This window comes from Taudactylus pleione, unplaced genomic scaffold, assembly GCF_031769625.1.
Source record: "Taudactylus pleione unplaced genomic scaffold, aTauple2 ptg000199l, whole genome shotgun sequence".
Classification (NCBI taxonomy): Eukaryota; Metazoa; Chordata; class Amphibia; order Anura; family Myobatrachidae; genus Taudactylus; species Taudactylus pleione.
The window spans coordinates 6,524,994-6,597,082 of NW_028284601.1; the positions used below are offsets into that span (position 1 = coordinate 6,524,994).

Here is a 72,089-nt window from a genome sequence, read left to right on the forward strand (position 1 = left end):
CAACCAGCTCCTAACTGTCATTTTTCAAACACAGCCTGTGACATGGCAGTTAGGAGCTGATTGGCTGATACCAGAATATTTTATTTTTCAGGGGATTGAGCGCATTTCTCACCACATCCAATCGATGCATTCCGGGGCTTGGATGCGGTGGGTAATACCATTTTCAGATGGCGCTGTCCTATAGAAGCCTATGAGCTTCTAATCGCAAAGAGGTGCGAGAGGGATCCAATCAGATCCCTCCCTGCACCCCCCGCGGCGCGCGCAGCCTTCTGCGTGGCGCAAAAGGATGCCAGAGGGACTTCTGCGTCACAGACCCGGATGTTCCCCATTCTCTTACCGAGAGAGCTGTCCTTTGTGATTTTGTTCATGCATACCGGTGTAATTAACGCAGACATGAATGCACAGCGCGGCGGGATGCACCACATGCAAATTGCGATGCGTCTTGCATCCCGCCCCAGTTCTGCTTCAGGAATTTGTTACATTTGTATATACTGTTTGCATTATAAATCTCTTTAATCCATGCTTGCCGACATTCTGCATGCCCCCTCCGGGAGGGAGCAGCCAGGATGGCATAGCAGGGGGGCGTGGCCGGCATATAGGGGCGTGGGCGTACATATTGCCCTGCATTTGTGAGCGTAGCGGGGGGCTGGGCCACGTGATTGCATCATTTTGGGCCTGCCACCGCTACACAATGCCGAGATTACCGGCATTGTGAAGCAAGGGGCGGGGTCATGATGACGCGACTCGGTGTGAATCGTGTCATCGGCCACCCCAGTTGCGGAGGTTTCTATTGTAACTGCGGGGGATCCAAAGGTGTCGGCCGGCGGGAGGCTTGCCTGCCTTTCCGGGGGGCCGGAAGCGGCACCTGATTTTCGGGAGGCTCCCGGCCGAATTGGGAGGGTAGGCAAGTATTGCGAATTCAGGCAATATCACAGGGATTTACTATAAATCCCTTGCAAGGACAGAGCTTGCGATAAAGCTCTGTCCCTGCGGATCCCATCCACACTCTAGTCGCGGTATTTTCGGAAAAAATACCGCGACTAAGAGCCCGTGCATGCGCCGACTGGCCGTCGCTGCTACCCCCCCCGCGCTAAGCCCGGCCCCCCGCAATCGCGGACCCCCGCGACCCCCCTCCTCCCTTCATTACACTTACCTGCATCCTCCTGGCCTCCGGTGATCTTCTCCGGGCTTCCCGATCAGGTGATCTCCCATACTGCACTGGGACCCGATCACCTGATGACCGGGCAGCAGGGCACTATGGGAGACCAGCTGACCGGAGAGGAGCCATCACCGGTCCCTGGAGTCATGTAAGTAAAAAAAAAAAATTTCAATTTTTTTTTTTTTACAGCAATCAGCTTGCGGTCTGTTTAGACCACATAGCTGATTACTGGTACCGGCTCCCGCCTCTGCTCTCCCCGTTAGAGCAGAGTGGGAGCCCGGTAACCGGGGGAGACCCTGGATAACGTCATTAACGGCGTTATTATCACAGGGCTTCCCCCGGTATTTTTTTACAATTTATTTTTAGTAACTCTGGTCAGATCACATTTCCCATTACAATTATGGGAAATGCGATCTGCTTTACTAAAAATAAGTGATACCTAGGGGTTGGAGTAGAATTTTACTAATTCTACTCCAATTGCCCTGTAATAACTATAGCTGAAACTAAAATAATGTGAAAAAGGTGTGAAAACACCCTTTTTCACTTTATTTTAGTAAAAATAATGTTAATAAATAGAGCCCTTTGTGATGTCCAATCAGAGGTTGCACATGGAATCCAGCAGTATCAAATACATACAGTATATGATAGATGCAGACAGTCTTTGCCTGTGGAGAAACAGATATTTCTGGGGAACAAAAGGTTAAAGTGTCAGTTTGGCATTTACTTTCCACACAGGAGAGTTTGGTACAGATGGTGGCTGTGGACGGGGCTTAGAGTGATGTACAGCTGTTCTGCCAGGTCAGCCGCACATATTTCACATTCTGAGTCACCTTGGTGACAGGAGATACCTCTTCCCAGGATAATACATCATACTTGCCGACTGTATTTGTCCTCCCCGGGAGAAGCCCGGAGAGGACACGCAGCTGGATCAGCTTCCACCTGACAGAAAATGTGCAATAAAATGATTCTCATATTTATTTATTACCAGTTATTTATATAGCGCACACATATTCCACAGCATTTTACAGGGAATATTTGGTCATTCACATCAGTCCTTGTCCCAGTGGAGCTTACAATCTATCTTCCCTACCACATGTACACATACAGGAGACAAGTAAAATCCCAGTATATTTTTGGATTGTGGAGGGAACTGAAGCATCCGGGGGAAACCCACGCAATCACGGGGAGAACATACAAACTCCACACTGTGAGGGCTGTGGTAAGAATCCTCAGGTAATGCTAACCATTAAGCTGGCCACACACTAGAGCAACTTACTTCCAACCATCCAACTAGTTGATTGGTTGGAATGAAAATCTGGTAAGGTATGAAAGCAAATGACAATCAGCAATTTGCTCCCAAACGCCGGAAAATGGACAAAAACTGTTGTTTGAACAAATTGTTTAGATCAAACATTTAACAAACTTGTATGACGACCATTTTCATATGTTTTCTGGCATTTAGGAGCAAATTGCTGATCATCATTTTCTCCCATACGTTACCAGATTTTCATTCCAACCAATCAACTAGTTGGATGGTTGGATAAAAGTTGGCCTGGTGCAGTGATTCCCAACCACGGTCCTCAAGGCACACTAACAGTCCTGGTATTAGTGATATCCATGCTTAAGCACAGATGGTTAAATCAAAATAACTGATGTACTAATTAAGTCACCTGTGCCCAGCTTATGGCTAGCCTTAAAATCTGGACTGTTAGTGTGCTTTGAGGACCGTGGTTGGGAACCCCTGGTCTAGTGTGTGGCCAACTTAAGACCATACGTGCTCTAAGTGACTTTCAGTTTGACAATTATCTTTATTATCAACTGAATATGAATAAATAGGCCTCTTTGCACCTCACAGAGAACAGGTAAGCTGCATTATCATAAATATTGGTTCAGCCTACAAAATGGTGGCAGCTGTTGTCCAGACATTTTGTTACATTTATTACTTCAGCATTTTTAGGAATTCTGTTTTACTAGCTTCTGTCCATGTTGGTTGCATGATATTGCAGATCATGCCCTCTCCATTATATTCTATTTCCCTGCACTATCCCAGCAGCTCAGAGCGGCCCTTTAGTTCTAGACTGCAATTATGCTTCTGTACTGCAGTATTTCAGGATATCCATGAGGAACACATTCCATTTCCATCTCTTTGATGGCAGAAGACCATGACAGGCTACCCCAGAGGTTCCCAAACGTGGTCCTCAAGGCTCCCCAACAGCTCCCACCCTCCTACATGACCCCATCCACCCGGTACAAAATGCTCTGCTCCTGGGCTTCCCACCTAATTAATGATTGCAGCCACCTGTGATGATGAGCTAGGTGACTGCAATCCTAAATTAAGAAGGAAGGAAGCAGAGCATTTGTACCAGGTGGAAGGGGTCATGTTGGAGGGTCTGCAGTTCAGATTTTAGAGATAGCCATGGTTGAACACAGGTGGTTAAATCAAATTGACCATACCTCGCAACCTTTGATTGTTGTCACCCGGGACATCCGTGCGCCAAAGGCGTGCGCGCTCCCGAAAAGGGTGTGTGGATTGCACGGAAAGGGGCGTGGCCTTTCTTCATGCCCCGTTTTCATCACTAAGAGGCGTACCCAGCATCTCCGAGATGCTGGGCTGCCCCCGGCGCTTCCCTCCGTACTGCGAATAGATGCTGTGTGCATGCGCACAGCATCTATTCTCACTCTGCATACACGCAGCGGTGTATGCTTCCCACAACTCCCCCCCCCCCCCCCACCGCGGGACACTGCAGCCCGCGGGTGTGACAGCGGGACAGCCCTATAAAAACGTGACTGTCCCGCTGAATGCAGGACAGTTGGGAGATATGAATTGACTGAGGTACTAATTAAGTCACCTGTGCTCAACCATGGATATCTCTAAATCCTGAACTGTTAAGGTGCATACACAAACAACGATTTTTTTTGAACGATTATCGTTCAACGATATCGTTTAACGATAATCGTTTGTAAAAATGGTTCACTTTCTGAGTCAAACGATGAACGATTTTCGTTCATGCGCGTTCACGTTTGTAGTTTGTAGTTCAGTCAGACTTATCAACTCAACGATTTTCAGTAAGGGAATATGCAAAAATCGTTTGTAGTTCTAAAAAATCGTTCATTACATTTAAATGAACATAGTAAATGAACAACTTTAGTAAACGATTTTAGTTAATTTTTTCAAGGGAGAAAATCGTTTATTAACTAAATCGTTGTGTGTGTATGCAGCTTAATACCCCGTTTGCACCAAAATTCCGGGTCTGACCCGGAGTTGGAACCGAGTTCCTATCCGGATCAGACCCGGAATTTAGCCAGAGCCGACTCGGGATATTCCCGAGTCGGAGCCGCTTACACCGGAGTCGGGTCTGCATAGAGTGGACGCTTGGAGATGACGTCATCTCCAAGCGCCACTGAAGCCGGACCAATTGGCCGGCTTGCAGCGCACTCCAGGTCATCGTGACCCGGAGTGCACTGTTCTCACAGCAGGGTTTCACGGGCTACGCTCGTGTTAAACCCTGCTATTTACCTGGGTTGGATTGCCGAGTCACTCAACCCGGCGATCCAACCCTCTCCCCTTTTACACCAGGGAGCTGCCCAGGTTAACCCTGCAATAACCCGGGTTTTAGCTCCGGTGTAAAAGGGGTAGTGGAGAGCCTTGAGGACCGCATTTGGGAACCTCTGGTCTACCCTTTTCAAGGTAGAGGTAGTTTGAGCTGTGTCTCTTACTCCATTTGGAGACATTGAGTACACAGGGCCTGATTCAGACCCAGTCGCAAGCGCTGAGCGCTCGCAACCGGGTCGATGGTGGCCCAGAGCGCATGCGCACGATGGAGCCGGCTCCGTAGTGCGCATGCGCGAGACCCAGATAGCGACGGGCAATCCGTCGCTCCAGGTCTCGTACCAAAGGGGACGTGTTGTTGATGTTGAGTGACAGCACGCCCCCTTTGGTTGGCGGGCCGGAGGGGTGGGTGCCCAAACGGAGGCGTTCCCATGTGGGAGAGATTTCGGCTAGAGCCGAAATCTCTCGGGGGCTTGCAGCAACGATACCCTACCACAAGGGTCTCGTCGCAAGCCTGATGGTCTTGACCATCGCGACCATCTTCCTGGCCACTCGCTATAGCTGTAGGTGGTCACCCACAGCTATGCGGGCGGTCAGGAGGCCGTTCTAAAAAAAAAATAGCCCGGCCCTGATTCAGAGCGAGCGCTTTGTCAGAGCGTCCGGCTCTGAATCAGGGCCATAGAACATAAAAGTGTTGGAGTTCTGTGGCCATTGATTCTCCATGTAACCTTTTCTGCATGGTTCATTTTCTGGAAGGGGGGGATCATAAATTGGTCAAAAATGGACAATAATTCTTTTTACATGTTCATCATCTGTAATCTCACAGCTCATGTCGTGGAACAGCCTGTTGCTGATTAGGCAGAATAAGCCTGTACAACTGAGCTACAATTACTAACAAGAACAATGTTCTCTGTTATATTGCTGTATTCTTATGTGTATAACTAGGCTTACCATACTATCTCTTTGTGGCTGATTAAAACCAGGTGAAATGTAGGCTTGAAGTCAGCCAGTCACAGATCCTGTGTAATTCATGACTGTCGCGGTTTAAAGGGATAGTATGGTAAGCATATGTACTGTATAACCCTTTGTTGTGTAGCTTTCTATCGTGGCCAATTGCTATATTTTAGTAGTCAATAACAGTCAGTCAGACAGACTGTTCATCAAATCTGTGATTGATTGTTATGCCTCTCCATTATATATCAATCCAATGCCCAGGATGATAAATCAATTGTGGATTTATCTGGCATGTGCCGCATAGGCTGTGTGAATTTAAAAGGTAAAAAAGCACAGTCTAGAGTACAGTATTAAGAAGTGGCTTATATGTAATATACTGCACGACAAACTTGTCCTGATGTATCTGCAAGTGTCCTGATGTATCTGCAAGTGCTAACACTGGTCACCAGTGCATTCACGGGCGCTATCACAGGCACTTTCCTTTTACCATCATGTAACCAGAATTCAAGTTTAAACAACCATTGTTGAGACCAGGGGCATAACTAGGGATGTGCGATCGATGTCGCCACACAGACACAGCGCCATACTTGCCTTCTCTCCCGGAAGTCGCGAGAGGCTCCAGATTTTTCGGATAACCCCCCCACACCCCAGGGAAAGTAGACACTTCTCCCGCATTCTACCCACTTACCAGTGAAGCGGGCAGAATGGGGAACATTTTTTCGTGGTTCGACGGGTCCACAAGTAGGGGGCACAGCCTATTGACGAGATTCTTTGATAATTGCGTCATTTAGCCCCAATCCCTATTCAAATATGTGGGAATCTTGTAATTTTACCACGAGTGGGCAGGTCTTAATTACGCTGATTGTCTGGCCCCGCCCCCCCAAACAGCCCACCTGTTTTTCCTACCCGGCTTTCCTCAGGGAGGAAGTGACAGAAGTCGGCAACTATGCACAGCTACCAGTGGGTGGCACCATCACTACCCTATAGCACATGCATCTGGCTTGCAGGGTGCCCGGAATGGCCTTGAGCATCCATTGCACGTGCCAGGCATGCACACTGCAGCCTTTAGAGCCCCCCGGAGCATCCTGAGGATGATCAGGCAAGTACTGTTCTTCCCAGCACTTGTGGCTCCGCCCCCTCAGCAGGCAGCCTGTGGAACTCTACTTGCAGGAGCCGTGGCCCCGCCCCTTAGACATGCAGTCATGGGTTCAGGGGGCTGGCTGGCACAAGGCGGTGCAAAGCCCTATTACAGCACTGAATGAGACCGTTCTAATTTTACTATGTAAGACACCACCGTACTAGCAATCTTGTAGTCACCTGCAATTAACCACCATTACATCATAGTGTATGAACTAGTGAATTAAGGTATAAATCCAAGATTGTCAGAATTTATTTACTCATACATATCCTCTTAAAACACCAATACGTGTTTTCATTGATCAGGTATAGCACAAAGCAAAGGAAAAAAAGTTACTTTAGTCAATATTGTGCCCGCTGCTATACTGTACCTCTGGTCACCACTCAGTATAATAGATTTTTAAGATATGTTTTAAAGAACAACTTAAACAAAACACTGTTCAGTCATACACTGCTGCAGCTGTTTAAAAAAATATAATAGGGGCATTTCCTAATCCTCCAGGAGATGCTGGAAAAGACACATCCAACAGCCTTAGACAGTGGGTTAGACCACTGACAGAGGGTCAAACATCTTAAACAGCAAAGCATAATACTGTATGTTAGTTACTGTCCTTCATTCTGGCTGTGACATCATTGCCCATGACTTCTGTGTGTATAAAAGTGTTACCAAGGAGACTGCAAGCCTCACTCTGGCTTCTGCACTCCGCTATAGTGATGTCAATAAAATGAATAGACAAATTGCATACTGGACAGATTTCATTAAGTATATACACTTCATTTATTTAAAATATGTTGTTTAGCTCAGTAATACATAGGATCTATATACTGTATATTAAGATCAAATATTTGGTTTATTTGCTTCCTAAGCACCAGTATTACATAGTAGTCAAGGGTGCATTTTAGATTCTGATTTACAGACAAGATTTGAAAGTCATTAGAATAGACCTGTAAGCACTTCCAGAGTTCACATCAGCATTTTACAGAGGCTATAGCTAAACTTCACAGCAACACTTGGGGAAATTAGATTCAAAGATTCTAAAGTCCAAAGACATGATATACATCAGTACTAAGGGCCTGATTCAGAGAAGGACGTTAATGCGATCGCAGCTACAATTTCGCACAGACCGCAGCTGTAAAAATATGCTAATACTGTAGTTCCATAGCTTACCCGAGCATAGAGACCCCCGCTGCTGCCTTGTCATCTGCGTCCCAAGTTGCGCATCAGTGTAAATATCAGTAACATATATGCACATCGACCAGCCATGCAGACCTTGTGTGAGGTCCGACCTGTCTCAAATACAGCCGCTCTCCTGACACGCAGAGCGCTCTCATGCTGCATATGAGATTGCAATGGCTAATTTATGCACACAAGTAACGGCGTTTACATGGAAAGACACACCTGCTTTTCTCTAACCACGACCCCCCCCCAGTTACCATTCCCAAATGCTAACTACGGTCACTTACTTTGCGAACGGGTTCTCTGTGAGCGCAGAATCGCAAGACAATTGCTTCTCGTGCGCTGTGCAACTTTGACGCATACACAACAGCAACAAAATTGCTCATTCTATGTACAAATAGGCATTGCGTACATCTCTAATAAATCAGGCCCTTAGTGAGGACTACATGGATTTAATTCCCAGATCTGCTCAATCTTACCTTTGTATTATACAAGCATTCTTTTATTAATTATATTCTTTCCATGGCAACAGAATCTAAGTGGCATTATTTGTGCAATCATGTATACAAACATGAAACATACATATATATATATTAAAGCAATAATGCATAAAAGTGGCCTGATGCTCAACTGTCATTCAGTGAGAAAAGCAGAATATATAAACATAAACTTTCTAGCGTGGATTATGGAACAATTTAGATATCACAGCTCAGAACCAGAATATGGGTAGTGTATTGTAAGTACAGTTACATTGTACAGTACAGGATTTAAACGCCAGTCACTGGATGGAAGGTGGTGGGCAAGGATTTATATGATCCTGGGTTCTTCATATATTCTTCATGTATGTTGTAGTTACAGTACAGTACGTGGTGCTTAGTTGGACTTTGACGGAATGGGTCTTTTGTTAACATGACCTTTCTTCAACCATTTTCAGTACTTGCCACCCAGTTGTAGTGCTCTGAACTGGTGAAATTGAACGGAGAAAAGATCCTTTGAATATTCAAGAAGACACGTGTGTTTGAAACGATTTGGTTATCTTAGTAACATTTGAAGAACAATGTTCCTGTCAACTTGTCTTGTTGAAGGACATTCAGTTTGTGAATGAGCAAGTGGTTGGGGTTAACACTGTCAACAAAGGAAAGGTTGATGGGCAAATGTTGAGCATGAGAGTGTGAATTGGTGTATTTATTCAGCAGATCCTTTCTGTCGCCTCTTGGATGGTGGAACAAGTTGCATGGGCAACTCAGGAGGCAGTCCATGCCCTTCCAGTTTGACCTCAATCAAATGACTTGCCAAGGCAAACTCTTCATCATCCAGCATACCGTCGCGATCGACATCAGAAAGCTTCCATATCTTCCCTAGTACAGAGTTTGGCAACTTAGTGGTTATCATCCAGTTCTTTGCCTTAGTGCCAGTTAGTTTGCCATCAGTGGGGGCTAAATTGAAGAAGATCTCATCATATTTGGGTTTGTCTTTTGTGACCACCCAGTCGTCTTCATCAAGACCGTCATACATTCCATCAATGGACCCTTCAACAAAGGGCCCATTGTGAGTCCCATCAAACGCTCCTCCTTGTACCACATTGTCAATGGTGTCCAGGTCTTCCTGCCGTAGCAGAGGCATCAGTTTAGCAATGTCAACTGTCAGCATCTCATCTAAAACATCTATCATATTTAGCTTCAAGGAATGGAATTTGGTGAAGTCATGAATCATCAGCTGTTCCTGTAGGGTGTTAAAAAGAAGTGTGAATCAAGAGATATTGACAAAGGTGACTAGCAACATCTACAAAGATAAGATGACGCTATATTTACTTGCACACATTGCCTGTGGCTGTTTTGCCACATAGGCCAGCATAGTGAAGTTCTTTTAAGAACTCGTCTGCAAAACAAATGATCTAAACCAAAGAGACTGTTAGGATGCCTACCCAAAGACAATAAAAAAAACAACAACATGCTTTTACTAATCGTATATAGAACCAGTAAAATAATTTAAATAATATGAGGGTAAAATATTGGTTCTCATGGTCCCCAATCCACTCTTGCCCACAGTCAGGAGCTGCATCGGCACAGCAATGACTTTTGGACACTGTCTGTTCCATTGACTCCATGGAAACCCTTGTCTCAGATCTAAGCAATGGTTACACAGCTTGACGTACTGTCTATGGTGTTTTATTAATGACTGTACCCGGCCTCAGTCAGGCACTGGCTTCTTTCATAGAGATACAAGATGGAGAAGGTCTTCCCTCCTAAGCAGATTTCTAATGATAGCAATTGTCTGTAGAAGGGTTGGACACATTTTAGTCTTCAATTCGGGTATATTGTTTGGCTTAGTAATATATATTAATATCCAATCTCCAGCATAACATAGGGTACATGTTAGATTCTGATGGGGTGGGGTATGTGTCCTGGCGGTCGGAATGCCCGCGGTCAGAATTCAGACAAGATTAGGTAAGTATCTTAACCCTAACCCCCCCTAACCCACCTCTCCTGCAACCTAACCCTATCCCCCCTCACAGCCTAACCCTAACCACCACCCCCGCCACAGCCTAACCCTAACCGTTCCACCTGCAGCCTAACCCTAACCCTCCCCCGCAGCCTTTTAATATGTGTAAAATGGGAATTATCCATTAATAGGAACTACAGCTCTAGCAAAGTTACTACACTGTGCATCAAACGTAGGAGTGGTGCATGAGTGCGACCAATATTGTATTATGTTTCCTCACTTAAGAAAGATCTACTAATATGGACAGTATTATTAGGCATTTGCATGGATCTCCTTATAAATAAACATCAGTAGTAAGCAGTTGTTATATCTCTCTCTAGTCTGATTGTAATGATTGGTAATACACTCTTAGAGATCCTGAGTTAGGGGGAAAAAAGTAATGCCCCTCTTATTCACCATCTCTATAAAACAGGTTATAATTAATCCCATTGGAGTGTTACAGAGTTAGTTTATGCTCTAGTTCTGTGTAAAGCTGGGCACACACATTGTAATCCACTCGTTCGGCCCATTTGTACAGATGCTATATTTTCAAAGTTTTCTCAATGTCCGGATCACCTTATAGAGTTTCCCTCTACCTTTTCCTCAATGGTCATTGAGGAAAAAACTTATTTTCAAACCAATTTGATCTGGACTGTTGAGCGTGACTGATTGTGAGGGCCATACGTGGTGCAAGCATCAGAAAATTGTGACCAACCAGATCTGCTTGTGTGTAGCCAGCATAAGACAGGGCATTAGAGTAACCCGAGCGGCAGTTACCTGCATTTTGGCACAATCAGGGAAGTCTCCAGGTGAGATGTGATGTTCTAGCTGTATCTTGGCATAAATAACAGGTAACTCATTAATCAACTGCTTCTTCTTGTTTCCCTTGCGGAAGACAGCCGGCATCTCCTTCTTCAAGTAGCTTATGATGTGAGCGTGGACCTGCCGTGGACACAAGAATCAGAAGCATTAATGAGACGAGAAATACAAGTAAGGAAATAGCCCGTATTTACACCATACTGTAAATTTATACAATAAGTGGAATTTAACAGATGACTGATGGAGAGACACCATAATGGTCCGTCTCATGCTTGGCTTCACTGGCTTGTGTCTGCTGAGAGCAAAGATTGTAACAAGGTCTGATTATTGTAAATACATACAGTATATACAGTAGATACTGTATAAACAGGGACAAAGATTATAAGAAAAATTAATAAAGCTGAATTTATTATAGCTAACAAGGCAGTAACTTGAAATGTGGGTTTGATATTGTCAGAAATACGGCAGTACTCAATGAGTAATGAGTTCTTACATTCAAGAAAAAATATTGTCCTTTGCTATATTATATCAAAATGTCATTTAAGTTTAGTTCCTCTGCAGGCCAAGAAGGGTTAGTTAGCGTATATCTACATGAAAACGCTCTCTCTTCCCATGTCAACCCAAAGGCCCAACAACTCTTCCTCTCAGTGTCTTCCTCTAGCATTGCGTTATGGGGTATATTTAATAGAATTGTGGTATGCATTCGAAAAACTAACAATCCTCATCAACACATATTGCGGCAATAAGGAATATTCTTTCAGGGGTGTGAACTTCAGTCACTGGGCCTCCGGGCTCCAATTCTGCCTTTACAAGGGAAGATGCAGTATCTAGCGTTGCAGAAACTGCATCAGAGTTGCCTACCTTTGAAGATCTCTTCCCGGGAGAAGCCCGGGTAAGAGAAGCAGGAGGGAGGCAATGGGGGGCGGGGCCTGACGATTCGTGTAATTAAGCCCCGCCCCTCATGGGGAAATTGCTGCGATTGGCTAGAATTTGCATAGGGGGCGGGGCCAAATGACGTGAGTCGTGTAGAATCACGTTTTAAGCCCCGCCCCCTACACGGAGACCCGCGATCGCCGCGGGTATTCTCGTTCTGCCCACTTCACTAGGAAGTGGGCAGAATGCGGGAGAAATGCCTACCCTTCCAGGGGTGCGGGGGGTTACCCAAAAATTCGGGAGGGTAGGCATGTATGAACTGCATTAAGAAGGGAGGCACCCAGCTTTCATTGTCTGCTCACTAATGCTGGCCATACACGGAACGATAATCGCTCACAGACTGAAACTGTTTGAAAATGGACTGTTTGGTTATCAAACCTGTCCGATCCGATCGTCGTTCAGTCCACTTCAGGCAGTAAATGGAAAGCACTTCCATATATCTTGCAGTGTGTATGTAGACACTCCGATTTGGCCGTATTCTTCCTCTCTTCCATATCGAAAATCGTGGTAAGCTTTACTCCTGAAGTACTCTATCATCCACTGACACGCTCTCAATCTTTATGGTAACCCACTAAGTTCTCATGTACTATACCTATCACTGCAGCACCCGCTCTTATATTCAACCTACTCATTTTTTAAATTAATAACAGGTACCATAGCAAGTATGTCCCTACCTATTTTCCAGCTCACAGCAGTTAATTATAATAAATACAAGATATTAAGGGACACCTAGCCAGAGGATCTTACAATGTAATTTTCTTCATGTAAGACTCCTTATAGTTTCAGTTGCAGGTCTGCATCCCACCTCCACCCCAAACTTATGGCCCATGTTAGAATCCATGGGAGGAGCTGCATTATTCAGGACACTGCGGCCCAGAGATAGTCTTCATGTTTACATGCTGTGCAGCCTTCTGTGCATTGTATGTAACTTTTTGCAGCTGATTGTGTGAGTCATGGAAGTGAGCCAGGTGAGTCAATCAAGCCCCTTTATAGCCTGGTCTCACTGACTGCTCAGTGCTGGTGATAGCACAGGACTTTTGCTGTGTCCCAGTCTGCTCTTGTATCTAGGATTACCTTGGCCTCAGTTATTCACAGACCACTGAATGTTTACAGGATCTCATGTCAGCTACCATTCATCTCTGCAAGTGAAAACTGTTACTCTCATCTACCACCACAGACCATTGCATGTTTACCGGAACTCCTGTCTGCTATCAATCATCTCTGCAAGTGAAAACCGGTTCCTTTATCTTCAATCACAGAGAAATTTACTGGATATCATTGTCAATTACCACTCACCACAGCAAGTGCTACAATTTGCTAGGTTCCCTAATACAAATCTCTGAATATTAACTGGGGTTCCTTGGACTGTCTCATCTCCCTGCCATCTACTCCTGCTGTTTAATTGATCCTGTTACAGCTTTGCTGGATATCTCCTTACACTGCAAACCATACTTGCCTACCCCGCTAGAATGGCTGAGGGTCTCCCAAAAATCTTATGGCTCTCCCAGCCGCCCGGAAAGTTGGACAAGTCTCCCGGAGGGTGGGGAAGTGGGCGGCACAGGCAGCCGATGATGCAATTTGTGTTGAAGTGCGTCATCGTGGCCCTGCCCCCTGCTTCAAAATCGCAGCATTGCATGCCAGCGGACAGTGCTACGATAATGCCATCGTGTCATCACGCCCCCTTAGACCCGCCTGCTTCCACCATGCGCCACTCCATCTGCAGTGCCAGCCTGGCTGCCCCCCCCCCAGTGAAGGCAGCCAAAAGGTTGGCAAGTATGCCGCAAACTGTTGAGTTACGGTTTCCCTACATAATTTCTATGCTGGCTGTGTCCTGTTCATACAAAAATAAATAGAATCGTTTCTAACAGGATTGCAGTTCTGAAATGCTCACTTAAGACTGTTTGAATATTGTGGGTTTATGTTTCATGTATTCTGTGATCTGATTTAGATCTGGTTCATAACACCTCTATGTATTGTCTGAACTGTTTTCCATGGCAAGGCGTGCTATTGGCACAGAAAAGTAAAGAAATAAACGGCATGGCTGACACTTGTAGTGTCTCTGCTTTCTCCACGTCATTGTCTGTCTGTCAGCATCCTGCTTTCTTCCTGCTAAGGAAGCCAGGAGAATTCTCCAGAGTTGACAGTGAATAGCAGCCACGACCATAACATCAATAGAGAGAATGGTAGGAAAGCCGAGCGGGCGGGAGCATGAGACATCTAACACTTCAAGGGGAACAGGATGACTGAAAAGCTCTCGGCTTCCTCTGGGACTGACACCATTAATGACACCGACTCGCTTATCTTTTTCAGATGTGTCAGGAACCATTGGATGTGAGATAAGATACCACATGCCCCAGTCACTGTAATGCTTCTATCTGCTCATATTCAGCTTCATTTGGCCTGGAAAATATTAGTCTATTCTATGTTACTTTTATATTGTCTTTGTTAACATATGCCATGTTCTCTCAGTGTTTTTTGCACAAGTCCTAACAGCTGTAGCAAACACCCACCAGCGGGCCTGATTCAGCAGCGATCGCAACAATTGGCCGATTGTTGCGTTATGCGTATGCATCGCAGTGCGCGAACACTCCACTGCGATCGCAGTGACTTTGTAGCCCCATCACAGAGTGACTGACAGGAAGTACCATTTGGGGGTGGTGACGGGGGGGTGTGGTCGACAAACAGCAGAAGCACCAGTGCGTTTGCACGCCATTGCAGGGGCGTGCATAAATTAGCCACTGCGATAAAATACGCAGCTCGTGTACTCACAGCGTGCGACGAGGTTAGCAATTCCTGAGTAAGGTCGGACCTTGTGCATATGTGTATGAGGCTGCGATGGTGCTCGATGTTACCAATGGTTTCGCAGTCTTGCTAAGTATTACGGATGTGTGTAAGGTAAAGTGGGCGTCCTTATGTTGTGCTGTGACGGCATAGCGATCGCAGACATTAGCATATCTTCGCAGTGGGACTGTGTGCGTAATCGCTACTGCGATCACACTTGAGATCCGTACTGAATCAGGCCCAGTAAAAGGTCTTTTAACCCATTGATAAATTAGCCCCTGTGCTATATGCCTAAAACCACCTTTGATGCTTTGGTTATAATGTGACCGTTAGCCCCTGAGATACAAAAAAAATTAAAAATGTTCATTACCAGCATCCTTATGGCCCTCATTTTTTCATATGGATTATTGCTGCAGACCTTATCGCTGTTGCCTAACATTTTGGGTGGTCATTATTACCTGTACCAGGGGCGTATGTATAATGGGTGCAGGGTGTGCGGAGAACACGGGCCCTTGGGTCCAGGGGGGGCCCGCACCGCACACCCTGCACCCATAACAATACTTACCTCTCTGGAGTCCCACGTCGGCATGGGCGTCCGGCGCTGTAAAACGACTGGAAAATGGCCTCGGCGGTCATTTTCCCATCGTTTGCGCATGCGCAGTACAGGGAAAATGGCCGCCGTGGCCATTTTCCCGGTGACCTGTGCAGACACTATAGACTCTGGGCACACTCTAGTGTCGGAGGGATCTGGGAGATCCCTCCGCTAGCTGATATGCGGTAAGTGCCTATAGACTACATCGGTCCCTCCTTCATACATCCGGGGGATACTTAGTATTTGAGGTAAACCCCCGAAAACGTGTGTTTTCATGGATTTTACCTCAAATATTGAATGATAAATGGGCCCCTTAGTGAGATAGTGTTGTGGGGTGGGGTTAGGTTTGGTTAGCCTATAGGATTGAGCAGGGGGTGGGGTTAGGTTTGGTTAGCCTATAGGATTGGGCAGGGGGAGGGTCAGTGCTGTTTCAGAGTTGCTGCTTGGCAGCCATTTCATTTAAATTTCTCTGGTCAGCTGTTTCCCGCCCTCCCTCCCTCCCTTATTCATTGAGTTGTTTGGTGTCGGCTTTTCTTGTGGCGGGAAAGAACGGTAGCAGTCGCCATCTGTCTTTGGAGCTTGAGTTGCTCTCCCTTACAATACATGGCTTAGGCTGATTTTACCCTACTGGGGTCAGCGGCAACCATCTAACCAGGTGGGCCTCACGTCGTGTCATTGGGGTGGGAGGTGGATACCTTGGGCGTGGTAATGGGCTGGCTGCTCGCCTCCCATGTAGAAGATCGGTGTGAGTATGCAGTTAGTGAGGCATTGTGGGGCCGCTCTTTCTGCGCCACCATACTCTGTCTGTCTTTCTTCTTCTATTAGTTAGTTCAGTTATAAATTAAATAGTTTAATTAGTTTAAAAATAAATAAAGCTGACCTTCCTTTCCCCTTATACAAGTCTCTGTGTCGTTATTTCATTATGATTATGATTGATGGTTTACCCTGCACTGCTAGGAGGGAACACTCAGCAGGCGATGGGGAGTTTATAGACCCCGGCTTTCCTGATTTACTGTTTGTGTACTGTAGGTCTGTCACACTAGTTCCTGGACAACAGGAACTAGTTATGGATGTCCATGCTCCATGTCCATAAATTCTACTTTTCTGCCACACTTTAACTATTACAAACTCCTGACCTGTGTAAAACCCTAAACACAAACTTCAGATAAATTTGCAATCCGTAAACAACAAGATAAGTGTGTGATACCATAAATAGAATAAATATCCTGAAATCACAAACATGCACAATGCATCCAAAAATCTTATGCACGCACACAAAGGAACCAAGAAGACCTGTTGGCTTTCCAGAGCCTCACAGGGTTGCAAATTCATACCAGGCGTGTGTCACCACAGTATTCACTTCCAATACCCCAACAGCGCCCAATTCTGGGTGTAACGGTAATACTTTCTACCCCACCCTTAAAAAAATTAAAAAGAAACCAGGAAACTTAAGGTGCCCATCCACTTGACGATTTTGACAGGCGATTGCACGATAACGATGTTGTTATCGTGCAATCATTGACAAATCGCCCGCAAATCGGGCACTTTAGAGTCGTTTCCGTCATCTATCATCGGTCAAACATGCTGGACAACCTGACGATAACGTCAGGTTCAGCATGTTGCCAGATGATTGATGAGCCTGCACTGAACATCTGCTTGTTCAGTGTAGGCTCATCACAGACAGAGAAACGAAAGCATGATTACAATGTCGTAATCGCGCTCTCGTTTCTCCGTCGGCTAGTGGATGGGCAGCATTAGAAACTAGCCGTAAATGAATAATCTATTTTTTGTAGGTAAAGGGGTGGCAAAAGGTCCCGAAGCGCATTGCGGGGGTTTCAGCACTGCGCATGTACAGCTGGAAAACCGCTTATGTGCAGTAGCCGCAAGGGTGTCAATAGGTAGAAACTTAATCCTGACTGTCCGGGATGGGCTCTTATTGAAGCTCTTGTCCTGGCGATTAAAATTAGTACATCCCCGCAAAACGAAGAATTCTTATTGCCTCAATATGCGGCAATAAGGATTTTTAATATTTGGGGGCAGTCTGCATATTTTAATATGCCCACTATTAAAGTGCTCTTGGCTGCCATGAAAAGGATGCACTCATTTTGTTGGCTGAGCCAGTGTCCAGCCTATTAATTAACTAGGAACATGCATATGACTCAGTGACATAACTCGTTCTTAGTGAAATAAGAGTAAATATTGGTTCAACACACAAATTAGCACTATTATGTACCCCAGAGCTTCCCAAATTCCATCATTACAGTCCAGGTTTTTATGGATATCCATGCTTTAGTTAGGTGTCCGGAGCGAGAGGTGTGCATGCTGTGCCGATGCACATGGCACAAATATGATGGGGCAGCACCATTAGTGCCCAGCTGGCACCTGCATTTGGCTTGCTGGGTGCCTAGAAAACAACCCAGCAGCCTGGAGATCCTCCTGAAAGATGCCCAGTGCGTCCTTGGGAAGCTCCCAACTCTCAGATTCCCAACTCCCCTCTTTGTGATGCAACATGTGCGGGGGACAGGGACGGCCAAGGGCGCAATAATGCCCTACTAGGGGCACATCGCACCATGCCTATGTTTTGGCATCAGATAGAAAAGTTATAAAGCTGCCATCATGCAATTAACCCGCTGTTTGTGTTCTAACAGTCAGAAATTAGTCACAGAATGGAAAAGCACTTATTGAGCTGCACCAAATTATGGTCAAGTCTGGATCACTCTATAGCCAGTCATATTCCCAGCCGCCTTACATGTCCTCCACATGTCCCAGCCTTGACCATGCTTTGTTTTATCTGCAGGTTTCTGTCATTCAGTTTCCATTGTAGAACATTGTGGAAAAGGTCTAGAAAATGCTCTGTATGTTAGAACCAAGCATCCAGTCCATTCTCAGATTTTAGCAGATGGCTCCAAGAATAACGTATCAGTGATGGGATGTAGTTATGCCAACCCTTAGTGTTGTATAGCTTCTCACTGAGATGGAAGGCACTGGCTTGCTCCCTCCAGGCCGGCATTATCCCCATGAAGTGCTTTCACAGATGTCCATTCACTAGCATTATAATCACCCTTGGTAAGGAAATCCCATGCTCTGCTCTCATTAACAGGACAAAGCAGTGGGACCCGGTGAGAAGGTGACAGGAAGAGATAAGGAGGTTCTAATGTTTCCAGGCTCTATCTGGAGCCATAGCTAGTTTCCCAATGTAATCACGCAGACACGAACCTACTACCCCACCAGCAATCTAATACCCAAATTATTATTGTTGTCTTTTTTTTTTTTTAAGTGATCCAATGCAACAATTTCCTTACAATATTCCAAATAAATCATACACGATGCAAACAGTAAGCCCAGGTTACAATATGCTTAATGGTACTTACACTAGTGTGTGATCGGCAGGAGGGAGACTGGGGGAGAAGAGATCATGAGAGAGATACTTGATTGAGAGAGCAGAAGAGGACAGGAGAGGCAGAATGGATGGGAGAGAACAGGAGAGGCAGAATGGATGGGAAAGAACAGGAGAGGGAGAATGGAGAGGAGAGAACAAGAGAGGCAGAATGGAGAGGAGAGAACAAGAGAGGGAGAATGGAGAGGAGAGAACAAGAGAGGGAGAATGGAGAGGAGAGAACAGGCGAGGGAGAATGGAGAGGAGAGAACAGGCGAGGGAGAATGGAGGGGAGAGAACAGGAGAGGGAGAATGGAGGGGAGAGAACAGGAGAGGGAGAATGGAGAGGAGAGAACAGGAGAGGGAGAATGGAGGGTAGAGAACAGGAGAGGGAGAATGGAGGGTAGAGAACAGGAGAGGGAGAATGGAGGGTAGATAACAGGAGAGGGAGAATGGAGGGGAGAGAACAGGAGAGGGAGAATGGAGGGGAGAGAACAGGAGAGGGAGAATGGAGGGGAGAGAACAGGAGAGGGAGAATGGAGAGGAGAGAACAGGAGAGGGAGAATGGAGGGGAGAGAACAGGAGAGGGAGAATGGAGGGTAGATAACAGGAGAGGGAGAATGGAGAGGAGAGAACAGGAGAGGGAGAATGGAGAGGAGAGAACAGGAGAGGGAGAATGGAGGGGAGAGAACAGGAGAGGGAGAATGGAGGGTAGATAACAGGAGAGTGAGAATGGAGAGGAGAGAACAGGAGAGTGAGAATGGAGGGGAGAGAACAGGAGAGTGAGAATGGATGGGAGAGAACAGGAGAAGGAGAATGGAGAGGAGAGAACAGGAGAGGGAGAATGGAGGGGAGAGAACAGGAGAGGGAGAATGGAGGGGAGAGAACAGGAGAGGGAGAATGGAGGGGAGAGAACAGGAGGGAGAATGGAGGGGAGAGAACAGGAGAGGGAGAATGGAGGGGAGAGAACAGGAGAGGGAGAATGGAGGGGAGAGAACAGGAGAGGGAGAATGGAGGGTAGAGAACAGGAGAGGGAGAATGGAGGGTAGATAACAGGAGAGGGAGAATGGAGAGGAGAGAACAGGAGAGGGAGAATGGAGAGGAGAGAACAGGAGAGGTAGTATGGAGAGGAGAGAACAGGAGAGGGTGAATGGAGAGGAGAGAACAGGAGAGGGAGAATGGAGGGGAGAGAACAGGAGGGGGAGAATGGAGAGGAGAGAACAGGAGAGGGAGAATGGAGAGGGAGAATGGAGAGGAGAGAACAGGAGAGGGAGAATGGAGGGGAGAGAACAGGAGAGGGAGAATGGAGGGGAGAGAACAGGAGAGGGAGAATGGAGAGGAGAGAACAGGAGAGGGAGAATGGAGAGGAGAGAACAGGAGAGGGAGAATGGAGGGGAGAGAACAGGAGAGGGATAATGGATGGTAGAGAACAGGAGAGGGATAATGGAGAGGAGAGAACAGGAGAGGGATAATGGCAGGTAGAGAACAGGAGAGGGATAATGGAGGGGAGAGAACAGGAGAGTGAGAATGGAGGGGAGAGAACAGGAGAGGGAGAATGGAGGGGAGAGAACAGGAGAGGGAGAATGGAGGGGAGAGAACAGGAGAGGGAGAATGGAGGGGAGAGAACAGGAGAGGGAGAATGGAGGGGAGAGAACAGGAGAAGGAGAATGGAGAGGAGAGAACAGGAGAGGGAGAATGACTGATATAGTTGGATAGAGTGTGCCAGTGAAAGACATGTGGAAAAATATGTGAATGCAGAGAGTACGAAACAGGGTGTGCATGGGGGGGGAGGGGGGATGAATAGTTAGAGGGAGTCAGAGGCAGAAAAATAGAGAACATTGGATATGTTGACACTAAGATGAATGGAGTGTAAGACAGTAGATATTAAATGGTGATTATTTAGTCAGTCTCACTAAGCTCAGCTTATTCCCACTCTCCTTTTATTCAACCACAGCACAGCCTTTCCTCCTCTATCACACAAGTTCCCTTACCCTTCTCCATTTCTTCCCCTCATTCTCTATTTCTTAGCTTTCCTCTCACACAGTTTCCCCTCCCTCCCTCACTCCTACTCTGTGAGTACACTGCCTGGAATGTGCTGGCTTTGGGTCATGCACCACTTTCCCAGCTTGGATGCCAGCGACCAGACTATGAAGCAAATAAACTGTCCTAGTGTCAGATCAGGCTGTCATGATTAATGTCCTTACTCGGTGTCCCAACCCTAATGCACCTTGGTATCTGGTTAATCGGGGTAGGTGATCTACTGTAAATGGATTGTATACCAGAGTTTTTCTGGATTTTATGAAGCATAATCAATGTGAATAGAATCTAGGCTTAAACTGAAATCTAGAGCAGGTGTTCACAGTCAGGAAGAGAACACTACTGATTGTACAGATTTTAAGCTCTACACACCTCCTACATAATAATACATACAGTATAACACAAAAGTACCAATAAAAAGGTTAAGCTAAGGGTTGTCTCTATGGCCTTACTGTGCTTTCCCTGATTTGATTCATGAAATGTAAGATAGGGTTGCACAACTGAAGGGTCACCATCAATGGTCCTCATAGATGGCATCATTGTCACTTGCCTATAGATAGCAGCCAATCATCATTGGAAAACTATACATTTTTGATCCATAAACAGACCATCCAACATGATCCGTTCCACCCGGTACAAATTGCTATGCTCCTGGACTTCCCACCTACTTGATGATTGCAGCCACCTGTGTTGAAAGTGAAACACCCTTCTCATCAATGACCTAGTTTGACACAGCTGGCTGCAATCACAAATTAGGTGGGAAGTCTAGGAGCAGAGCATTTTGTACCTGGTGGAACAAGTCATGTTGGAGGGAAGGCATCAATGGTTTACCGAACATACATGGGCACAGTTGTGCTGCGCTCTGTAGAGTGAGCAGATAGTGTCTATGCCCTCTCCCAGCAGTTGCAGCGCTACCTCTCTGTCCCTGATGGTCACTGTCGCTGCCAGGTTTAGCCATATATATGTGATCAGCAACAGAGGCAAAGATGATGGCCGTATACCCTTAAAGAGGCTAAATGGGGTAAATGGTCTTTTTTGGAACTTCTGTGTGTAGGAGCTGGGTCAGCAGGCTTGGGCTGTGATGCAGTTTGGAGAAGCCGACACGTGGCTCAGTAACACAGCGTCCTGCGCACAACATCGGTAACCATTGACCTCCAGACCATGCGTATTGGACGATGGGCAACCCTAGTGTAAGGTGATAAAATCGTTGTATACATGCGGCTGAAAATACTGCCGCAAGTTGTGCAATACCACAAATTGCGACTGTGAATTAAAACCTGGTGTAATAAGAATAAAAACATGCATCATGTCTCAGAGGCTTTAATGCTGCAACACTTTGTTGTTTTCATTTTGCTTTTGTGCTTTGTAAATGACCCCTAGACATCTGTATTATGAGACCTACATACAGTATGGTTCCCTGCTGAGTGATTGTGCGAGTGTAATAACTGAACGCATGCTGTGTGTTTATGTACATAAATGTACTCACAATGGGAGGTCTGCATATCCACTTCCCTGTTCAAACACTGAGCCCTTCTACTGTCTGTATCATACATGTGATGACAAGTTATATGCACTCTCCATGTTTTGTACAGCAACGCTTCGGCAGTATACTGTATGTGAGTGTGTGGTTCAGAGTCGTAACTAGACTTTTTAGTGCCCTGTGCCAGAAAGAGCATTGGCGTCCCCCTCATTTTTCAAAGGGACATAATGCACCCAAAAAGGGCCATGGCTTCATGGGGAAGGGCCAGGGAAGAGATAGTAGAGGCCAGGAGTTGCTGGGGATGAAATAAGAGGAAGCTACAAGCAAGAATTATAATAAACAGAAATTTAACAGGCCCAAACAGCGCCCCCTGACCTGTGGTGCCCTGTGCGATGGCACCGGCCGCACTACCCTAGCTACGGCCCTGGTGTGGTTCATACTAACATGACTGACTACAATGGCGTGCTCCATTTGCAAAGAGACAGTTAAAACGGATACAGAATGGAAAGGAAGTATATTATACTGTTATATGGTAATTAAATCAATTTCCCTTTACCGGCAACATGGGGATACTGATGCAAAGTTCTGCGCAAATCTGTTCTGCAGGTTGATCTTGCAATCTCTCACTGCAAGTATATCTACAGGCGATTCTGAGCTGTAAGCATCTCAGTGGCAACTCCAATTGCAGCTGAATGGGCGTAATTGGGTGTTACGTTTGTCCAAGGGTTACGTTGAGTGAGGGCTTGTCATTGGCGTTTAGAAGGATCTGTGGGCTATGCGTGCACAGTGACCTGTCTCATTTCAGATGGATCTCTTGCGCTTGGATATAGGGCTGGTGTAAGTGTGCGCTGTGTTTTTCACAAGTGGATGAATCAGAATGGTACAGCCGCATAGATGAGTACAACTCTGAATACAGATGAATGTCCAAATTTTGTTTGGAGCACGTGGTGCAGCTACAATTGCGGAAGACTTGTCTGATACTCTACATTATTCCCCAGGTCATAAAGTAAAACCCTCACTACTAGGAAGAAATGAAAACCTCGGATACATGGATCCATGAACATGCCATAAACTAATAATCTATCATGAAAACTGTGCAAACGCCATTCGTATGTTTACATGCTCATGAGTCCCAGAAAAATGCAGATCCATCAAACAATTTGTATCATTGTGCAAGGGGGTCTCTTTGTAAGGACCTGCTGGGGTGCAAGCCCAGTGCTTTCATCTTCGGTCCATGGGTAAGGGCCTGCTGGGGTGCAAGCCCAATGATTTCACCTTCTGTCCATGGGTAAGGGCCTGCTGGAGTGCAAGCCCAGTAATTTCACCTTCTGTCTCTTTGTAAGGGCCTGCTGGAGTGCAAGCCCAGTAATTTCACCTTCTGTCTCTTTGTAAGGGCCTGCTGGAGTGCAAGCCCAGTAATTTCACCTTCTGTCTCTTTGTAAGGCCCTGCTGTGGTGCGAGCCCAATGATTTCCCCTTCTGTTCATGGGTAAGGGCCTGCTGGGGTGCAAGCCCAATGATTTCACCTTCGTCCATGGGTAAGGGCCTGCTGGGGTGCAAGCCCAGTAATTTCACCTTCTGTCTCTCTTTGTAAGGACCTGCTGAGGTGCGAGCCCAATGATTTAATCTTCTGTCCATGGGTAAGGGCTTTCTGGGGTTCGAGCCCAGTGATTTCACCTTTTGTCTCTTTGTATGGACCTGCTGGGGGGCGAGCCCAATGATTTCACCTTCTGTCTCTTTGTAGAGACTTACTGCTGTGCAAGCCCAGTTATTTCACCTTCTGTCTCTGGGTAAGGGTCTGCTGGGGTTCGAGACCAAATTTCACCTTCTGTCTCTGTGTAAGGACCTCCTGGGGTGCAAGTTTAATAATTTCATCTTCTGTCTCTGTGTAAGGACCTGCTGGGATGTGAGCCCAGGGATTTCACCTTCTGTCTCTTACTTAGCCTCTGAGCTATTCCTGTTATTGGCCTCTTTCAGCAATGTTTGTCCAGTAACCTGTGATGAGTCCACGGTTGTTTTTGAACTTGCCTACAGCCTCTAACTCTTTATAAACCCTGCAAATCCTTCACTTCCTTGGTCTACATGACCCTGTCCTCTCCTGGCTGACCTCCTACCTCTCTAACCGTTCCTTCTCTGTCTGCGCTCATGACTTCTCTTCCCCCTCACTTCCGCTAAAGGTAGGTGTTCCCCAAGGGTCTGTTCTTTGACATCTCCTATTCTCCCTCTACGTTTTTATTTAGGTGAACTCATCAGCTGTTTTGGCCTCCAATATAATCTCTATGCTGATGATACTCAGATCTACCTCTCCCCTGACCTCTCCCCCTCTCTTCTCATTTGTATCTCCAACTGTCTCTTTGCTATCTAATACTGGATGTCCCAATGCTTTCTCAAACTTAACATATCTAAGTCTGAGCTGATCATCTTCCCACCCTCCCGCATAATACCACTTCTCACAATTTCATTATCTATTGACAGCATAACCATCTCCTCTAGCCCCCAAGTGTGCTGTCTTGCAGTTATCCTTGACTCCACCCTTTCATTCAAACCACACACTCAGTACCTCTCAGTCCTGCCATTTCCATCTCAAAAACATTTCCAGGATCAGACCCATTCTCACCCTGGAAGCTACTAAGACCCTCATCCACCTTCTGGTCATCTCCAGATTGGACTACATCTCCAGATTGGACTACTGTAACCTCCTCCTATCTGGCCTTCCTGATTCCCACCTCTCGCCACTCCAATCTGTCCTAAATGCTGCTGCTCGGGTCATCTTCCTCTCAAAAAGTTCTACATCTGCCTCCCCTCTCCTACAAGCCATACACTGGCTTCCCTTCCCCTTCAGAACCCAATTCAAGGTTCGTACACTCACTTACAAAGCCCTCACCTAATCCTCTTCCTTTTACAGCTCAGACCTCATCATCCTTCACATTCCTGCCCACCCAATTCACTCAACAAATGCTCGCACACCTCCTGCCATACTTCCTACCACTCCCGCCTCCAATATTTTGCCCATGCGGCTCCCTACCTCTGGAACTCTCTCTCTATCAGACTCTCCATCTCTCTACAAATCTTCCCACGGGCTCTCAAGACCCACTACTTCACCATTGCCTTCCAGCTCCCATCCTAACCCACTGCTACATGCTCCTTCCTTACTGTCTACCCCATCTGTGTGACCCCTGTCTGTCTGCCCCTCCCTTTTAGAATGTAAGCTCTCAAGAGCAGTGCCCTCTTCCCTTATGTGCTTCTCCTTCCCTTACTCATACTATCATCTACTCCTAACTCCCCACAAGGGCACCTAACCCTTGGTTGCTTACACCCTGCTGCTTGCTGAGTGTTATGATCACTAACGTGAAATGTTTATAAACCATGTCCTTGTCCTGCATTGTATTGTACTGTAAGTCACTGTTTTCTTGTTCACTCACTTGTTCATGTACTTTGTAAGGCACTGCGGAACCCTTGTAGCGCCATATAAATAAAGGATAAGAATAATAATATAAGGCTCTTGCTAATTCCTTGCAGGATTATTGAAAAGGGACTCAGCTTCTTGGGTTTAGTTATTTGGTCTTACGCTCCCTGATATTAGCTCTGTGACTGTTGGCTCTTATATTTTTGTTCATGTTCTGCTCTTGCTTATCCCTGCCCTTTATACTACCCTGTACTTGTCATCTGGTTCTCCTTATGTATCTCGGCCTCTTGCTATGTATCCTTTTCTCTATGCTCTGGGCGGCCATTAGAAAAGGAGGCCTCGGTATGAAGAGGAGGCATGCCCATGCCACGTTGGCACCATCCACTGATGTTGTGCCGCTGAATGGGGAGTGGTCACATCATGTGGGAGACAGTGCCCCGTATGTGTTTATGCTTGTGTCAAATATTGCTTCTGTCCTGGTGAAGATAATTCACTTGTCTCAAGAGCTGAACTGAGATGTATCAAGCCTTGGAGAGAGATCGAGTTGTCTAAAGCAGCCAATCAGCTTCTAACTGTCTTTTATCTAGCGCAGTCTTTCGAATGACAGATAGAAGTTGATTAGTTTGGGCAACTACTCCACTTTATCTCTCTACAAGGCTTGATACATCTCCCCACAACAATTAGGCCATATCTATTAGCCATATCACTATCACTGAGAAAAGTAACGTATAAGAGACCTCCTTATCACTAGTCCCAGAAGGGAATTATCCCAGAAGGGATTTATACCTATGCTGTTACCGTACATGGAAGATATGAAAGTAAATCTTACCCTAACAAGCCGAGCTCTTTTCACCAGGTCATTGAGCTTGCGCAGGGCTGAGTTTCTGGGCAGGTTCTGGATGTCTTGAAACAAGTCCTGTTCTTCTAGCTCAAACAAGTGCCTGTTGTTGGAAATCATCAGAGGCTCAGACCAGAAGGAGCCTATGTAAACCCGTAGAACTTCTGGGGTATTGAACACTTTGCCCAGAGACCACATAAGAGCGCCGTACACACGCATCAGCTGCTGGGTTTCCACCATGTCGGCCTTGTTCAGGACCACACGTATCTTGTCCTCATTGCCTTTAAGGGCTCGGATGGCCTCGGAGAACTCATCGGAAATCTCCAGCTTGTGAGCATCAAAAAGAAGGATGATGCGATCCACTCGCTCGGCAAACCACTGTAGGACTGACGGAAAGTCATAACCTGGAAAGGAAAAGAAGGATGTGGTTAGTCTCGGAAACTCATAGGTTGTAAGAGATAAAAAGCCAGAGGAGGGAAGAAATTAGGAAAGAGAAGATGGCGTTCCACTATAAACTGTGACCCAGTATTATAACGATCCAAGTAGTTAAGCATTTTGTAACTTCTGATGAAACATTTTTTTTTTATTATTTATTTCTCTATTTCTTTTTTCTGTGTATAAAGTTTTATATATTTCTATTCTCTCCATTGCACTCACTTGGAATTTTTTTTGTTGGGTGCAGAGATCCACTCTGCTGTTTGTGGCATGTGTTGGGTCTGGCATGTCCGCAATGAAACCTCTTTTGGTCAATTTCTATGTATGCAGGAGCCGCAGGTTGAAGTGTCTGCCAAAATATACAGACACTACTGCCACAGGTGCAGGTATTCTTATGCCACTAATCACCGCCAATGCCTGCGAGGTATCCAATGCTGCGAGACTCTAATCGCAAACGCTGGATGGCAGCAATTCAGCCTCTGGTATCCAACAGCCGAGACTACTTTTATGCATATATGACCAGGTGCTAAGAATCACACATCGATACTTTACTGAGCTTTTCTCTGTGAACCAGCTTCTCTGAACCAGTGCGCCTGACTTACCTGTGTTCTGACCTTTGGCTTTGTATGACTATCCTTCTGGCTCGTAACCCTTTTGGCTCTGAATGACAATCGGCTGATTGTTGCGTTTTGCGCAGGTGTATGCATCACAGTGCGCGAACTAGCTATTGCTACTTAGGGCCTGATTCACTACTGATCACAATACTGCGTACGCGTGCAGTTCAACTGCGATAACAAACCAAACCACTGCGATCGTAATGCAAACTCAGCACTACATAAGGACGCCCACTTTACATTGCACACATCCGTAATAGCAGAATAACGAAACCATCGGTACAATCGAGTACCATCGCAGGCTCACGCACACTAGCACAAGCCCTGACCTTACTCAGGAATTGCTAACAACCACGCACGCTATGAGACCTCACACTGCCTATGGCATCGTAGTGGCTAATTTATGCACGCACCTGCAACGGCGTGCGAACTGGCACACCTGCATTTCCCTGACCAAACCGTCGTCGCCACCCACAAACGGTGTTTCCTGTCAATCACTCTGCGAGGGGTTTGCGTAGCCTCCGCGATCGCAGTACAGATTGCAATAGCTAGTTCGCGCATGAGCATTGCGATACATATGCATGCGCAGAACGCAACAATCATCCAATTGCGTGCGTAATTGCATTTGCGTACGGTGGTGAATCAGGCCCTTAGTGCCAGGTCTTGTTCAGAATACTCACTGGGTCACTGGGTCAAATGTTAAACAGGTCGTGTGGTGTAAATGGGGTTTTAGAATTGACAGCTTGTGTTTGAATTAAACAAATATTTTTCCTATATTGTGACCAGGGGAGGTTTCAGCGAGGAGGGGCCCATGTGCAGTCTCTGCGTATGCCCCCTCCTCTATCGCTGCACATGCGCAGTGACAGAGTCTAGTCTAGTCAGAGGCAGAACTTCGAGAAAATGGCGCCTGTACCATTTTCCTGGTGATTACAGCAGTGTTGGCAAAGAGGTAAGTATAGGTTATTTGTGCAGGTTGGGCGATGTGCGCCCCCAGAGGCCCATATGCACTGCACACCTGCACCCATTATAGATACATCCATGATTGCCACAGAATTGTAGCATCAAACCTTCCTCGGTGGTTGTCAATACAACAGAATATGCTGAAAATCATTCACTAATTTTATCTTTCTACACATTGGAATCTGACATATTTCTGGGAACATCTGTACTAGCATCAGTCACAGACAGAGCCGAATAAGGAGGGGCGGACCCCAGGGGCTGCCGATCGGATCATCGATCTGCAGACGCTGAGAGACTCTACATCTCTACGCTGGTCGCCCAATGAGCACGCAGTGACAGCCTGCGCAGGCCCAGTGTACAAACTCTGGCTGCAGGGAAGAAAAGGGGACGGGTGTTGCAGCATGTGAGGAGAGGAGCGAATATGTGTATGTCGTAGAGATGACCATCAGTATGGTTACCATCGATGGCGATATAGCAAGTGGCCATCGATGGTTGCCAACTATGCAATGGATGACCATCTCTGGTTTCACCAACCGATGGTCATCCCTATTCTTTGATTGACTGGCCTGTGGGGCAATCAGAACCTGGGGGTGTCAGGGGCAGAGCTATGCTCCATGTCCTGACGCCCTTTAAAAAAATTAAAAATGAACATTCGGCTATGTTGTGCCATTAGTGAAGGGAAACTATCTGGTTCTCCCCCATCGATGGTAAAAGCATTCATGATCGGCCATAAACCATCGATTAGTATGAATCATTGATGGTCGATGGCCATCTATAGTATGTCACAACAATAGGAAGTCTGCACAATGAAAAAGAAAAAAACACTAGTTACCTGTCCACAGCAGTGTGTTTTTTTTCAAATTGGAGACGATGAAAGTGAACTTGTTTTGAAGGAAATTAAAATTAAAGGAGAGAAGGTGGGCATACACATTGTAGAGTTTGGTGGGGGGGGGAGTGGGCATGCACATTGAGGAATATGGGTAAGAAGGTGGGCATGCACATTTTACAATATGGGGGGAAAAGGTGGGTATACACATTGTAGAATATGGGAGAAGAAGGTGGGCATACACATTGTAGAATATGGAGGGAAGAAGGTGGGCATACACATTGTAGAATATGGAGGGAAGAAGGTGGGCATACACATTGTAGAATATGGGGGGAGGTGGGCATGCACATTATAGAATATGGAGGGAAGAAGGTGGGCATACACATTGTAGAATATGGGGGGGAGGTGGGCATACACATTGTAGAATATGGAGGGAAGAAGGTGGGCATGCACATTGTAGAATATGGGGGGAGAAGGTGGGCATACATATTGTAGAATATGGGGGGAGAAGATGGGCATGCACATTGTAGAATATGGGGGGAGAAGGTGGGCATACACATTGTAGAATATGGGGGGTGAAGGTGGGCATACACATTGTGAAATATGGGGGGAGGTGGGCATAAATTGTTAAATATGGGGGGAGGTGGGCATACACATTGTAGAATATGGGGGGGGAGAAGGTGGGCATACACATTGTAGAATATGGGGGGAGAAGGTGGGCATACACATTGTAGAATATGGCGGGAGAAGGTGGGTATACACATTGTGAAATATGGGGGAAGGTGGGCATACACATTGTGAAATATGGGGAGAAGGTGGGCATACACATTGAGAAATATGGGGGGAGGTGGGCATGCACATTGTAGAATATGGGGGGAAGAAGGTGGGCATACACATTGTAGAATATGGGGGGAGAAGGTGGGCATACACATTGTGAAATATGGGGGGAGGTGGGCATAGATTGTGAAATATGGGGGGAGGTGGGCATACACATAGTAGAATATGGAGGGAAGAAGGTGGGCATACACATTGTGAAATGTGGAGGGAAGAAGGTGGGCATACACATTGTAGAATATGGGAGGAGAAGGTGGGCATACACATTGTAGATTATGGGGGGAGGTGGGCATACACATTGTAGAATATGGGGGGGAGGTGGGCATACACATCGTAGAATATAGAGGGAAGAAGGTGGGCATACACATTGTGAAATATGGGGGGAGGTGGGCATACACATTGTAGAATATGGAAATTTGAAAAGCAAAATTTGGACAAAATAAGACCTGCCTACTATACAACTGAGCCACTCCCTGAAGTGCCCAAACCCTGCCCTCATCCATCCAGGCACACCCACATGATGGCCAAACCTTTGTTCTCATTGCCCGACACTTCTTCAATAAGCAGTGCTGTTAATATATTTGCAATACTATCCACTTTACATGAGACAATTGATGGCAGTCTCCAGTCATTGGACGTGGATATTGTAGAATTAATGCTGGTCAGTATAAAATACCCATATACCGCTTTCACATGTAAGTCTAGTTGTCCCTTACATGGACTATGAATATATTTTATATGAATTTTATTGTTTAATTCCACTAGAGAGTAAGAAAAAATCAGCTGGCAGGAAGAAGAATGGCGGGATAGGAAAAGGTATAAACAGTTTATAAATAACTGGACACACATAATTCCATGATGAATGAGTACTAGGGAATAGCTATGTAAGGTTTATGTCATTGTAATACAGTTTGTCATTATTTATGCAGTTTCTCTTCTGTATTTCCCTGATCCTTGATGTGGGTATATCTGTGTAAGTTCTAATGCTGGTCATCCCAGCACATTCTCTGTAGTCTCTGTGAAATGTCCTGTACTTGCTCATCATGGGCAGGGCCGAAACTAGGATATCTGTCACCCGATGCAAGGCAGCAATTTTGCGCCCCCTCCCTTCCCGTACCTGGATTTTGGGTTTCATGCTCCTTGCCTGGGTTTTCATGCTCGTTGCCATGGGGTTTCATGCTCCTTGCTATGGGGCTTAAGCTCGTTGGCAGGAGGTTTCACGGGAGAAGATGCAGCTTTCAGCATCTTCTCCCGGCACTTGCACTGGCCTAACAGACACTAGAGGTCCAGTAGGTGTGACATCAGGTCACACGTGCACAGAGGCCAGCGTCGGGAAGAGGTAACGCAGCTACTTCTGTAGCAGTGTTACTAATTGCAGGGATCTCTGCTTTTTGGAGCGGATGTCCTCGCACCGAAGCACTGATGAATACTGGGGGGGGCAGATTTTTGTTGGAGGAGTGGCAACACTTAGGCCACACTCCCTACAGTACCCGGGCACTGCCCATTTCTCCACGGCCCTGACGATACGCTGGAGTAGTATGTTTTTGGAATTAACTATACTCTCCGTATGTGGACTATTAGGTACTAGTGTACACACTGGGCCTAATTCTGCAAGGATCGCAAAGCTGCACGCAGGCTATAGAGATATGATGTATGCACGCAGGCTATAGAATTATTATGTATGCACGCAGGCTATAGATATATGATGTATGCACGCAGGCTATAGAGATATGATGTATGCACGCAGGCAGCTTTGCAATTGCGACCCTTGCAGGTATGGTAATGCAGCAGGAGGCATCACGCCCCCTGTGCATTACTTATCCGAGCTGCATTGTCCAACGCAACATCAGATCATCTGCATACCATCGGCGGCTGCGGTGATCCATGGGGTCCCGCAGCCGGCTGCCACAGTTTAGAGGAAGAGCCCAGGAAATCTCCGTCAGCCGACGGAGATCCTGGCATTTTCCCTGCCCTGCAGCGGTGGCGACACGCCCGCCGTTTCAGAAAACGGAGGGCAATGCCGCCCCCTCTCAACCCCCAAAGGACAGCAGACTGTCAATCACTGACAGTCTGCTGCCAGTTTACGTGCGGGCTCACAGACAAGTTCTGCACATCCGCAGAACGGGCCAGGCGCCTGCGCTGATTCCCGAACATTGGGAATCTGCATTCAGCCGTGCAGTAGTGTGCGCTACTGATTTAGGCCCACTGTACTAAGATTACTCCAGTCAGAGTTGGACTGGCCCACAGGGGTACAGGGGAAATCCCCGGTGGGCCCCACTGCCTAAGAGCCCCACCACTTCATTTAATGTCAGATTCCAGACTGTGCACTGGACTTATATATTGCTACACTATTAGAGGGTCAGTTACATGGTCTTTAATCTCTGTCCAAGTCTCCTTGGGTCTGGCCTCATCCCCTGTGGTAACTGACCACACCCCAAAGCATGGGGCCCTTCCACTGAATGTCCTCGGGAAGGCCCTTCATGCTCCAGTCCGACACTGACTCCAGTTACACTATATACTCATACTACACACATTTATGCTGTGATTATTATGCACTGACATACACTCTGTAATAATGAGGTCCGAGCACCTTCTTCTCCTCTGTCACTGGCCTGGCATTGCTCTACACTGTACCCTCTGGCAGGGAGAGATAAGGGAATGTGTTATTGTTAGTGGAAATATAAATCGCACTTCACAGATGGGATATGATTTCATTATTTTCTTTGCTGGCAACAAGAACGCTCCCCCCTCCCCTTCCCATGAATCTCCCCTGCCTCTCCTTCTACAGGACTCAAACTTTCCAGAAAACTCAGACCAAGAGCCTTTTTTGGAGATTTAGATATGGGAGGGAGCAAGGCCCAGGGGAGACTTGCAGAAAGCGGCTGAGGCATAGGATGCTGTACATCTAAGTGCCAAGCAGAAACACATCCTATTATAAGTGTACAGTACGTGGCCTCTGGCACTGACACATTGGCACCCCACAGGGTGAGAAACTTAGGTTACACCAAATGCATTAGACTAATGGGCCCATTCTCAGTCGGGGGGATCTCTGTGAACGGACACAAACGGCGAATCTCGGCATACAGCGCATGCGCAGGTACTAATTTAAGCATTTATGCACCCTATTCAGAGCCATAACTGGGACGGATCTGTCTTACAGTGAAATTAGGCGTCAACAATGAAAGTGCATGAAACCGCCCAGATCGAGCGATTATTTGCCATTGCGCATGCGTATGCATCGCAATGCGTGTGCGCGAAGGCAGCAGTGCGTCTGCTGTGCATTTACGCAGACCACAGAAGCCCATTGCAGATTGATTGACAGGAAGTGACCGTTTGGGAATGGAGACAGGGGGTGGTTAGCGAAACGCAGGCGTGCCTGGCCATTTGCACGCCGTTACGTGGGCGTGCATAAATTAGCCACTACAATTGCATACGCAGCTCTGCGTGGCAGAAGAGCTCCCTGGCCTGTGTCAGGTCAGACCTGCCACAAGGGTAAAATGGGCGCCGATGTACTTCGATGGTACCGATGTTTAAGTAGGTACTCGTAGTTGTACGCTGGTGAGAAGGCAGTAGTGGGCATCTTTATGCTCAGGTGATCTTGGCTAATATAAGCATATTTTTGCAACTGCGTTGCATACGGAGACGCAGTTGCGGTCGCATTAGCGCCCATCTCTGAGTAGGGGGAAGGGAAGCCTGCTTCTGATGGATCTCTTGCACATAGCATCGGGTTGGTGCATGAGCCAATACAAATGATGACGTCTGCGGCAGCTGATGAAATCCTGGCAGATTAGACCCAGAGGGACAAGATAGGATTTCCACCTGGGCAGTAAAAATATGGCACTATGCCATCGCTACTAATGGGGCATACAACAATAGTACAGGTCTTTCCTGTTGTTAACCCATAATCATCCATAGAAATCCCTTAAATCAGATGGGACCTGTGGAAAGTGAATGATGGAAAACATTGCTGATTACACCCTTATAAATGCCCCTTACTGTATTCGATGGTTTTTTAGCACTTGTAACATAATTTAACCCCTGGGTTCCAATTACCCCATACTCGCTTATATTGCAGCCAGACGTATTTGTGTTGCTGTCACTTTTTGTGGACATTGCTGCTCTATTCAGCTGAATGATCAAACTGGAGTGAATGGAGCATTCTCCGTTAATACCTGTCTGTTCTGCATGGTTAAGGGTTTGGACAATTTTTGTACTCATATAAATTGAGGGTTAGCAAGTCTACAGCTCAAAGCTGTTCACAAACCACACCAACATGGTAAAGCGTAAGTACATAGGGACATATTAATTATGCAAATTATGATGGGGGACGTCCGACCCCAGATAATTAACCTTCTGACTTGCGATGAAAACATGCTGATCTGTCCGCTCGCAGTGCCTCAAAAGCCGCAGCATGGATGACATGAATGAATGGCAGCCATAGGGCTAGAGCAAGTCTGCACTGATCAGAATAACGAGTAGCAAACTAGGTGTAAGGATAGGGACTGGTGGGCAGCAAAGATGTGTGCACCTCTCTGTGCATGGGTAAATATATGTATTCATTCCCGCAAAGCGGGAACATCTGCCACCAATTTGTGTGCAGCGCTGCTTCCAGCCCTTTAACTCGAGACAATTATAAAAAAAAGAGAGAAAAGCTATAGGAGAATGTGGGCCTGATTCAGAGCCAATTAGCGCTCGCTCGTTCAGTAAAAGGGGGTGGCTATTCAAATGAACCGTACGCTCCTTGCGGTCTGCTGCCGCCTCGATGTCTGAACGAGCGAGCAAAACATACGCTCGTTTATTTGATAAAAACGCCCCCTGGCCGCTCGCATCATACGTCATGTCCGCTATTTATTAGATTAATCGAGTACATCGAACAGCGTATGAACTGCTCGCTAGTCTTGTGGTTGGTTTTTCCTACCGCAATCTTGCGAGCAGTTTTGGCTAAAAGACACCCAACTGACGTGGTTGATGACGCTGCTATTTTAATTATGCACACCCTTAAAACACCCGCTTTGACCTTTAAGCACGCCTGCGTTCTGATCTCCACTCCCCGTTTTCAAGCACCTTCCCCTGTTACCACCCACATACGCCTCATTCTGTCACTCAAAATAGCAGGCACTCGCTAGCTAGCGAACAAATAATTTCCGCCGCACAGACTGGTTCGCGCATGCGTATAACAATCTGTACGCATGCGCAGTTGTGCGAACATCGCTCGGAGCGAACGAGCAGCCGCTAACGAGCGGCTCTGAATCAGGCCCTGTATCTCCTCCCTTATGGCTTTGCACAAGAAGAACTATTCACATTCAGTGGTTCCCAAATAGTGCCCATGTTGTGAGTTCATCACGCCGTGCAGTATACAAGGCTTGGTGGCGTGGACTTGCCAGGGCAGATCAGCAGACCATCGTATGAGAGTATTATTAATCAGCCTGCATGTACTGTAGCTAATAAAGACATGGAGCAATGGTGCTACTGCTCTCTGCTGGCTCTCCCCCTCTCGGGGAACACCCCTGTTTGTGCTGCTCCTAAGCAACAATCCAATACAGAGTGCAGGGGAGGGGAGGGGAGGGATACCCTTGCTGACAGGAGAGGGATACATAGTATGGGTACAGGATCCTGGCTGGGCTTCTCTTCAAACATTTTTGTCATCATCCCTCCAAAATATTGACAACATTATGGCTCAGCGTATAAAGTGTTAACACGCAGCAGCTATATGGTTATTACCCAACAGTGGACATGAAACAGAGCCTTAATTCATGTTTAGCACAGTGATGCAAAACATAGCAACTGAGGTCTGGAAAAATGGAAAGAAATTAGAAACATTTTAGTAGCTTTCCCTTACATGTATTACTGTACAGAGCCAAACAGTGCCAGGCTGTCCTCACTGACATTATGACATACTGTATATTACTGTACAGAGCCTAACATAGACTGCCCTCCCTTACATGTATTACTGTACAGAGCCTAACATAGACTGCCCTCCCTTACATGTATTACTGTACAGAGCCTAACATAGACTGCCCTGCCTTACATGTATTACTGTACAGAGCCTAACAGTGCCAGACTGCCCTCCCTTACATGTATTACTGTACAGAGCCTAACAGTGCCAGGCTCCTCTCACTGACATTATGACATACTGTATATTACTGTACAGAGCCTAACATAGACTGCCCTCCCTTACATGTATTACTGTACAGAGCCTAACAGTGCCAGACTGCCCTCCCTTACATGTATTACTGTACAGAGCCTAACAGTGCCAGACTGCCCTCCCTTACATGTATTACTGTACAGAGTGTAACAGAGCCAGACTATCCTCCCTTACATGTACTACTGTACAGAGCCTAACAGTGCCACACTGCCATCCCTTACATGTATTACTGTACAGAGCCTAACGCTGCTAGACTGCCCTCCATTACATGTATTACTGTACAGAGCCTAACATTGCTAGACTGCCTTCTCTTACATATATTGCTGTAGAGAGCCCAACAGTGCCAGGCTGCCCTTCCTTAGATGCATTACTGTACAAAGCCTAACACGGCCAGGCCGGCCTCCCTTACATGTATTAAATTAATGTACAGAGACATGCCAAACTGCCCTCCATTACATGTATTACAGTACAGAGCCAGACTGTCCTCCCTTTCATTTATTACTGTACAGAGCCTAACAGTACCAGGCTGCCCTTACATGATATACTGTATCAGTGTCAGATGGCCCTTCACACATGTAATATAATGTATCAAAACCAGACTGTCCCTCTGACTTGTAATATACTGCATCAATGCCAGACTGCCCCTCTCACATGTGATATACTGTATGTATCAGTGTCAAGCTTCCCCTCTCATATGTGGTATACTGTATCAATGGCAGGCTGCCCCTCTCATATGATATATACCGTATCAGTGCCATGATGCCCCTATCACATGAGCTATACTGTATGAGTGCCAGGCTGCCCCTCTCACAAGTTGTATACTGTATCAGTGTTAGGCTGCCCCTCTCACATGTTGTATACTGTATCAGTGTCAGACTGTCCCTCTCACATGTTGTATACTGTATCAGTGTCACACTGTCCCTCTCACATGTTGTATACTGTATCAGTGTCAGACTGTCCCTCTCACATGTTGTATACTGTATCAGTGTCACACTGTCCCTCTCACATGTTGTATACTGTATCAGTGTCAGACTGTCCCTCTCACATGTTGTATACTGTATCAGTGTCAGACTGTCCCTCTCACATGTTGTATACTGTATCAGTGTCACACTGTCCCTCTCACATGTTGTATACTGTATCAGTGTCAGACTGTCCCTCTCACATGTGGTATACCGTATCAGTGTTAGGCTGCCCCTCTCACATGGCATACCGTATCAGTGTCAGACTGTCCCTCTCACATGTTGTATACTGTATCAGTGTCACACTGTCCCTCTCACATGTTGTATACTGTATCAGTGTCAGACTGTCCCTCTCACATGTTGTATACTGTATCAGTGTCAGACTGCCCGTCTCACATGTGGTATACTGTATCAGTGTCAGACTGCCCCTCTCGAATGTTGTATACTGTATCAGTGTTAGGCTGCCCCTCTCACATGTGGTATACTGTATCAGTGTTAGGCTGCCCCTCTCACATGTGGTATACTGTATCAGTGTCAGACTGCCCGTCTCACATGTGGTATAATGTATCAGTGTTAGGCTGCCCCTCTCACATGGCATACCGGATCAGTGTCAGACTGCCCCTCTCACATGTTGTATACTGTATCAGTGTCAGACTGCCCCTCTCATATGTTGTATACTGTTTCAGTGTTAGGCTGCCCCTCTCACATGTTGTATACTGTATCAGTGTCAGACTGCCCGTCTCACATGTGGTATACTGTATCAGTGTCAGACTGCCCCTCTCGAATGTGGTATACTGTATCAGTGTTAGGCTGCCCCTCTCACATGTGGTATACTGTATCAGTGTCAGGCTGCCCCTCTCACATGTTGCATACTGTATCAGTGTCAGACTGCCCGTCTCACATGTGGTATACTGTTTCAGTGTCAGGCTGCCCCTCTCACATGTTGTATACTGTTTCAGTGTCAGGCTGCCCCTCTCACATGGTGTATACTGTATCAGTGTCAGACTGTCCCTCTCACATGTTGTATACTGTATCAGTGTCAGACTGTCCCTCTCACATGTTGTATACTGTATCAGTGTCAGACTGTCCCTCTCACATGTTGTATACTGTTTCAGTGTCAGACTGTCCCTCTCACATGTTGTATACTGTATCAGTGTCAGACTGCCCCTCTCATATGTTGTATACTGTTTCAGTGTTAGGCTGCCCCTCTCACATGTTGTATACTGTATCAGTGTCAGACTGCCCGTCTCACATGTTGTATACTGTATCAGTGTCAGACTGTCCCTCTCACATGTTGTATACTGTATCAGTGTCAGACTGCCCGTCTCACATGTGGTATAATGTATCAGTGTTAGGCTGCCCCTCTCACATGGCATACCGTATCAGTGTTAGGCTGCCCCTCTCACATGTGGTATACTGTTTCAGTGTTAGGCTGCCCCTCTCACATGTGGTATACTGTTTCAGTGTCAGGCTGCCCCTCTCACATGGTGTATACTGTATCAGTGTCAGACTGTCCCTCTCACATGTTGTATACTGTATCAGTGTCAGACTGTCCCTCTCACATGTTGTATACTGTATCAGTGTCAGACTGTCCCTCTCACATGATGTATACTGTATCAGTGTCAGACTGCCCGTCTCACATGTGGTATACTGTATCAGTGTCAGACTGTCCCTCTCACATGTGGTATACTGTATCAGTGTCAGGCTGCCCCTCTCACATGTGGTATACTGTATCAGTGTCAGACTGTCCCTCTCACATGTGGTATACTGTATCAGTGTCACACTGTCCCTCTCACATGTGGTATACTGTATCAGTGTCAGGCTGCCCCTCTCACATGTTGTATACTGTATCAGAGTCAGACTGTCCCTCTCACATGTTGTATACTGTATCAGTGTCAGACTGTCCCTCTCACATGTTGTATACTGTATCAGTGTCAGACTGTCCCTCTCACATGTTGCATACTGTATCAGTGTCAGACTGTCCCTCTCACATGTTGCATACTGTATCAGTGTCAGACTGTCCCTCTCACATGTTGTTTACTGTATCAGTGTCAGACTGTCCCTCTCACATGTTGTATACTGTATCAATGTCAGACTGTCCCTCTCACATGTTGTACACTGTTTCAGTGTTAGGCTGCCCTTCTCACATGTTGTATACTGTATCAGTGTTAGGCTGCCCCTCTCACATGTTGTATACTGTATCAGTGTCACGCTGTCCCTCTCACATGTTGTATACTGTATCAGTGTTAGGCTGCCCCTCTCACATGGCATACCGTATCAGTGTCAGACTGCCCCTCTCACATGTTGTATACTGTATCAGTGTCAGACTGCCCCTCTCATATGTTGTATACTGTTTCAGTGTTAGGCTGCCCCTCTCACATGTTGTATACTGTATCAGTGTCAGACTGCCCGTCTCACATGTTGTATACTGTATCAGTGTCAGACTGTCCCTCTCACATGTTGTATACTGTATCAGTGTCAGACTGCCCGTCTCACATGTGGTATAATGTATCAGTGTTAGGCTGCCCCTCTCACATGGCATACCGTATCAGTGTTAGGCTGCCCCTCTCACATGTGGTATACTGTTTCAGTGTTAGGCTGCCCCTCTCACATGTTGTATACTGTTTCAGTGTCAGGCTGCCCCTCTCACATGGTGTATACTGTATCAGTGTCAGACTGTCCCTCTCACATGTTGTATACTGTATCAGTGTCAGACTGTCCCTCTCACATGTTGTATACTGTATCAGTGTCAGACTGTCCCCTCTCACATGGCATACTGTATCAGTGTCAGACTGTCCCTCTCACATGTTGTATACTGTATCAGTGTCAGACTGTCCCTCTCACATGTTGTATACTGTATCAGTGTCAGACTGTCCCTCTCACATGTTGTATACTGTATCAGTGTCAGACTGTCCCTCTCACATGTGGTATACTGTATCAGTGTCACACTGTCCCTCTCACATGATGTATACTGTATCAGTGTCAGACTGCCCGTCTCACATGTGGTATACTGTATCAGTGTCAGACTGTCCCTCTCACATGTGGTATACTGTATCAGTGTCAGGCTGCCCCTCTCACATGTGGTATACTGTATCAGTGTCAGACTGTCCCTCTCACATGTGGTATACTGTATCAGTGTCACACTGTCCCTCTCACATGTGGTATACTGTATCAGTGTCAGGCTGCCCCTCTCACATGTTGTATACTGTATCAGAGTCAGACTGTCCCTCTCACATGTTGTATACTGTATCAGTGTCAGACTGTCCCTCTCACATGTTGTATACTGTATCAGTGTCAGACTGTCCCTCTCACATGTTGTATACTGTATCAGTGTCAGACTGTCCCTCTCGCATGTTGTATACTGTATCAGTGTCAGACTGTCCCTCTCGCATGTTGTACACTGTTTCAGTGTTAGGCTGCCCTTCTCACATGTGGTATAATGTATCAGTGTCAGGCTGCCCCTCTCACATGTTGTATATTTTATCAGTGTCAGACTGTCCCTCTCACATGTGGTATACTGTATCAGTGTCAGGCTGCCCCTCTCACATGTGGTATACTGTATCAGTGTCATGCTGCCCCTCTCACATGTTGTATACTGTATCAGTGTTAGGCTGCCCCTCTCACATGTTGTATACTGTATCAGTGTCAGACTGCCCCTCTCACATGTGGTATACTGTATCAGTGTCAGACTGTCCCTCTCACATGTGGTATACTGTATCAGTGTTAGGCTGCCCCTCTCACATGTTGTATACTGTATCAGTGTCAGACTGCCCCTCTCACATGGTATACTGTATCAGTGTCAGACTGCCCCTCTCACATGTTGTATACTGTATCAGTGTCAGACTGCCCCTCTCACATGGTATACTGTATCAGTGTCAGACTGACCCTCTCACATGGTATACTGTATCAGTGTCAGACTGCCCCTCTCACATGTTGTATACTGTATCAGTGTCAGACAGCCCCTCTCACATGGTATACTGTATCAGTGCATACTTGCCTACACTCCCGGGACTGTCGGGGGCCTCACGAAAATCGAGTGCAACTCCCGACACCCCCGCAAGAGGAAGCAAGTCCCCCGCATCATCCGCGGGCATTTTGAGCTAGCTCTGAGAGACTTCATATATTGTATCCATTGTATGGATTAATAGAATTATTTATACCATATCTGCATTAAATGTATTATTATCCTTTATTTATATAGCGCCACACGGGTTCTGCAGCGCCTCACAAAGTACATAAACAAATGAGCAAACTCGTAAAACAGCGACTTACAGTACAAGACAATACAGAATAATAACATGGTTCATAAACATTGCTGCAGTGATCATAACACTCAAAAAAGCAGTAGGGCGTCAGCTACTAAGTGTTAAGTGCCCTTGTGGAGAGTTTTGAGTAGATGATCGTATGAGTGAGGGAAGGAAAAGCACATAAGGGAAGAGGGCCCTGCTCGTGAGAGCTTACATTCTATAGGGGGGGGGGGAAGACAGACAGGGGTGACACAGATAGGGTAGTAGGGTAGACAGTGAGGAAGAAGCATGTAAGCAGCAGGTTAGGATGAGAGCTAGAAGGCTTTGATGAAGTAGTGGGTCTTGAGACCCCGTTTGAAGATTTGTAGAGAGGTGGAGAGTCTGATTGGGAGAAGTTCCCGAGGTATAATAGTATTGTTACAGTGTTATCTATTATCTTTACTGATTGCAACTTACATACAATATTTTGAACACTGTTTATAAAAGATTGCAGGTTCTATCCCCTTTTGCTTGCTACTTGTTGTGTGTGTTCATATAAATTTACTTGATAGCTGCCCCCACAAGTCTGTTGCCCAGGGCCCCCCGCAGACCTTGATCCGGCCCTGGGGTAAGGCTAAAAGAGGACAATTGACATTCTGATTGTCGACATGTTATACCACACCCCATGTACACATGATATAATGTATCAGAGCCAGAATGTCCCTATAACACATACTGCAGCATGCCAAAGACTTTCTCATATATATAATATATTACATCTTTGCCAAATTTCTTCCAATACACATGAGATGGTGTAACACACTGTCCCTCTCCCCTTCATCATACATCAATTACTAACATATAAATCCATTAACAAAACTGCACAAATATACATCCCTATGAATCAAGGGCCTGATTCAGACCCACTCGCGAGCGGCTGTCCGCTCGCAAGTGGGTCGATGTTATGGACTGAGCATGCGCACGACGGAGGGAGCTCCGTCGTGCGCATGCGCCAGACGCGACGAGCGAAGGAAAGTCCTTCGCTCGTTGTGTCCGATCAAAGGGGGCGTGCTGTCAATGTTGATTGACAGCACGCCCCCTTTGGTGGGCGTGCCGGGGGCGTGCCTCCCTGACGGGGGTGTTCCCACGGGAACGCCTCCCGTCAAAAGCCGGCCCACTGACATCACTAGTGATGTCAGTGGGAGTGATTTTGGCTCTGATAGAGCCAAAATCACTCCGGAGCTTGCGGTTGAAAACCTCAACCGCAGGCTCCGGCTCGCAATTTCGATGGTCGCGATGGTCTCGACCATCGCGGCCATCACAATGCACGCTCGTATAGCCTGTGGGTGGTGACCCACAGCTATACGAGCGTCCAGGAGGACGCTCCATGAAAATGGAGCCCGGCCCTCATTCAGAGCGTGCGGTCTGCTCAGAGCGTACGGCTCTGAATGAGGGCCCAAATTCTTATTTTCCTACACATTGTGAGCTTGAGAGCAGGACCCTCTTACCCGCTTTGTCTGCCATGTTAAAACCCAGTCTTGCTACAGAGTATTACATATCCCCCAGCCGTCCCGATTTTGGCAGCACAGTCCCCCTTTTAGGGATTTAACCCGCTGGCGCTGTCCGGTCCACGAGTTGCAGTGTCCCGAGGATGGAAGGGATTGGGGAAAGGGGGGGGCACTGTCTCATGGCTGCTCTGTACTGCAAAGCTGCGGATGAATAGATGCTTTGTGCATGCACGCGGCACCTGACCAGCGCGGGGGTGAGCCTGTGGGCAGCCCAGCAACTCAGGGAGTGCTGGACACGCCCCCAGAGTCACAAGAAACAGGAACTGTGGCGTGATGCGCGGAATCCCCCGTGCCATGAGGATGCACTCCCATACTGCGAGGCCACAACCAGCCAAATAGGCGTCCATAAGGTCCTGACTGCCAGATCAAGTATATTGGGAGGTATGGTATTATATTGTTATGTAAATAAAAGTTAATAAACAATGCCTGAATAAGTCTGGCGGTTCATATTCCGACGCCGGAAGACCGGCAACAGCAAATCACGACAGATACATTTTATCACTATCTCTAACCCTCTCCCCCCCTAACCCTCCTTTAGGGGTGCCTAACTCCAACCCCCCCGTAAGTGCCTAAACCTATCCCCCCCTCTCCGCACCCTACTCCTAACCCCCCCTTCCCCTAGCCTGGCCCTAACCCTCCCGGGGGGGTTGCCTAACCCTCAGTCCCCCCGGGAGCCCCTAACCTAACCCTCTCCTCGCGGCTGTCCGCACCCTGCTTACCTTTGTTCTCGGTATGCCGGGAGTTGGCATTTCAGCGCGTGGATAATGATAAGCGTCGAGATTTTGACGCCTATTATTAATTCCATGCCGGGATTTGACAGTTGGGAAGCCGGTGGGTGGCATTTCAACCGCCGGCTTCCTGACTACATACCGTATATCAATGCCTGACTGCCTCTATCATAAATTCTATCATATATCAATGCCTGACTGCCTCTATCATAAATTCTATCATATATCAATGCCTGACAGCCTCTATCATAAATTCTATTGTCTATCAATGCCTGACTGCCTCTATCATAAATTCTATCATATATCAATGCCTGACTGCCTCTATCATAAATTCTATCATATATCAATGCCTGACTGCCTCTATCATAAATTCTATCATATATCAATGCCTGACTGCCTCTATCATAAATTCTATTGTCTATCAATGCCTGACTACCTCTATCATAAATTCTATCATATATCAATGCCTGACTGCCTCTATCATAAATTCTATTGTCTATCAATGCCTGACTGCCTCTATCATAAATTCTATAATATATCAATGCCTGACTGCCTCTATCATAAATTCTATCGTATGTCAATGCCTGACTGCCCCTATCATAAATTCTATTGTATATAAATGCCTGACTGCCCCTATCATAAATTCTATTGCATATCAATGCCTGACAGCCTCTATCATAAATTATATCCTACATCAATTGCTGACTGCCTCTATCATAAATTCTATTGTACATCAATGCCTGACTGCCTCTATCATAAATTCTATACTATATCAATGCCTGACTGCCTCTATCATATTTTATTGTACATCAATGCCTGACTGCCTCTATCATAAATTCTATTGTCTATCAATGCCTGACTGCCTCTATCATAAATTCTATTGTCTATCAATGCCTGACTGCCTCTATCATAAATTCTATTGTATATCAATTGCTGACTGCCTCTATCATATTCTATTGTATATCAATGCCTGACTGCCTCTATCATAAATTCTATCGTACATCAATGCCTGACTGCCTCTATCATAAATTCTATACTATATCAATGCCTGACTGCCTCTATCATAAATTCTATACTATATCAATGCCTGACTGCCTCTATCATATTCTATTGTACATCAATGCCTGACTGCCTCTATCATAAATTCTATCGTATATCAATGCCTGACGGCCTGATCACATGACTGCCCTGCTGACATACAATGTAATGTATCAGTGCCAGGCTGCTCCCCCACACATTAGATATCAGTGCCAGGACGCACCTCTCAAACTTGATATAAATTATCATTGTCAGTAACCCTCGCCTGATTCAGAGTTGTACACTAATGCTGCCGCAGCTGCGATTTTCATAGCTGCCGGATTGCTAAGGTATGTTAAAGCAGCAGCGGCCGGGAATAGTACTGAGACACCCACCTGAACCATTGCAGATGTCCGCAACTGCGCACACATACACATCATCGGACGCAGTTCATGCAAACATCGACTCCTTGAGCTAGTCTATGGTCACTCAGAATGGAGGCCGTAACCGCGATGCCGGAGCCCTGTTTCCTGCGCACGGGATCGCAGATGCAGGCTGTGACATGCCGCCGAAACAGTCGAGACACGCCTGCACTTTTTTTCTAATGTAATGTACCTTTCCCCCGAGGGCATGGAGAGTGCTGCTGGCTTCTATTACTTGATGTTTACACACGGGAGCCAGGAGGCACAGAGCCAGGGCTATAGCCACTCCTAACTAGAGGGGATATTTCCATAAACAATAGCAGATTATGTTTAGATCGGTTAATGGGTGCAAATTCCTGCTGCCCTTTGCCCTTCCCTTCTCCAAGAACACAGGATGGGACATCCTGAGCTGCACTGTGTCTGACCCAGCTCAGTGGACATTGCTCACTAGAAGTCACCTATGCTTGCGTCAAGAGCTACCCAAATAACATCACTTAATTGATTCCAACAAGTAATGTAGAATGCAAGACAGAATAATCACCATCTGAAAATGGGGCACACTTCCTGCTCCCTTGTCATTGTATATTGTAGTATACATATAGGGCCTGTTTCAAAGCTACAATAGGAGCAAATCAAACAAATGAGAAAACAACGAGCAATTTGCTCCTGGAACAAACCATGCTGCAATGCAAGGGGTGCAAAATATTGCTTTTGCATGGAGAGAAGATACTGGCTGCTTTTGCATGCAGAGAATATACTAAGCAGTTTTGTTTTTACACTGGAATTAAGAATGAAGCTAGAACACTGGCTTTCCCAACATTATGGGCCATACTTGCCTACCCTCCCGATTTGGGCGGGAGCCTCCCAAAAATCGGGTGCCACTCCCGCCCCCCCGGAAAGGCAGACAAGCCTCCCGGTAGCCGCCGACACCTCCTGTCCCCCCCCCGCAATTGTATGAGAATCCCTCGCAGCAGGGGGCCGATGACGTGATTCACGCCGAATCGCATAATTTTAGCCCCTCCCCCTGCTGCAAAAAAAATTACGTGGTCACGCCTCAGTTCCGCCCATAAACTCCGGCCATGCCCCCCCATTTTGCCAATCAGGCTGCCCCCTCCCGGAAGGGGCAGCCAGAATGTTGGCATTTATGCTATGGGCCTGATTCAAAGATGAATGCCAATGTTGGATGTAGTGAAATGATTGTTTGCTCTTGCGCATGCCTCTAAGTCGCACCTCGCATGCAACCCGATTGTGCGGCTGATTCAGTCCTGGGTGCAATCCTGATTTGATCGCTACTGACCCATGTTTTTCAGGATTACACATGTGCCGGAGCCACAGTGCACATGTGTCGTCGATGTTGCTGCGGCTCCAGTCACAGTGCCCTGTTAGCCACAGCCTGAATGACAAGGCTGCAGGCATTTAGGGGAGGTGCACTAGCGCACGCAGGGGGGGTTTCTGAGTACCCAGAAACCCCCCCTGACCAACTAATTTTTTTTATTTTCAGAGACAGAGACAGCCTTGTTTCCGTCTCTACACAATCATCCGGCCACCCTTGGAACAGCCCAGCCGCTGCCTGTTCAGCTGCTGTCAGCGCTTCTGTGTCAGGTGGCTTTCATACCACCTGATGCGGAAGCGCTGATGGCTGAATCAACAGTGGCCGGGTGGCGCGCAGCGATCACTAGGGCCGCCATCAGGGACTAAGCTCAAGGCCCGGACAGAGAGGGAGGCCCGCTCGGCCAGCACTGCTGCCGCCGACCCCTGCGCCCGCTATGCTGCAGTGGAGAGAGAGTGAGACCCGGCAGCTGGCGTGCATGACGTCACGCTGCCCCACTGAGAGCAGAGGAGGACTCAGAACCGCGGATTTTGACTGAGCTGAGGAGCTACAAGCACCAGGTAAGTGTGGGGTTGGGGCAGGGGCCGGCAGGCTCGCTGTCTGGAACAGAGGCTGGCTGTGTGGGGCAGGAGCTGGTTGGCTGGGGTGGCTATCTGTTTGGAACAGAGGCTGAGTGGTGCAGGGGCTAGCTTGGACTGGCTATTTGGGGCTGGGGCTGACACATCTGGGGTATATTATATATATATATATATATAATATATATATAAAATAAAATATGGAAACCCCCCCCTTAAAAATCCTGCGTTTGCCCCTGAGGTGACAGGGAGCATTGCAGAAAATTGGAGGCTGTTGGCCCCCGTTTTTTGGGCATGCTGAAGCCAGTGGCTGTAACAGGGAGGTGTCTTAGCTCATGCACGGAGATGGTCCTCCTTCTTATGGGCATGTTATGGGAGTATCGCCGGCGTGTCGGTGAAAGTGGTTGTGTACCCAGGCGCTCGGCTGCCCCCATAAGAAGCCATACGCTTTACGAGAAACTGCACCTACCATAGGGCTGGTGCAAGTTTTGGTGATGTGACTGATGGTGGCTTCTAAGGACGCACCAATCGGTATTACAGTGTGTACGGGCGCTGACGCTGAGCGTCTCAGTCCTTGCACATTCAGGGGCACAGATGTACACCAGAGAAGGGCTTTGTATGGGCATTTGAATCAAGTCATAGACGGGCGACACCCAATAGACGCAACTGTGGGCGCCCCAGATCTCTCTGCACAAATCTGCCTGAATGCAGTGCAATCTGCGTCCCCATGGTTACCGCCGCAGCTGCACTGATTTTGGCGGCCATGTTCAGACAGACATTCTGCGCCACCGTAAGGCTGGTGCAATGTCTGATGGCGCGGACAATGATGGAACATCTTAAATACTATACAAAGCAGCGGACTAGCGCTGCGGCCGGTGGGCACCTATGTACAAATTCCATCGGCTATGGCATTGGCATAAAGATGCAGTCGCGCTGGGGAAAAAGACGCAGTTCCGGCTGCATGAGCGCCCCCCTCTGAGTCAGGCCAATGTTTTTTTTTATATCCAAATTATTTTATTAGAAGTTTTCATATTGATATACAGTATAAGCATTCAGTGTGCCATAGTTACATCATGAATATAGAATATAAACAAATAAATGTATAAAAGATACAACAGTGTGTGTGAGATACAAAATGCACGCTAACCAATCACTGACATATAAATGCAGAGACGTTAATAAATTGCCGACCTAAAACAAATCTTCTTTATATTGCTGCTGCCACCTCCTAGGTATCTACATTGGCAGACGGTACCGCTTACTTCTGGTTATGTGGGGGCCGCTTACTGAGTTCCAGTCTGCTGTGGTAGCAAACAGAGGGCAAGTTTTAGAGGCACTGACCTCAATTGTGGACAGCCAGAAACTGTATAATGCTTTGGTGCTTATCTGGTAGTCACAGGATACAAGCAGATGCAGGCGTCATGGAAGCAAATAGAAAGTTTATTAGCTCCAATAAAATGTCCTTAAAAGGACAAGCCCCACTTGAAGGTACCAGGGATATCGCAGCATGCAAGACCTTCAGAAGTCAGATGTTACACATCAACCCAATCGCTAGATCTCCTGCTTAAAGGCACTTCCAGGAGATGTGCTCTGGGAACCAGTGTAATAACTAACTGGCTGTGAGTCAGGAGATGCGATGGGCAGAGGCGAATTAACAATGGGTTCAGGTGGAGCTGCAGCTCCAGGCCCCCCATGAATATAGGCCCGCCTTTCTTTAGACATCTTTTCAGCGGCCGTCCGAGGCCTAGCTCACTTAAACCCCACAGGCCACCACTTCCCATCTCTATGAACACTGTGTCCCGGTTTAAAGGGATAGTATGGTCAGAGGTGTAGCGTGTAGCCACCAAAATCATACACGGGTCCCATTTTTTCCATGACACCTCTCCACATGCCCTTTGTTTGTCATCACACCTGTCCACATGCCCCTTTTATGTCATGAGACCGCTTGATATGCCATCTTTATGCCACAAAACACTGCCACCTGCTCCCAGTAGGCCATCACACCTTTCTACAGGTCCCCTCTTTGCTACCAGACTCATCCAAATGCCCCTTTTATACCACCCGATCCACCCTTGCTACGCCCCTGGGTATGGTAAGCCTACAGTATGTATACAGTAACAATTTTCTGAAACATTTCCCTGTTAAATTCATTCACTACTTGCCGGAATGATCCGGAGACTCCCAAATTTTGGACAGACCTCTTGTGGGGTGGGCGGTGAGGTTTCAAAATTACTTAAATGGCCCATTGCGGGATCATACATTGCCTCAGATATGGCCACTTTTCATACCTTCTCCTGCAGATGATGTATAAAAAGTAGGTACGTTTTTCATTTCTTTTACTACTATTAGTTTCCACTCATTCATATGGAATAGCCATAATAACCTATATATGTTGCCGCCGCAGCGGCTCAAAGGTCCCGGTTGTTGCTAAGCGACCGGGACACCATGTCACACGAGCCGCAATGGCTGATGGCCCTGACTGTTGCTAGGCAACTGGGACTCTCTGCGGCTGCACTGCCTGTTGGTCCTGGCCGTTATTACAGCCAGGATGCTTTTTTTGTACCTGTAGCTATAGGGGCCTACAGGATCTCTGTATGTGCAGCTACTCAACTGCAGTGTCATTAATTAATTGTAAGAGGCCTGTCTACACTTGTCGGTAGGTATCCTAATCATCCCCCTCTCCCTACCCTAACCCTCTCTCTCCAGTGCCTGAACCTAACCTCCCCCCTAGTGCCTAAACCTAACCTCCCCTTCCCCGCACCCTAAACCTAACCCTCCCCCTAGTGACTAACCCTCATCCTAGTGCCTAACCCCTAACCCTACACCCAACCCCTCTAGTTACCTTCAGGATGCCAGCGGTCGGGATGCTGGCGCTTAGAATACCAGCGTATCCCTGTACAGCTACCGAGCTGCAGTGTAATGAATTGGAAGGGGTCCATCTGTCTCCGTTCTGTGGTTCTGATTGGCTCCCTGAATAGTTAAGCACTGTCTGGTCCTTGGTGTATTGCTGGTTTTAGCTTCTGTCCTGACAGAAGTCACTTGCCCTGCTACAATTATTTTAGTAGTTTTCTGCCAGCCATTCTTGCATTTCTACCCTGCTTGTAGGAATTACTGCCTGAACTCTGGCTTTGCCAGTCCTGCATCTGCTTGGTAATGTACCTTTATCTAGACATGGATTTTCTCCTGCTCCCATCTGAGCCCATTCCTTGTGCTGCCATCTAGAACACAATCTCATAATACATGCTAATAGATTGGGCTATTCTCAGTATCAATAAGGAGAGGTTTTGTGTGAATATTGATTAGAGCTAGAAAGTACTGTAGTTGTATTATCCTGGACTTCACATATTACTTCCTAAGCTAGTCCTTCACTTGATCAATTGCCTACCAAAATAGGACTTAATGAATTACTTGCCAGGCTAGGAAAACCATCATTACCTGCCAAGCTAGAAAACCCCCTTATTAAAAGCTATGCTGGGCATCTCACCTATTTGCCTTTCAGGTTAGAAGCTAACTTGACTACCTGCTAGGCTAAGGCCATACTTAATTATCTGCTAGGATCGAGAGAACACCTGATTATCTGTCAGACTAGGAACTCACCTGATTACTTGCCAGGCTAGCAGCATACCTGATAACCTTCAAATCTAGGTACTCACCCAATTACTTAACAGTCTAGTACCATATCTATGTATCTGTCAGGCTGGTACCTTATTTGATCACCTGACAGTGTAAGAGAACACCTGATTAACTGCCAGACTAGGATCTTACCTGATTATCTGCCAGGATAGTTTCTCATCTCTTTACTTGGCAAGCTAGTACATTATCGGATTAATTTTCAGGCTATGAACTCACCCGATTACGTGCCAGGCTTGCACCTTATTTAATTAACTTCCAGGATTGCAGCTCACCTGATTACCTACCAAACTATGAGTTTACCTGGTTACCTGCCAGGCTAGGAGCACACCCAATTACCTACACTGCCCACAATTACCGCTGCCACGCCCCATGCTGTTCTGACCTGGGTGCCCCCTCTCAGAGGTGGCAGCCAGAAAGTCTGCAAGTATGGGTTAAGCACACACTTTATTACCTGCCAGGCTAAAAACTCTCCTGATTACCTGCCAGGCTAGGACCTTATCTGTTTATCTATTAAGGCCCCCATACATCAGAGATTGATTGCAGCAATCGTGCAATTTGCAATCGATTGTGTATAAAAATGTTTCCCTTTTTCAATCGATTGCAGATTGCAGAATTACCACAATCGATGTGTGTCCGGCTTCAGTGACGTCATCTCCAAGCGTCCACTTTCACGCCGGAAAAGCCGGGTCTATGCAGACCCGACTGCGGTGTGAGTGGAGCCAACTCGGGAACCCTGTTCCAACTCCGGGTCAGACCCGGAATTTTGGTGGAAAAGGGGTATTAATTACCTGCCAGGCTATATGCTCTCTTGATTACCTACCAGGCTAGGATCTTATCTGATTATTAGGCTAGAAGCTCACCTGATTACCTGCCAGGATATTGTAGGAGCCCACCTGATAATCTGCTTATCCTACAAGGTAATCGGGAAAAGTCCTTACCTGCTAAAATTACAAAATCCTGTTTTGATGCATTGTGTAAGCTAATTTGTCTGACTCAACACAACTGGAACAGATAGATGGTTTCTGCACAGTAAACTTAAGCTGGGTACACATTATACGACTTATCGTCCAATATATCGTAACGACACAGATATGGACAACATATTGTATGCATTGTATAGTGAGTACAGCCAATCTGTCCTTCACTGCCATCGTTCATCGCATCGTCCCACCTGCTGCACTGCACGTCAGATGGGACAATGCAATGAATGATGTGGTGCACATTGTGTAGTGTGTACACACAACCGTACGACCATAAGGTATATTGGTCCAATCTTTCCTCTGGAGACATCGACTCACCTGCCATTAATCTAAACGGCGATTGCATAGTGTGTACAGGAGAAAAGATTAATTGGATGCATTATCCTGACATGATATAGCGTGCTGTCATCGGGGAGATTGCACAGTGTATACGGTCCATATTGTCGGTTCTAGGATCTAGTGAAATTTGGACGACGGTTACAATGTGTGTTACATCGTATAGCGTGTTCTCAGCTTTACTGTGAGGTGTAAATATCAAGAATGATCAGACAAAGGGGCAGATCAGGTAATGATGTATAAAAATAGAGTGAGATTGATTCACTCATCCAAGACTGTGCAGAACACTCACCTCGGCTCACTCTCTGCTTGGCCCCAGACAGGATGCCAGGAGTGTCTATCAGGCTGATGCTCTCCAGGACTTTGTTGGGCAGCTGGGCACACATGAACCTGTCGGAGTAGAGCGTGGAGGTTAAACAAGTGTGTGTAGAATGGAAGGGTGGGTTGATGGGAAAGGCAGGACTGGCTTATTATTATTGTTGGGAAGATTATTTAATGACATGCAGTAACTCAGAGGCTACCAATCAGATTATAGCTTCCATTTTTCTAGCAGAGTAGACCATGAAAGCTAGCCTATAATCGATTGTTATCAGTTACAGCAAGTTTGTTCACTTGTTACTAAGGGGATTATTAAATAAAAGGAGAACATGCTACAACCAATCAGCTATTAGCTTTTATTAGTCTTTGCTACACTGGTGTCGGGTTGCTATTGGCCGTGGTATGTTAAATAAGCAAAAATAGAGGACGATGATCTTATCAACATTTCCCGGTTAGCAGAGAGGATGCTGGGCACATCTAGAACTCATGTTTATAAACCACTCTGAGTACCTACGTGTCTAAGGAAACCATTCCCACCAAACATAAACAGTGACATACTAATAATACCCTGGATCCTGTCATACTAGGAAATGTCCAGAGGTGTGTGGACAGGAGCAGGGGGATGGGGTGGGTGGAGGGGCTCTTTCAAAGTTGTTTTATAATATATATATATATATATATATATATAAAAATCCCAATGCCGCCATTGGGATTTATATACAACGGAGGTTACTGCTCGCAGGCATTTATTGTGGAGGGCACCCGGTGAAGTTGCACATTGTACCTGTGGAGTGCCGGGATTTGGACACATATATTTATTTATATATATATATATAAATAAATATATATATATATGTGTGTGTGTGTATTATAAGTAATGATATATGCTACTTTACTTTCCCTACTGCACATTATTACTGTTAATAAAAGTCACTACGGAAATCCATCCCTTTTATATGGTCACGGAGCTCCTCAGGTGACTTATAAATAATATACCTATACTGTACAGGAAGGGGGGACATTATCCCATATGTAATTGTAAGGTGCAGTATGTGTAGTTCATGTGCCTGACCCTAGTGACCCTGTATATATCTGAGCCATCTCCGTCAGGTCTCCTACATACCATCTGCCTCTTCTACATTCCAGTCTTGTGCTGTCATATCACAGCACATCTGCCAAACCATAGCGTTATTGGCTAATATCCACTTATTGTTATTAAATATTTTCAAATTAGATGATTGCAGCAACATTTTAAAAACTGTTCTGTAGAATATTCAGTCTGTTCCGCATTTGGACGCGATTTTGTGCGAGTCTTGTCAGTAGAACTAGAGCAGAGTTAAATGTGCGCCTGTTTTTCGGAGCGTTTTTTGTGTGTGATTTTGCACTGCGTGTGTTCCAGATCTGACAGCGTGCCACCAAGGGTGACGCAGTGTCGTGCTCATGTCAACCACATCTACATTGATGAGAAAAGAGGCAGAACCAAGTGGTAATGGGGCGTTCTTACATAGGCAAAGATCAATATGGGCGTGTCAGTGCAAGCGCGGTCTATTCATAGCTGAAGGTAAGCAGTAATATGCCTATGATCGCCGCAAATGAGTTGCGTACAGTTCTGCATATGGGAGATTATGGGGAAAATATATTAAGCCTTGGAGAGAGATAAAGTACCAACCAATCAGCTCCTGTCATGTTACAGGCTGTGTTTGAAAATAACAGGAGCTGGTTGGTTGGTCTCTCCACTTTATCTCTCTCCAAGGCTTGATACATCTCCCCCTATACGCATTGTCTCAGTGCACGATTCTATGGAGCAACATTCACCTGACTGACTTCCATCTTTGCATCAGGCCCTTAGTGTTCCCAGTCCTACCGCATCCTCACGCCACGGCAGAATGAATTTACTACGGTCACCCCAGCTCTATTCATACGGCCTGATTTAGGGTTGTACGTAAAGACGGCATATTTGCGAATAAGAAAAGATGGATCTTCACACTTGTATGTTCACAATGTATGTTGACGTGCATTTTAAGACATGTGCAGCCTGCTAGCGTATGAGTTCATGCAGAGTAATCGTCACCATAAATTCCAAACTCTACGCCTCGTGGCTGAAATATTTCCACTTCTGTGTAACGCGAAATATGACGCATCTCAGAGATGTAAGTCTCCGTTACTTATGTGCAATTCTAAATCATGCCCATGGGCTATGTATTCCGCCACGTGCAAAGTCAAGTTTGAGCTACGGGAGATGTACGCATCTCAGCCGCAACTGCACTGTAATTGGACGTTCGCACGTAGCAGAAGTGTGTGTTGTGCGTGTTGTGCGTACGCCGAGATCTGCACCAGGGACAGGGCTGGTGCAAGTGCAGGCTGCTCATGTTGACGGCTGCTTTCACCCGCCGATGTATAGGTGCGGTGCAGCCTAATGGAAGCTAATTGGTTGCTATGGGAACGTCTCTACTTGCCCACTTCTCCACTCTTCAGACGATTTAATGCACCCCCCCCACAATGTATTTCTCAAGACACTTTCAATTTATGGGGGAAATGTACTAAGCCTTGGAGAGCGGTAAAGTGCAGAGAGATAAAGTACCAACCAATCAGCTCCTGTCACTTTACAGTCTGTTTGAAAAATGACAGGAGCTGATTGGTTGGTACTTCTACTACTCTATGTCTGATATTTATAAGGGCATCCGTTCTGTATGTATTCACACCCACTTGCCCACACTTACCCTATAGGGATAAGTTTACTGAACCGTATTAATCTGCTTAAATCCTTCCACAATTAGAAAACATTCCCCTCCTGACCAAACCCATTTTTTCCGCTGTGTCAGTGTTGCTGGGAATAATATATATATATATATATATATATATCTATATATATATATGTTACTTTGCCCAAGCAAATTTATAATATTACTTTTGTTTTCCTTTACAGGGGTTTGTGGCACTGTAATGAAGTATTGTGCTAATTAATCAGCATGATGTAGTTATATAGAGACAACCGTTAATGGCAGAACATTATATGTATATATATATATGTATATATATATATATATATATATATATATATATATATATATATATATATAGTGGGTGGTTGGCAAGTGGGTAAATAAGTGTCCTTGCCGCAAACACCCCTGCAGGTAGCAGCCATCACACTATACTGAATACATCTATTCAAGTAGCTTCAATAAAATTCGCTGACGTGGAATGACTATAGTCCATATCAGGACAGGTGTTCCTGCTGCCCCATAATGACATTCTTAGGTAGGTGCCCCCTGCACCCTTCTGCCTGTGTAGGTTATGTGTCTCCAATTGGCACTAGTGTTTGCCCAGTCCTGCACTCACCTGTTTTAGGTTGTTGCACCCGATTCACTCACCTGTTCAGAAAAGTGTTCCCAAAAGGGTTGAGCTTGCGGAAGGGCTTATTGGGGTCTACCATGAGCGCGTTCCCCGGGATGACCCCCTCGGTCTCCCCATGCATAACCGCAATAAATGAGTCGGTGGTGGGCTCAGGTCCAATGCGACTGCCTGGGATGTCCTGCTCTAGGAGATACTTAATAAAGGTGGTCTTCCCGGTGGAGTACTGCCCCATCACCAGCACCATCGGCTTGTTGTTAAAGTCGGCATCCTCCAGTGCTGGAGAATGGAAGTCATGGAATTTATAGTAATCTTCCACCGGCTTCAGCTTCTTCTTATAGAGGTCTTTCAGACCCTCGGTCACAGTGTGGATCACCTCTGGGGTCTTCTTGTTCTTCTCGTTCTTCTTCATCCAGCTGAACATTTTTGCAGTTAGGGTGCACAGACAACAGAACAGGGACAACTGGACTTTTTTTGATCACAAAGTGTTCTGAGCTAACCCCACCCTGCAGCCTTATGTGATATTATAGTGAGATTATAATGAGCCTCTTCTTCCTTTATGATTTCTCTTCTGCCTGGACCCCCTGTTACCAGCTCTGTGCTTTTCCTCTTGTCTACTGGGTTCAGTCTGAATCAAAGCCCAATGTCTGTCCCAAAACATAACCGAAGCACTGGAAAAAAAGGGCAGGCAGGAACAGGGTGTGTGCGGAGGAGGCAGGAGGGAATAGGAGGGTGGGGAATTTAGGACCACCTTAGCATTTCTATACAAAGGGTTAATAGGTCAACTTAAGGGGGGGGGGGTGCACTTACTACTCCAAGTTTCCAACTTTTACTGTTAAGCCAAAAAGAAACACTCAGTGGAAAACAGCTGCATTAAACAAGGGAGAATACATCTATTCGGAGGGAGGTGTGTTCTCTCTATCCCAGACCCAGGGTGCCCACCCCACCAAAGGAATGTACAGTACTGCTGTAACTTTCATGCTGCGTAAAATGCACATCTTGTGCCACCTAGTGGTGGAAAGGTGCACATAGGGCAACATCTCAATTAATGCAAATCACAGGAAGAGTTTTCTTAAGTCAATCATCCATTTGATGTTTGTTTGTTTTTGTAAAGACCAGGAAAATGCTGTTTCGCATCTAGGAATAAGTGTAAATGAGAGGATGGACTGAAAACACCCAAAGCCTCCTGTAAAAAGTTGAAGAGCACAACATTCATTTTGCAGATGACCACATTACTTTGTGTTAGTGGGTGGATGAAATGCTCCATACTGTTCATATGTAACATCATACACCACTTTGTGGGCGTTTGGCCGGTTGCACTTTTATACATGGACACATGGGGCTGATACAGAGCTACACCTGAGTCTGTTTTACGGACAGATCTTGCGATGTATCGAACTGCGCTTGTGTCGTACTGGAGCACAGGCATCTATGGGTGATTCAGATTCATACTTGTATCAGTCGCAACTCAGCTTGTGGCAGAATGGGTGTACTGGGCAGCAAGGGGCCTATCGCACATAGGCTAAATGTAGTGAGGGCGTGTAGACACAACTGCGGGCTATGGTAATTTGCGCATGTGCAGACAGCAGACTCTAAGACATCTTTTGCTGTAGGTCAGAGGTTCCCAAACGAGGTCCTCAAGGCTCCCCAACAGTTTAGGTTATAGAGATACCCATGGTTGAGCACAGGTCATACTTGCTGACATTCAGCTCCCTCCTACCGGGAGGGAGCTGACTGTCTGTAGCCGGGTAATGACGCGGTCTTGAGGGCGGAGCCACGCGATCGCGTCATAGTGGCTCCGCCCCTCTTCACAATGGCCAAAAATATTGGCATTGTGAAGCAGGGGGCGGAGCCACGATGACACGATTCAGCGCGAATTGCGTCACCGGGCCCCCTGCTGTGGGGTTTCTTGTAGTAGTCGGGGGGGGCAAGCGGCAGCCGGGAGGCTTGCCTGCCTTTCTGGGGGGTCGGGAGCGGCACCCGATATTCAGGAGGCTCCCGACCAAATCGGGAGGGTAGGCGAGCCTGGCACAGGTGTTTAAATCCAATTGACTGAGGCACTTATTAAGTCTCCTGTGCTCAACCATGGATATTTCTAGAACCTGAACTGTTGGGGAGTCTTGAGGCCCACGTTTGGGAACCTCTGCTCTAGGTATAGTGCTGGTGCAAGTGTGCGCTAATAGGGGGAGAGGCCTAATGACATGGTGCCAGCCTGCCAGGTCCCATCCTTATCAGATCTACAACCCGCAGCTGCTGCCAGGTAAGTGTGTGTGTAGTGTATGTGTGACATACAGTAGGTGTGTGTGTGTAGTGTATGTGACATACAGTAGGTGTGTGTGTGTAATGTATGAGTGACATACAATAGGTGTGTGTGTGTAAGGCATGTGTGACATATGTATGTGTGTGTGTATATATATATATATAATATATATATATATATATTATATAATGTGTGTGTGAATGTAGAAATCCTGCGTTTGCCCCTGCATCTTCCAGCTTGTGCTGCCTATTGGTCGGTAATTTGTTTATTTTATTTTACCATTTTATTTTTTATTGGTGGCATGGAGGAGAAGAGGGAATTGGTGGCACAAGCGGAGGATGGTGGCATGGGTGCCTCAGATATCTGGAGTTACCGGGGACAGTCCCCAGCCCATATGGGGCAGCCCCAGCAATGATGCACTTCACATGTGTGTGGCAGACAAGGCAGGCATCTTCACTGTCATTGCAAAGCAGTCCAAGAGGCGTGAGACCGAGACCTTCAGTTTCCACCCAGAGATTGGTAGCCACTTAGGGCCTAATTCAGAGATGAATGCTAATGGGATCTCAGCTGCGCTTTTGACCACAAATCGACACAAATATTTAGTAAATGTACCCCAAAGTCCCTTTGAAATACAGGGCTTCCTTGGCTGCCTCAGTTAATGCCATACACTCTGCCTCTGCGGTTGACAAGGCCACGGTGGCTTGTTTCCTACTTACCCAGCTCAAAGCTGCACCTGCCAGTAGAAACATGTTTTCAGTATAAGAATGACAGTCATCCTAATCTGCTTCCCAATCAGCATCACAGAACAACTCCAGTATAGAGCCTCCAGACCTGGTAAGCTATAACTATAACTTTAAGTTGCCTCCCAGGTTTTGTGGCAAACTGACTTACTTTGCTCACTGAATGTGTATTATCAGGGCAAGTTCCAATACTTGCGTACATCAAGTGCCCTATGGCATTTTCAACTTCAGTTATTGGCAGTCCCAAGCATTATAACACCTCCCCCTGGGACTGCCTATTTGGTTGTGATTAGCAGATAGAGCTTCTAATGGGAAGTCACTGCCATTGCTAGGCAGTCCCTGTATGGGGCAGATTTTACTGGGGGAAGGGGGGGGGTGCAGCCCCTAGGTAAAATCCACCACTGGTTGTTGTCGTTAAGTGACTCCATCTCTTTGTCTATCACTGACTTCCACTTCAGTCATTTCTTGACTTTTGCCACTTGGATATTTAGAGGTTCCCAGAATGATATAATTGTGAATTCCTCATAGTATCTCCTTGGTGGCTTTCCATGACCTTGCATAAGTTCTTGTCTGTAGTTAGAAGTCCACGCTGGTAGTCTCTGGTTCAGATATATCTCCAGCTGTTGGTATATCCAATGACACATACTTGTTCTGTGTTTCCAACACTAACTTTTCTTTAAATGGTATTATTTCTTGAAACATAACATCTCTTGACTTGACAAGCTTTCTTGTATTTGGATTCCAGAGTCTGTACCCTTTAATTTCATGGCAATAGCTGAGCATGATACACTTCATGGACTTTGACTCCAACTTGCGTCTTCTTTCTTTTGGTATATGTACATAGGTGTTACATAGATGCTTATCACTTGACTTTCTTCCTGACCATTTTTCAAATGGTGTTTTGTCTTTTAAGGCTACTGTAGGAGCATGATTCTTCAGATAAACTGTTGTTGACACTACTTCCTCCCAAAACTGCTTGCTTAGGCCTGCAACTTTCAGCATGCATCTGGCTCTCTCCACTAATATGCCTGCTCACTTACACCATTCTGCTCTGGCATGTTTGCCTGAGGTTCCCAAACTCCGCCATTACAGTTGAGGTTCAGGATATCCATGCTTGAATCCAGATGGTTGAATCAAATTGACTGAGGTACTAACAAAGTCACCCATGCTCAAGCATGGATAGCCTTTAACCCCGGACTGTAATATCGGAGTTTGCGGAACTCTGGTGTATGCAATGTTCTATTGATGCTCAATTCAATGTTTCTTTAGGAAGAATTCCACATCTGTTTAGTTTTTTCTTCCATTATTAGATCTCAAAATCTTTAGTCTGTGACCGGTGTAATTTTGTTCCAATCTCTTATGGTCTGCAATTTTCTACATCACTTCAGACTTTTCTCTGATGAAGTTAACATGAATCATCTATGAACGTTATGAAGTATCTGTATCCACTTATCGATTTGACTTCCATCGGACCACACACATCTGTATGCTCCAATTGTAGGTGTGCCTCTGCTCTACTTACTATTTCTAGTAATGGACAACAATTTTGCTTTCCTGTTATACAGCTTTCACACATGGCCTGTTCTCTATTAGTCACGGACATTCCTGTAACCACGTCATTTAATAGTTTCTGGACATTGGGTCTGATTTACTGTCATTGCAATAGCGATTATGCACGCAGTCTCACTGCGATAGTATGCTAATACACTGCGATCGCTATGCCTTCGCAGCACAACATGATGCCCACTTCACCTTACAAACATCCGTAATACTCAGCAAGACTGCGAAACCATTGGTAACATCAAGTACAATCACAGCCTCACGCACCCTTGCACAAGCTCTGACCTTACTCAGGAATTGCTAACCTCGTTGAACGCTGTTGGTATACAAGCTGCGTACAACATTGCAGTGGATAATTTATGCACGCCCCTGCAACAGCGTTGAAATGCACTTCCACGTCTGCGTTTCACTGATCACCCCCCCCGTCACCACCCTCAAATGGTACTTCCTGTCAATCACGCTGTGATGGGTCTGTGTAGTGGCTGCTATCGCAGTCCAGTTTGCAGTGACTTGTTCGTGCATGTGCACTGCGATGTATACACAGAACGCAACAATTGACCGATTGCGTTGCGGAATTGTGGTAGTGAATCAGGCCCATTGTCATATTTAAGGTGGTCTTAGCTTTTGTGCCAGAGTTCCATAGACTGTAGGTCAGATGTTATCATCGCATAACACTGTTGTGTGTCAAGGGCATATAATTGACAACACTGGTACCTGTTGCTATTACAGTCCCCCTTTTGTTTTGTACAATGCACTTTCCTTTTGCGAACTGACTCTGTGACCTCTTTGCTCTAGGACACTGATGAGATTTGTTCCCATCTCTGGTACGTAAAGCACATCTTGCATTTCTGTGAATTTTGTTTTAGTACTTATTATTAAGTGGGTAGTGACTATCCCAAGTTTTGCAGCTGTAAGTATTTCATTTCCAATTAATTTAGCTGTTATAGGATCACACGTGGCTATTATAGTGAACCTCTCCTCATTGCAGCTGAAATACCTGGTAGCTCTTGAGTCAATATACCAGTAATCTTTTCTGCGGTTATCTTTGATACTCAAAGCTGACTCGTCTCTGCTACTGCACTTCTTATTCTGCATAGCATTTGTATTCTGCTTACAGATGTTTTGTGGGAATCGATATGGGATGTCGGCAGTTAGGATCCCGGGTGTCAGCATCCCAACAGGCTTAGCATACTGACACTTGTTGTTCTGTATGCTAACTCTCCCCCTCTCCCTTCCCTAACCATCCCTCTTGGTGCCTAACCCTAACCTCCCCTCCTAGTGCCTGAACCTAACTTTCCCCTCCCGCACCCTAAACCAAACCCTTCCCCTAGTGCCTAACCCTAACACTCCCCCTCACCCAACTACTTACCTTTTTGGTATCCTAGCGGTCGGGATGTCAGCACCGGGATTGTGGTAGGTGTTGTGATCCCACAGGGATACTGACTGTATCCCCTTTTGTGACCTATTATGAGACATACAGTAGATAACACTTGTTTTTTTAATTTTCTGGGCTTCTCACTAGTAGTGTGCAATGCTGTATTCTCAGCATTCAACTAAACTGGCACACATTCTTAGAACTGTTGCAGCTTTGTCCTGACAATTTCTGTAGTGAGTTTGGCTGTGTTTGCCTCTAACGCAGACTACCAGAAAATCAAATTCAGGTGTAAAATTCTATAGCATTTACCTGGACTCCCACAAATGTTAACTGCTGGGATATGGACATCATTTTGTCAATGTAGTCACTCTTACTTTTATATTCACATAAATTTGTATTATAGAATACACACCTCACATTAAGTCTTCTCATTAGACACCCATCCTTATACGCTGCCTGCAGTGCTGTCTATGTGTCTCTTGCTGACACTTTCCCAAGTGTTGCTCAAGCCAACTGTTCCCATAGCTCTTTCTACATAATCTGGGTTTGGATTTTCACGAGGGTCAACTGTAACCTTCCACAACAATTCACATTTTAATTTCATAAGAAATACATTGGTTTATTTAAGCCTTAACAACATTGTCTAGCTTACTTAACTTAAACTAATAAATAACGACACAGACAACAAGAGCTTGGCTAAAAGGTCACAGCTTTTATTTATAATTAATTAACCTAACCAGGGTGGCAAAGAGACGCTGCAGGCTCAGTTCCAGCTTTTACTTTGCTCAAATACTCGGGGAACGACTGACACGTCCCCCCTTTAGACGCACTAACGCTGCGAGGGTCCCACTTCCTTCCTGGGCCAATCCAAGCCGCTTGTGTACAAAAAGCGCCCAGGTCCCCCCGTGCGGAGCAGGACAAATTCGCCAGTTTCGTCGAGGTTCATCGAGAGCAAGTGCCCCCACAACGTATCTTACGCCACATAAAGCCACTGAGCTGCAGCGTACTCCTGCCAAAGCCAGACTCCAAAGGAAACTAGCCCACCACCCAACATGACCTAGCCTAGAACAAGAACTCCTTAATAAGCAAAATGAATCCAAGTCATCAAGATGCCCTCAATCAGGATTGAAAAATACAGCGTTAAATCGCCAACTAAAAGCTATGACTCACAACCAAGCCACCCAGTGACACCGCATAACAGGCTTCTGACACATTCACCTTCTTCCTCATCCTGTCTAACGCACCATGCTTATACACCACTCTCCAAGTCAAACTAGTATGCACCATACAGATCACACATCCTCCAATTTGGCCTTAAGCCCAACAAAAACTTCTCACCACGAACGATCACCCCACACCTTTCCGTTGTCGCACATCGTTGCTCCTGACAGGCAACACCTCCTAGTCAGGCACATCCTATTTAGTCACCGAGGACACAGGAAACTCAAGCACGAAACCCCACACCAAAACAGCGCACATCATTCACAACCCAAACTGTCAACTGCTGCACACCCCAGTGAGCAACAAAGTTCTGTACCATGAGTATCACACCAAACCCAAACCATCCCGACACAACTTTAAGAAAACACATAGCAACTACCTAGCAGGGATGCATAAGAGGGGAAACAAGTAACCCGAGTGAAGGGGAAAAACTAAAAAACCTACCCGTGAACCAAATTGGGCCGGATCAAGGCTCCCGGGAGAAAAAATTAAAAAATCCCTTCACCACCCCCCAATTGTTGAATGCTAGTCGTTCAACGATTGGTTGGTTAACAACGTTTCAGGTTGGTGCCAGGTGCGCAACTAGCTCTAGTCGCAACTGGTACATGTCTCATAGGCAGCCGTTTGCACACCCTAAACTCTGCAGGAAATGCCCCCGCAATTGCTGCGCCAATTTGAAGAAAATGAGTACTAGAAGCTGAAGCATAGAAACTGCCCCAATCAAAACTTTGCTCAAAAACAGCAGAGAACTAAAATGTGGTACGCAGGATAAGATTGGGCCTGTAAACCAACCTCGTATTCTAATCGAACTGTAGTATGTAGGATAAGATTGGAATGTAAACCATCCTTGTGTTCAACTAGCAGGGCGCCACATCTGTAATGCACCGCAAGGCGTACCAGGCAAATTAACCTCTGGATGTTGAGAAAAGGAAACTATCCACCCCCACCTGTATGATCTCAACTGCCCAATGAAAAATTGCAAAGCACCACTAATCTCCTGAAAAACAATATCTTGAAACAAAATCCCTGATGAAACTAAACACTCCAAAATTGCAGCTGAAAAGTTAAAATGTAAAAGCGAGGCCTAACACCCATCAGAAGCCACCTGACCCGTAACCACAAGCAACAAATCAAAAACTGCACATCAAAAGGCCGCCGGGAGACGACGCGAACGGGGAACCCAATTCACCCAACATGTAATAAATGACAGAGTATGTACATGAATACCTTTAAGCTTACAATAGATGAGATCCCCGCTGGCGCCGCCACCACAGAGGCTTTGGACCCGCTCTGCCACAAATGGTTACAAACTAAGAAGTAAAGCAAATATTGAAAAAACTCACCCTCCGTAGATGGCTTAGCCCATAAGCTCGCCAAAACTGCCAGGCAGACGGTTACATCTGTGGTATCATTGGGACAAGAGACCGAAGCGCAATTTGCATGTCGAAATATAATATTCTGCCCCTAGAAAGGAATCATTAATAACAACGCCAGTGAAACCTTCAGGGTCTGCGATAATGTCCTCGACAATGGGATCCCCTTCACAGACCGGAGTGGGTCTGGATCTGGATCCTTCGGCTCCTCTCACTACCCAGACAATGTTACAGCTGTTTACCGCCTTTCGTACAGATATTCTCACAGGCTTGGAAACTTCGATCCAATCTCTTCGGGCGGATATTGTGGGAATAGCGGGATGTACTGACCACCTAGAGTGCAAGATGCAGGAGCTGGTGGAATCCCACAACGACCTTCTTACAGCCCACTCTGAGCTACAAACCGAGATGACTTCCACCAGAGATAAATTGTCAGACCTCGAGGACAGGTCAAGAAGAAACAATCTAAAAATTAGAGGTATCCCAGACTCTGTCGCGCCTGGCGAGCTTCAGGAATACGTGATTAAGCTCTTCCAGAAACTACTCCCATCAGCATCTGACCATGACCTGCTTATCGATCGAATACATCGCTTGCCGAGACCAAGGGGGGGATCTGCTAATTTCTCCAGAGACACCCTCATGAGGATTCATTTTTTCCATGTTAAGGAAAATATATTAAAGGCGGCAAGATTGGCGGAAGGCTCTCATGCTTTGGGTGGTTTGCAGATTTTTCCAGATTTATCCCCCTATAATCTAGCCAAAAGACGCTCATATCACGCTATAACTGCTGCTCTCCGAGAAAACGACATCTCTTATCGTTGGGGATTCCCTGTCAAGATTCTGATACAATACGAGTCCTCCACATACGTGGTTTCCTCTATTGAAGCCGGAGTCAAGCTTCTTGTAGACTGGGACATTCCTATTTCAACTACTAAATCTACCTCTTCCGATTGATACTTCGGTACTGTAATGTCATCTAAAAGCCACTGGTATGACGATTCCAACTTTTAGCTAAGTTACCTTTAGGTGCGAGTATATCATGTTGTTGGTTTGTTCCATTTCCAGAGACATATGTGGTTACTGTAAGTTGTTCATCTATCACTAGTTAGCTTAATGCCTCTCTTTCATTTACTAGCTGTACCTTTCTAGTGCTACTATATATGTTGTATTTTTCAGCTACAGGACCCGATTGTAAAAATCGTAACTATGTTGATCCTGGAAACTGCACACTATGTTACTATGGTGACACATATTTACTCAATTTCGCTAGACATTTATTATGTTTATTGTTGCTAGATTATTCTTCATTATTCAGCCAGTCTCCAGTTATTATTAGCTAATACCAGTGGTGATGTTATTGCCATTTCTCAATGGCCCATATTCTATAGGATTGTTTTGTTAAATCATAGAACCGGTCAGATGTGTTTTTATTACTTTTTTTTTTTGATCCATATAATTTCCAATAACTACAGTTACATATGTTGCATAGATTACTGTATGGGTGAGCCCTATGTCGGCCACCACCCCATTGTTCTTCCTTTTTCGGTTTTGTCTCCAAAGTTTCCTGGAGACAAACACTATGACCCAAATTTTTCTCTGGGTCATTTCAGTTTTTCTACTCCCCTTCCCCCCATACCTTGCACCCTGTGCTACCCGCATATCCCCCCCCCTCCTTCCAGTTGGGAATCAGGACTTCTACTATTTTTATGTTCATATCAGCCCCCTACCATACCCTATGGTTAAGTTTTTCAGTCTAAACACACATGGCCTCAATTCCCCTAACAAACGACGTCTTGCTCTTGATACATTTCATAAAAGAAAAGCTAAAATAGTCGCCCTCCAGGAAACCCATTTCTCCTCTTTAGCCTCCCCAGTCATTAGTAATACCAGATATCCCACTGCCTACTATGCTAATGGCCCCTTTAAAAGAAATGGAGTGGCTGTTTTGCTCCATCGTTCAGTACAGTTTAAACTAATATCGAAGATAGGAGATAAAGATGGCCGATACCTCATTATAATTGGGAAATAAACTGATCTCACTAGTTTTGATCTATGCCCCGAACTCACGGCAAGTGACCTTCTTATGCAAATTTCTAGAAATACTTCAAAGGGTTAGACAGGGTCATTTAGTACTAATGGGAGACCTTAATCTAGTGTTGGATGATAGGCATGACAGAACTCCACTAGCTCAGGGTCACTATGGGAGGGGAAGTCCTGCTGGAGCTTTGCGACGCCTACTAGCTGAGTTTGATCTATATGACGTATGGAGGACATATTCACCTCAAATTAAACATTACACATATTTTTCTCATGTACACAATTCTTACTCTCGTATCGACTACATATTAATGGATAAGTGGACGCTGCAGCACACCCTTAAATCTACCATTGTCCCAATAGTATGGTCAGATCATGCCGCGGTGACATGGACCTGGAATCTCTTCCAGTCTACTCTGCCCCCAAGACAATGGAGATTCCCTAGCTACTTATTGTCCTCCCCAGAGGCAGTTGCTGCACTATCTCAAGCCATATCAACTTACTTAGAGACTAACTCCCCTCTTGATACCTCATGCCCTACCTTTTGGTGTGCTTTGAAAGCTGTTTTAAGAGGGGTAGCCATTCAGTCGGGAGCTAGGCTTCGAAGGCAACATCTTCATAAACAGACTGCTCTAGAGGAAAGACTTCACCAGGTGGAGTCACTGAATAGGACCCAACCCTCTAGAGTGCTCAAAAGAGAACTAGTCTCTATTCGAAACCAACTACATAAGATGTTCCTATCCCGTATGCAATCGGCCTATACTAAAATGCAACAAAGGTTCTATACCCTGGGGAACAGATCTGGCAAATTTTTGGCTAGCAAACTTCGAACTAAACACGCTAGAAACAGAATTAAATCTCTGCGATCCCCTGACGGACGAACCTTTCTAAATCCCTCTGATATAGCTAGAGAATTTTCTAGGTACCATGGGAAGTTGTATAACTTAAAAGATGACTCTTCAATTCCTCAACCTAGCGACACCCTTATTTCTTCTTTTTTGAAGGACTTGAAACTCCCTGTATTGAGCGAGGAGGATCTTCAATCCCTTAACTCGGCATGGTCCACCGAGGAGATTTTGGGGGTGATTAGATCCTTGCCTTCAGAAAAGGCTCCTGGTCCGGATGGATTCACAAACTCCTTTTACAAAAAATTTGTAACGGAGCTATCCCCTATACTTAGAGATCTTTTTCTGTACACTACTAAAACGGGCTCTCTCCCTAAGGAAATGCTCCAAGCCCAAATAATCACTATCCATAAGCAGGGGAAGGATCCCTCGCTCTGCCAGAGTTATAGACCCATTGCATTACTTAATACTGACGTGAAAATCTATTCTAAATTAATCGCTAATAGACTATCCCCCTATATTCCAAAATTAATCCATCCAGACCAGGCAGGATTCGTTCATGGAAGACAAACGTCCGACAATACCCGTAGAGTATATGACCTTGCCGAAATCTTACTCAGGGAAAAACGCGAGGCTTTACTTCTTTCCCTCAACGCCGAAAAGGCGTTTGGCCGTTTAAACTGGGACTTTCTCAATGCCGTTTTAGCAAAATTTGGGTTCCAGGGGGAAATAGCGACTTCAATTTCAGCACTCTATAGTTGCCCTTCGGCGTCTGTCTTGAGCAATGTGTTTTCATCTCCAATCTTTGAGATAACAAATGGTACTCGTCAGGGCTGCCCCCTCTCCCCATTTATGTACATCCTCGCCGTCGAGCCATTTGCTGCTACAATTCGAAACTCTAAAGCATTCCCGGGTATCAAGGTGGGCTCTTCAATACATAAATTGAGCTTGTTTGCGGACAACGTAATCCTATTCGTTATGAACCCATGCTTTTCATTACCAATTTTACACAATATCATAGATCAATATAGCGTTTCGTCATTCTATAAACTTAATACCACTAAAACAGAGGCCTGCCTTTCCATATCTTACCTGAAATATTGACAGGACTTAAAACTAATTTCAAATATATATGGAAGGAGAACGCCATATCCTATTTAGGGATACACATATCTAATACTATTTGTAACCTAGCAGAATTAAATTTTAAACCCCTTTTGATCCATATTGATGACCTACTGGGTAGGTTTTGAAATATCTTGGCTGGGTAGATTGACAGTGTTCAAAATGTCGATCTTACCAAAGCTTATGTACCTGTTTCGGGCAATCCCATATCTGGTTCCAAAAAGCTATTTTCGACAGTTCCACTCTATTATTATGAAATATATATGGAGGGGACAGACCCCTAGGATTGCCTACTCTCGGTTGACTAGACAGCATAAGCTGGGTGGGCTCGAAGTTCCGGATCTGTTAGCTTATCATTATGCTTGCCTAGTGGCTCAGTTAGGTGACTGGTCCCTTCCCCCTGGGACCAAACCTTGGGTGGATTTGGAGAGGGAACTATGCCCATATCCTCTTTGGGAGCTTCTGTGGACACCCAAACAACTACGCCCTGTGGCGAAGGACACTCCTCGAGCCGTGGTAGACTCATTAATAGCCTGGGATCTCACTACGGTCTCTACTAGGGGTCTTTCTCTACCGACAGGAAACCTCTCCTTAGGAACCCTTCCACATTTAATTCCTGATTTAAACATCTCTCGGTGGCAAACATGCGGCATCTCCTATATCTTCGATTTGATCATTAATAGATCAATCAGAACTTTTCCCTCCCTGCAGCTACAATACAACCTACCACATAGGGAATTATTCACATATACCCGTATTCACCACTGGTTATCAAGTATGTTTAAAATCCCAGGCTCCCTACTCCTTCCGCCTTCCCACATCCTATCTAGATTGTCAGCAGGGAACTCTAGAGGTTCAATACGGTTCTGGTACTCCCAATACCAAGATAGAGAGGAAGTGTGTAAATCTCCTACACAACTCCAGTGGGAAGTTGACTTACAAACCACATTTACACCCAATCAGTGGGAATCTATATACTTAACAGCCCACCACTTCTCCAGATGCCACAACCACCTTGAAATGCAATATAAATTGCTGCAGAGACTCTACTTCACACCAGCTAAACTACATAAAATTTGGCCTTCTCAATCGAAGTTTTGCTGGAGAAACTGTATGGAAATAGGCGATTTATTCCATATATTCTGGAGCTGCTCCCGTATTCATCACCTATGGAACGAGGTGTTCACATTAGCCTATAAAGTTCTACAGGTACGCCTACAGGAGTCTCCTACTTTGGCATTGCTGCATATCTACCCCCCGGAGATATCTAAGGCAGACTGCTACGTTCTTGGACATATATTCATTGCCACGAGAGCAGCTATTGCTCAACACTGGAAATGTTCATCCCCTCCCCCCCTCTCTAAAATAATAAGTAAGATCCATATTGCTTTTTTAATGGAAACAGTAGGGTTACCACACTCCTCTTCGATTTCTTCCCCTTTAGTGAAGTGGTCCAGTTGGTCTAAGTTTACTACAGCTGGGGAAGGTGCTTTACTTCTTCTGGAGACCCCCTAGTTCCCTATCTTGTTTAGAGGTTTAATAGTGGACTCATGTACTAATATTTGTTTATTATAATACAATTATCGGACTCGTGATTAGCTTGCCACTAATACCACTTGTCTATTTTACAGTGTATGTATGTTTGGAAATGTTGTAATTTTTTCCTGATTCCCCCCATCCCCCCCTCCTTTTTTCCTTTCTGTACCCTTCCCCCTCTGTGATTCACAAATTTCTAATAAAAAACTATTGATGCAAAAAAAAAGAAATATAATATTCTGTACTTAAATGCACAAAACTAAATGACAAAGCAGACGCAAAAGGAACGAGTTTCGGTTGTAGATGGCATGAGCTACACCCAATTCTGTAGATTAGAAAATAATTAATCCTCAGTCGCACTGACCAGCCTATATGGCCATGAAAATTGGGAACGGCTTCAACAGCAACAATTACTCATAAGACCTGCATCGTAATAAACTACGCAGAAAAATTTCCCTCCAACTGAAAGCCCAAAAACCTGGCCAGCCAGCCGAATTGGTAAAAAAACTGCAGCGACAATTGCCACTGAAGTACAAAATTAGTTCACCGATAAATTGAACCAGAAACCTGACCCAACAACGAAGTGCTCGCTCAAACTGCGTAAACCTATAAAAAAGCCCGAGTCCGATCCGAGTCAGGCTCGACTTTTCCCGCCTGACTCAGATCTGAAATCGAGGCAAAACGTCATCATCCCGCCTTCCGAGTCTCGCGGGTTTTGGATCCTATATAAAGGTACCCACGTCGGCGCCATTTTCTCACTCGGCTGTGGACAGTGAAGAGGGAGGGTGGGAGTTAGGGCTGTGTAGTGTAGTGTAGTGTAGTGCTGCTGTTGTCCACTACTTCAAAGTCCATAGGGGCTGGCTGTGTTGTGCTGTGCTGCTGTTGTTAATAGGGGCTGTGTCCACTACTTCAAAGTCCATAGGGGCTGGCTGGACTGTGTTGTGCAGTCAGTTCTCCATAGGGGCTGTATCCACTCCAAAGTCCTGTGCAGTGTCCCAGTCCTAAAGGGGTGCTGTAGTGTTGTCCAGGGGGTGCTCTGTCCATCAGGGGTGCTCCCCCCAAGTGCTAAAAAAATAATATATTTTCTGTGTTTGTGAATTGTGTGCGCAGTAGCCGCACGTGCATCAAAAAAGTGGTGCCAAGCGTGCGCCTGTGTCATAAGTAAAGGGCCAGCTGGCTTGACCGTTAAAGGGTGCTGTAATCCCCAAAGTACACTCCAGTCCAAACCAAAAAAAAAATTATTTTCTGTGTTTGTGAATTGTGTGCGCAGTAGCCGCACGTGCATCAACAAAGTAGTGCCAAGCGTGCGCCTGTGTCATAAGTAAAGGGCCGGCTGGCTTGACCGTTAAAGGGTGCTGTAACCCCCAAAAGTACACTCCAGTCCAAACCAAAAAAAAAATTATTTTCTGTGTTTGTGAATTGTGTGCGCAGTAGCCGCACGTGCATCAACAAAGTAGTGCCAAGCGTGCGCCTGTGTCATAAGTAAAGGGCCGGCTGGCTTGACCGTTAAGGGTGCTGTAACCCCCGAATGTACACTCCAGTCCAAACCAAAAAAAAAATTATTTTCTGTGTTTGTGAATTGTGTGCGCAGTAGCCGCACGTGCATCAACAAAGTAGTGCCAAGCGTGCGCCTGTGTCATAAGTAAAGGGCCGGCTGGCTTGACCGTTAAAGGGTGTTGTAACCCCCGAAAGTACACTCCAGTCCAAACCAAAAAAAAAATTATTTTCTGTGTTTGTGAATTGTGTGCGCAGTAGCCGCACGTGCATCAACAAAGTAGTGCCAAGCGTGCGCCTGTGTCATAAGTAAAGGGCCGGCTGGCTTGACCGTTAAGGGTGCTGTAACCCCCGAATGTACACTCCAATCCAAACCAAAAAAAAAATTATTTTCTGTGTTTGTGAATTGTATGCGCAGTAGCCGCACGTGCATCAACAAAGTAGTGCCAAGCGTGCGCCTGTGTCATAAGTAAAGGGCCGGCTGGCTTGACCGTTAAAGGGTGCTGTAACCCCCAAAGTACACTCCAGTCCAAACCAAAAAAAAAAT

General features: G+C 46.0%; 1 protein-coding gene across 1 annotated transcript; it reads right to left on the reverse strand.

Annotated features, from left to right (window-relative positions):
• Window positions 1-7,550: 7,550 nt before the first annotated feature.
• Window positions 7,551-56,761, reverse strand: EHD2 (EH domain containing 2). The gene is made up of 5 exons (XM_088477073.1): window positions 55,997-56,761; window positions 52,600-52,697; window positions 26,711-27,123; window positions 11,236-11,400; window positions 7,551-9,699 (listed from the first exon to the last, which is right to left on the reverse strand). The coding sequence occupies exons 1-5, from the start codon at window positions 56,398-56,400 to the stop codon at window positions 9,163-9,165; spliced, it is 1,617 nt and encodes a 538-aa protein (XP_088333199.1). The 5' UTR covers window positions 56,401-56,761; the 3' UTR covers window positions 7,551-9,162.
• Between the last annotated feature and the right edge of the window lie 15,328 nt (window positions 56,762-72,089).

Excerpts from the sequence above, each read along its gene's own strand:
- EHD2 (XM_088477073.1), bottom strand. The coding sequence starts at position 56,400 with ATGTTCAGCTGGATGAAGAAGAACGAGAAGAACAAGAAGACCCCAGAG. Across the intron at positions 27,124-52,599 it reads CAAGCAGAGAGTGAGCCGAG|GTTATGACTTTCCGTCAGTC; the intron begins GTGAGTGTTCTG and ends TTTCCTTTCCAG. Across the intron at positions 11,401-26,710 it reads AAAGAGCTCGGCTTGTTAGG|GTCCACGCTCACATCATAAG; the intron begins GTAAGATTTACT and ends TGTCCACGGCAG.